Source organism: Podarcis tiliguerta (genome assembly GCF_965153285.1).
Source record: "Podarcis tiliguerta genome assembly, chromosome: 5".
NCBI lineage: Eukaryota > Metazoa > Chordata > Lepidosauria > Squamata > Lacertidae > Podarcis > Podarcis tiliguerta.
The window spans coordinates 16,938,017-17,010,105 of record NC_139538.1 but is presented as its reverse complement, the minus strand read 5'-3'; positions in this window follow the sequence as shown (position 1 = coordinate 17,010,105).

Sequence of the window (72,089 nt, the reverse complement as noted above, 5' to 3'; positions counted from 1 at the left end):
GTCACAGTGGCCAGGTTAACTCACAGTTGGATGCCGTAATGGTTATTGCCTGAAAATAGCACCGTTACCACCTGCCACTATTATTTGCACAGTGGGTCTGCACAATGTTCCCCATTCCCAGTGATTGGCACACTCAGTCCAACGCCATTTTTTGGAATTAACATCTATCCACCTATGAACGCTTGCTTTGACTTTCATTAATGTTGCTGGCCAAATTCGCATTGGCTTTAATAACAGGGCACTGTGGCACATATTAAAAAGGATTCGGCGCTGGAACAGAGGAAAGAAATGAAAAGAATTTGTGTGGGTGAGAGAAAATCTAATGATGTTTGTGCCTAGGACTTTGTAGGCACAGTACAAAGATTAAGAACCCACAAGCTTACACTCTATGATCATTGTTCTTTCAATTATGGTTATTAAGTTGGAGCCAGATTTACAAAGCAATCAAAAACCCCAATCTACTGAGCTCGAGAGGGTTTGGATATGGCAGAAATATCCCTCCAGCTGGGTCTTATCAGTTCTGCAGGTGGCAGGATGGGGTTGGTGTTTCTACTGCCTCAGAGGCCTTGGGAAATAGTCTCAAATAAAAATTGTAGGAGAGAAAAACAACAGTGACTTTACTGTGGGTGTCTGCTATAGAACGCCAAGCCAAACTAAAGGCTTGGATGATGCCTTCCTGCTGCTCCAGAGAAGCGGACATGGAGCAATGGATCCAAACTACAAGAAAGAAGATTCCACCTAAACATTAGGAAGAACTTCCTGACAGTAAGAGCTGTTCGACAGTGGAATTTGCTGCCAAGGAGTGTGGTGGAGTCTCCTTCTTTGGAGGTCTTTAAGCAGAGGCTTGACAACCATATGTCAGGAGTGCTCTGATGGTGTTTCCTGCTTGGCAGGGGGTTGGACTCGATGGCCCTTGTGGTCTCTTCCAACTCTATGATTCTATGATTCTAAAGCAGACCAACAAACATTCAAAAAGGAGAGCTACAGTAGTCATGGGAGACTTCATTTTCCCTGATATCTTTTGGAACTCTAACTCTGCCAGGAATGTAAGGTTCAAAAAATTCCTCCATTGACTCACTGACAATTTCATTTCCTGGAAGGTGGAAGAAGCTACAACGGGGTCATCTATCTTGGACCTGGTCCTCACCCACAGGGAGGAAATGATCAACAAAGTGGAAGTACTGGGAAACTTGGGAGGAAGTGATCATGTCCTTTTGGCTTTCATGATACAGAGGCAAGGGAAAGCTGTGTGTAGTCGGACATGCACTCTGGACTTTAAGAAGGCCAATTTCAGAAAGCTTAAGATGCTACTGGGTAAGATCCCATGTTCAGAAATACTCCAAGAGAAGGGAGTCCAAGATGGATGGGACTTTCTGAAAGGTGAAACATTGAAGATTCAAATGCAGACAATTCCAACAGGAAAGAAAAGTGGGAGGCATCTAAAGAACCACTGTGGCTGCATAAGGAGCTTGCAGATTTGAGATTTGAGAACTGCATGTATAAGAAATAGAAGAAAGGGGAAATTACTGCTCCGTGAGTGAGGTGAAGCAATGGACCACAACTGCAAGAGAACATTAAAGAGGCAGCACATCGCCTGCTTCTGTGGGAGCTGGTAGCCTAATAAGAGCTCTACAAGCCAGAGTAGGTGATGCTCAAAAGCCCCATTTTGGGGGCAGGGAGCTGGGAAGGAGGGCTATACAAAGATCACTCTGGGACAGAGTGATCAAACTGGATTTAATCAAAAGAACAGCATCAAAAGCCTGCTTTCTGAATAGATCCTGTTCTCTCATAGGAAGTTTACGCTCATGATTTTCTGTTTTAACCAAAGACGTTATCTTGTTCCCATTCTTCTCTCTCTCTCCACCCACCCCCCACATCCTTTTAGCCCCTCTAAACAGAGCATAAGGAATACAGATTAATTAAACATCAGACTGAATCTAGATTGTTGTATATGTCTCTCTCTCTCTCCCAGGACAGCAGCGTTAGGACAGAGAGAGAGAGAGGGAGAGGGAGAGGGAGGGAGGAAAATGCATTTATGCAGTTTATCATAATTTTATTCGGGGAAGGGAAATTATGCTTTTCTGGGAAAGCTGAAGTTGTAGCTTCTTTCCCTGAGCACAAAAGAACAAAAGCAAGTAGGTGCATTATAACTGTTATCTGCACACAGAGTTAGAGTTCCCTTTCCATTTGCTGGTGACTCTGCATATAAGTTACCTGTTAAATGCAAGGGGGAAATGGGCAACACAGCCTCCATAGAACTGATAGAATGAACCAATGTGTATTGCAAAAGCGTGTTTACAGGTGAGTGAATCTGGCTGCCTACATCACCCCCAGATTTGAAGCACTTCAGTGTGGCTGCCTTCATCCTAAATGAATCTCTGGAAGCCCTGGGCAAAGAGATGAGGTTAAACCAGTGGTGTAGTGTGAGGAGGGCACAGGGGCAGTTGCCCCGGGTTCAAAATTGTTAGAGGGTGCAAGATTCAAACACCCAGCGCTGCCTCAATACAGCTGTGGCTCTGTTGAAAATGGCTGCTCCATGTAAACCAGAAAGTGACCTCTCCAGACAATGGAACAACTCTTCTTTTCTTATCTCTGTGGCTGCAATCTCCTGGGTGGCACGGATACTGTTAGGCATCCCTACCACCCAACCCTCTGCAGAGCCCTAGATGCTGTGCCACCAAGTTGAAACTGAAAGGAGACAAGATGGAGATGATACAGGGTTTCCAAGCTGCCACAGGCCAGCTGTGCTCATATTCCAAGTTTGATTCCAAGCCCAGGGAGAAGACGGAAGAGGAATCGATTGCTACTCTATCCCTTCATATTGCTGTGTCTTTTAACAATTTGGAAGCAGCCGAATTCTTTGCTAGCAGCTCCAGCTGGAATAACCTGTCATTTGCTCTAACCCTGAATGTTGTTATAACTCCACGCATGCATGTTAAGCCTCTTGCAAGGTTATTGTGAGTTCCTGCATGGCTTTATTCAATAAGGAAAAGCTTTTATATGGGCAGTTGCCCCAAGTTTTAATATCCTTGTGGTGTCTGCTAATCTGTTAGCCTGCTAATGTGGGCTGGATGTTCTTGATGTATTAATTTTTCTATTGGTTTTGATGTATGTTGGTTTTTTGGGGTTTGTTGTAAGTGGCATTGCGTTTTCCTGGGAAGAAAAAGTGAAGAAGAAGAAGAAGAAGAAGAAGAAGAAGAAGAAGAAGAAGAAGAAGAAGAAGAAGAAGAAGTGGTGCTGTATGGAGGAGATGGGTTTAAATAACCCCTTTATCCATCATGGAGTACTTGGAGTCCATATGCTTTTTTATTTCGTAGATGTGGATTTTTCCCCTGTTGGGTCCTCTCTTTCTCTCCATAAGAGGGAATAACGACTCCATCTGCTCATGTGGAACCTGATGAATCCAAACAGTCATCATTCAAAACAAAAGACATTTCAGTGCTTCATGAATACGAAAGCTCAGCTCTCTACAACATTGGTGAACCCATCTGCTGGAATCCCAAATCATTATTTTCTCGGGCGTTCATTCCCATCTCCCTCGATAGGCCATTTCTTTCACTGTTTTCAAAGCCAGACAGCTCAACATCTCAATTATGTTCTGAATGTGCTATCAAGTCAGTATTCAGGGCACTAGTTTCTGTTAGTGTGGTTTTCCAGCTTGGCAGGTGTTCAAGTTTTCTTTACTACTGCATTTAGCGTTGAGCATTGCCATGTTACAATATGCACCATTTATCAAAGTAGCCTGTTGTCTTCCGATGCCAATCTCTTATCAGATGTAACATGCCCAATTTTTAAAATAAAAAAACCCACCTCTTTTCTTCGGAATTTGGTAATAGCAATAGGCCTTATTTTGATTCTTACACATCATTCAGCCTAGTAACTGCTTTCACTCTTAATTTAATAGAAGATAAGGGCAAATGAAGCCTATAAAACTCTAAGAGCTTTAAATGAGGTTTGTGCACCTGGTCTTTGGTAAGCATTTTCTCACCATTAAAGCAACATGCTAATATTATAGGGACGTTTCAGGTTATTCAAAGGCACTTTCCTTGCAGAAAAGGATAGCATAGGCAATTCCTATTGTGCTAATTGTTTCCAGAAAAGCAAGACAAATATTCTTCATCCCTCCCACCCCTTTTTTAACACTAAAATGAAGAGTCCCCCTTGCTGTTAAAGGGAGGATTAGTAATAGCTTTCCATGTTCTAAAGTACCTGCAGCAAATCGTTAGCTCTATGTAGATCATCCCGCAGCGAATAGATAGTGAATGTAATCACCTAGGGAGCACAGAAAAATGAAGCAAAGAAACGAGTTCACAGAATGTCATCGGACAGAACAGAAGCACAAGGGAAAGCTCAAAGGCCGAGTATCCAGTACCAGCTCCAGCATGCTGCCATTCTTGGTGTTTGAAGCTATATACACGTGACATTAGCTACAATCCCTCTGTATCCTGCAGCTTCTTGAGAAACACTCCTGTTTGATCTGCTTTTCCTCAAAACAACTTCCATCCAATTAGAAAAAAGAAGCTGCGATTAGCTGAGGTGTGCACAGCAGTGGCAGAGATTGCACACGTGCAGACGAGAAAACGTAGTATAAACACCGGCAACGGGGAAACACTGGTCGGTACGTTTCCGAGCACAATTCAAAGTGTTGGTGCTGACCTTTAAAGCCCTAAACGGCCTCGGTCCAGTATATCTGAAGGAGCGTCTCCACCCCCATCGTTCTGCCTGGACACTGAGGTCCAGCTCCGAGGGCCTTCTGGCGGTTCCTTCACTGCGAGAGGCCAAGTTACAGGGAACCAGGGAGAGGGCCTTCTCAGTAGTGGCGCCCGCCCTGTGGAACGCCCTCCCATCAGATGTCAAAGCGATAAACAACTACCTGACATTCAGAAGACATCTGAAGGCAGCCCTGTTCAGGGAAGTTTTTAATATGTGACATTTTAGTGTATTTTTCATCTTTGTTGGAAGCCGCCCAGAGTGGCTGGGGAAACCCAGCCAGATGGGCGGGGTACAAATAATAAATTATTATTATTATTATTACTACTACTACTACTTGTGAGTGCACCAATTGGAGAATAGCTTCTACCAAAGGCGACATGAACTTTGAAGGTGCTCAAACTCAGGACGAAAGGGAGAAACGAGCTAAGAGGAAGGCACATTTGGCAAATTCTCACTGTGATCAACTCCTGCCTGGAAACCTATGTTTCCACTGTGGAAGGATGTGCAGATCCAGAATTGGCCTCCAGAGTCACTTACGGACACACTGTTAAGACCATATCCATGGAAGACAATCTTACTCAGCTATGAGTGATTGCCAGAGAAGAAGAGGAAGCTACGCAAACGACAACTCAGGAAATTGGAGTTCAGTGCAGGGAAGCAACCCTGATAATGCACATCACTTGAAAACATTCCCGCCCCCTCTCTGGTGTGTGTAGCAAGGTAAGAAAGTCACTTGAAATACAGCGGGGGTGTGTGTACTTGCTGAATTTCAAACCTCTGATGTGTACACAGCCAAAGTTTCATGGTGCACACGATCCCCATAGGGAGGGTAGGAGAGGAGAGAATCTATGTTTTCCCCATGAAAGCATGATGAAAAACATGATGAAAACCCACCAGCTCTTTACTACATATTATTCCTAAAATATGCATTTGTTTTGCTATACAATCCTGATTAGCATTCACATTTTTTGCGAGCCACTTCCCCATATGCAATGCATTTTTGTTTGTTACTTTACTAATATGTATTTTTAATGCATTCTTTCCCCATATATGTGCATTTCAGGAACTGTGCTTTAAAATGTAAATCAAAAGTCATCCCTAAGCATAAATAAAACTAGACAAGACTAAAGGAGCCGAGGACAGACTCTTGCTGTCTAGGTCCAGGGCAGCATGTGTGGTCATACAGTTGACTATAAGGAGAGCTCCCTAAGAGTCACATGAACTCTCTCATCATCTCAGGGTAACACAGGTCAGTAGTCGAGTTTCTGGAATATTTTCAGGTAGCAACCAATTTCTGGGTAACCCAACCTGGCAAAGTCCTTCCACCAAGGACAATATCTCTCATATCCTTGCAAAGCGTGTTCTCCAATAAATGAGAGCACATGTTGCGGTGTGGGCCACCGGGCCAGGCCTCTTGTTGCCAGGCTGGTTAATAGTTATTGCCTGGCATTTGTGATTGGATAACCGGGTTGCTGGGGCAAATTATATGTTGCAAATTGGGTGGGTGGGACCATAGTCTTTAAATATTGGGGCACTCTGGTTTCTCTTTCTCTTTGCAGAGTGCATCGGATCACCCGCCCACCCGCCCTCTTTTCCGGTTGACCTTGCTTTGCCTGTCATGGGGTCGTCTGCCTTGGCGCAGGGGCCTAGTAGGAATTTTGCCATTTGGTGATTGGCTGTGCCATTTGGTTTTTGCCTACTACTCAGCAATTCGTCACAACTTGTAAGGTTGCGGTTAGGCATTGGTTATAATATGCTGGTGGTGGAGGGGTCTGAACAGGCGGTGCCTGCCCCTCCTATTGCGCTGAAGGGAATTCCGTTAAAGGAATCCTGGGGCTTGCCATGATTTCATCCAATCCCCGCCCAATCCCTGTCATGGGAATCTTTGTCATAGGACCGGGCAGGTAAGCTTTCGGGGAGCTGCTGGGGAGAGCGGCGTGGGTCCGACGCTTAGCTCAGGTGACCCCCCCAGTTTGACTTTCTCTTCTACTGGCTACCGATCGGACCTCGGGATGTCAGTTCTGTCCCAGGCGGGGGGACAGATAGTCATAACCAATGTCTAAACAACCACTCACTGATTTTGTATTTTAATAAAGTTGTGGCCAAAATAGTGCCCAAAAACCGAAACTAAATTACATGTTATGTATGAAGTTATTTGAGGGGTGGCCTGGGGACCTACACGCGCAACTGGGCTATAGACAAACTGCTTGAGGAAGAGACTTTTTTTCAAAAGTTATGGAAACTAAAGGGGATGGAAGACGCAGAGGGCACTTGTGACAGGGGGTCCACAACCAAGGTCCCATTGTGCACTGATATATAAAAATTGATGCAAGAGCAACTAGTCCAGGCTTCTTCAACCTCGGCCCTCCAGATGTTTTGAGACTACAATTCCCATCATCCCTGACCACTGGTCCTGCTAGCTAGGGATCATGGGAGTTGTAGGCCAAAAACATCTGGAGGGCTGAGGTTGAAGAAGCCTGAACTAGTCTATGGCTACACATAGGGTCCAGCACAACCACGGAACCAAACGGCAGAGCAGGGCAAGCCCTACCACGCAACAAGATGGAGTAGGCCGCTTCAGGCAGTGGATATTTTTTCTTGGCAGCGGAGTAGAGATGGATAAAGGCAGAACTTGATATTTGAATGGTAAAATTAGATTTTAAAAGTGCTGTCCTATAATGGGAGGGGGTGGCATTAGGTGGTCCGGTTCAGTTAGTAAAATGTTTTTGGGGAGTTGAACTAGAGCATCCTTCCCCAACCTGTCCCTTTCCAGATGTTTTAGGCCATATTTCTTATCATCCCTGATCATTGGCCATTCTGGCTGCAGCTGATGCAAGCTGGGTTCTAACAACATCTGGAAGATGCGACAGGTTAGAGTAGGCTGAGTTTCATTCTTGGATAAGGTCTTAGACTACGGAGTGCAGAATTACAACTAGGTGTCACATCCTAGAACATTAAGGACTGGCAAAGGTAAGGTCTCATAGATAAAGTTTGGCAGAATTCTGGATAGGGCTCTGGGCAGCAGCCACAAGGCTGAGTCAGCTACACTGATGTATAGCCAAAAGACAAAAGCATACAGGTTTATCTTCAGATAATCAATCTAGACAGTCAGGTTAAGGTAATTAAGGGCTCTTCTCACTTTACAATCTCCATACCATTTTGAGAGAGTTCTTTTTCTTCTTCCTCTTTAAGGAACAGCCAGACAATTATGTGATGAACAGCAGGTGTATTTTGCATTAAGAGCTCTGTACCCCAGTTCAAACTTTAACTCAGAATTGGCTACATTAGTTCAAAAATGAAATCTAGGGAGCAGGGCTGAATTGAGAGCCAAAGAAGCCATTTTCCAGGGCAAAGAGAATTTGTAAGGAGAATTAAGAAAAATAAATATTCTACAAAAAATAATGTAAAATACCTTCAATTAGACTCACAGAACTGAGCTTCAACCACTGGAACTGCCAGGTTCAAAGGCGATATATCACTAACTATTAGTTTCTGGGGAGCAAGAAGAGGAATGGTATATTGCAGGGTGAAGAATGTGCCCCTCGAGAATTCATTAGGCTTCAACACCCATCATCCCTGATTAGTGGACATGTTGGATGGCACTGTAGGAAGTTGGAGTTTGTCAACACTTGGAGGCCACAGGTTCTCCACTGTTAGTGTGTTGCCTTCATGCCCATACCCAGGGCCATCTTGTGGGTCCCTGTGGTAAACAGGATGCTGGTTTAGATCAGAAATAGTCAATGTGATGTTCTCTAGATGTTGAACTACAACTCCCAGTATCCCTGAACATTGCCCATGCTGGCTGGGCTGATGGGAGTTGTAACCCAACAACATCTGGAGAGCATCACATTAGCTACGCCTAGTCTAGATGGCAAAGGTATTCTACCTATTTCCATCATAGCTGTGGATCATCTGCAACTTGTAAAACTTGTAAAATCAGGCCCTTTCAGTTAGTCTCAGCCATGACGGTAAGCAAATGCCCAGTGACTTTTCATAAAAGTAGGAGAAGACACCAGGAAAATTCTATGGCCCATTTATATTCATCATTCTTTTCCCACCTGCTACTGCAGTAGCTGCAGCCAGTGGCTGCCTGCATCATTACCAGCATGCAAGGCTCTCTCTGATGGATCACAAAGGGGGGAGGATTTAAAGGTGCCCCTCTCTCGATTTCCCCTCCACCCTCTGTCAGAGCTTCAGGATGCGAGAACCTGTCTTCGTGCTGCTGTCTAATTGCCTAGAGAGTCTGCCAACTCATTTTCCAGCGCTATATATGATGGTGCTAGAGTTTTCTCAACTTCAGTTCAATGCACTGATAAGACTGAAACAACAATGATCGGAGCCAAAAGCTATCACTACGGCATTATTCCTAGCAAGGGACAGGCTCATTTAACACAGGGAATCCAGTGAGAGAAGCCAGCGTTGTTTTTGCTCCCATCTCCTCTCTCACTCTAATTTCAATGCGGAGCCAGTTCAGGAAGAACTTCTTAATTTTTCAGGAGTAAGCAAAAGAAGAGGCGTTGAATCACAGGCTGCATGGATGACCTCTATTTCACACAACACTGACCAACGGCAGAGACTAGTCTATTAGGGCTAATGGGGCACTGCCCTACCAGGCTCCTCCTGCCTCCAAGCAACCCTCACCAGCTTACCTCCTTACTTAACAACAGTCCTAGGGGGTGGCACTCTTCCTCCTTGGACTTGATGTTGACTTTGTAGAACCCAACCTGGAGAAGGGTGTGAACCAAAGGCAAATTAGTTGGCTCTGCCTGTCGTTGACTCCAACCCTGCCAGCCATTTTCTCTATTGGCATCCCTGCCAGTTCTACCAGCTCCCACTGCTGCCCAACCCTTTTTAGGTTTACTTACAAAAGTAACTCCATTATGTTCATTGAACCTACTCTTGTGTAAGTGTCTAATTGACTGCAGATTTAGGAACATCATCATCATCAATTTTATTTATATCCCGCCCTCCCCAGCCGAAGCCGGGCTCAGGGCGGCTAACAACAATAAAATAATGCAACATTCTAAAAACATTTCATTATAAAAATTAATTAAAATCAAATTGATGGCAACCATTAAGCAAAAATTCTGTGCAGATTGCCAAAGGAGGGAGTCAGGCTGTGCCCTGACCAAAGGCCTGGTGGCACAGCTCTGTTCTACAGGCCCTGCGGAAAGATGTCAAGTCCCGCAGGGCCCTAGTCTCTTGTGACAGAGGGTTCCACCAGATTGGAGCCGCAGCCGAGAAAGCCCTGGCTCTAGTTGAGGCCAGCCTAACCTCTCTGTGGCCTGGGACCTTCAGGATGTTTTTATTTGAGGACCATAAGTTCCTCTGTGGAACATACCAGGAGAGGCGGTCCTGTAGGTACGAGGGTCCTAAGCCGTATAGGGCTTTAAAGGTTAAAACCAGCACCTTAAACCTGATCCTGTACATGAAATCTTGTGGGTCTACTCCGTCTCCAAAAGAGATATTTCTCAGCTATCCAATCCTCAACGTATCAAGACAATGACAATTAATAATAGTGACCATTAAAAAAGAATTCTCCCCAGTCCAGCCAAAGACTGTATGCATGTGAAAAGAGACAAAGGTGGAATCTACACGCATATAAAGAATCACTGTGAAAAATGCTTTAAAAAAAAATGTTTTGAAAAATGTATTGAATTTGTCATAGCTCAGCATTGCCATCTAGTGTCACATTTGTATACTGCACTTTACGTCACACTTAAAACGTTTTATTTGCAGCTGTATAGTTGAATCCCATATGGTGTCCATACTGGGAAGGGAATTGAACATGTAAATGGGTGCTGCATGCATATTTCTCCAGCTTGGGTCAGCAACCAGAATTGCATACATTTTTTAGCCCTTTTAAAAATGATGGAGTCATGCTCATAAGCTCATAAGGAAGGGAAGCAGAATGAAGTCTTTCCTCCCTGATCACAATCCTTTCAACCATTAATCAGCGAGATTCCAACTGTGCAAAAAGGGCTTTGTGCACAGATCCCCAGCTGTTTCATACATACTCTGTTGAACTAGATCCCATAATTATATGTTGAAAATATTGCCATATTTCCAACACATACTTACTGATTCTGGCCAGAGTGTGCATAGAAGCAGCTCACAAATTTCAGAAAAGCTAGATCATCTGGTCCCTGGATGCAATGCCTTTGCACATGCTGAGCTATGGACTACATCCTATTCATTCGGTTCCATTATGTGCTAGTAAATAATTTTTGATCTTAGAGAATAGTATCTTCTTAATCTGACAGCATGTCCATCTAATGATTTGTGAACTGAAACAAGCAAAGCGTGTTCTCCTTCATGGAGAGCACGTGTTGCGGTGGGGTCTGCTGAGCCACCCCTCTGTTACCAGGCAGGGTCTCTAAAGATGGCCTGATTGGTTCACTGGGTTGCAGGGGTAAAAGTTATGTTGCAATTTTGGTGGGGGGGTAAAATGTTTAAATACTCTGCACACAGCCTAGAGCTTTCTCTTTTGCTGTGTGCAACAGATCACCCGCCCACGCGCCCTTGAGTAAGGGGTTGTTGCATTGACCTTGCTATGCCTGTCATGGGGTCGTCTGCCATTGGGGCAGGGGCCTGGTAGGAATTTTGTCCATCTGGCTGATTGGCTGGGCCATTTGGTTTTTGCCTACTGCGTAGCAAATCGTCACAACTTATAAGGTTGCGGTTAGGCATTGGTTATAAATTGGTGGAGGAGGGGTTAGGATAGGCTGTGCCTGCCCCTCCATGGTTGCTGCGGAAAGGGAATTCCGTTAAAGGAATCCTGGGGCTTGCCATCTTTTCGTCCAATCTCTGGAATGGGACTAGGGCCGGCAAGCCTTCGGGGAGCATGCGGGTGAGAATTGAGGGTCTGTGACTCAGCTCCATTTCTCCCCGACTTGCTTTCCCCCGCACTGTCTTTCGGTGGTGCCCGGAAGTCAGTTCTGTCCCCAGGTGGGGGGACAGATAGTCTTAACCAATGCCTAAACAACCACTCACGGTTTTGTATTTAAATAAAGTTGTGGCCAAAATTATGCCAAAAACCTTAAACAAAAATTAAGTGTGCATTGTGAGTTATTTGGGGGGTGGCTTGGGGACCTCGACACGCAATAGATAAATAGGTAACCGATTTATTGATTGTTTAATCACATAGCTAAATGGTGTATATAGTAAAAGTATCATTAAAATGGTTATAATCTATAAAACTGTTTAAACACAAGTATGCATAAGATAATTATCAATGAAACACAGATTAAATTAGTGAAATGTTTAAAACAAACATAGATGACTAAATTATATGTCTGTGTACACTGGTTGGGGGAATAAACTATTATTAGTATTTATTAACTTATATACCACTTATGTGCCAAAATGGCTTCCGTATAGCAAGCTTGTCTGCCTAATGTCAATATGGAGGTTGCAATAGTGGATGAGGCAGATCCAAATATTGAAACCTGACAAGAGAAAGCTAGTTATATGGCCTGGAACAGAAATGGATGATGTGAATACAATACGTTTTTGCTGTTGTTGTTGCTTCCAGTTTGCAAACAAGACATAACTGATTATGTCCCCTCACCCCCTACATTTTTGCATTGTGTTTCCTTTGCATCAAAACGAATGGAATGGAATAATGTGATATCAATGAAACTTATGTAATTTAAAATCATTTACATGATTAATTACATAAATTAGCTGTGCTGTGTAATTTCACCACGTCGGAAGCGACGACAGAAGATGAACTGCAGCGAAACAGAGACAGCACTGTCTGCAACAAATATAGGGCAGAACGATTCCTTCTTACGTACCTAGAATCATAGAGTTGGAAGGGACCCAAGGGCCATCTAGTCCAACCCCCTGCAATGCCATTTATATATCTAATTATATATCTCATTATGATATATAAATGTAATAAATGGTAAACGAATAAATAAATTTCGACAGTCTTGTTTTTGACCCCTTTCCTACTGATCCCTAGTGTGGAACTCACCAAGCCAGCTGCCTCAGCCCCAATATCAGCCACTGCTAGTTAAGACATTTTTAATGCCTACGTGAAGTAAGTATCTTGAATTTGGCACTCTCCAATCAGAGGCTGGCTGGGAGGGTTCTCAGGCCTCTCCAGGCAAATGCCTCCAAGTGCCTGTCGTTTCACGGCCAATCTATTCGCTGTGCCAATCCATTCCTTAGCACCGTTCCCTCATAATGGCGCCTCAATTATAGCATTCCATCGGAGAGCAATGAGGCTGAATTAAGCCTGGGACGTCTGCCAGTGAAGTTACACCCCTTTGCACCAGGGCTGAATTTGAGCCTCCCCTGTGTCCCATTAGGTTTAAGTTCCAATTGTTATGTATCTTCTTTACGCTTCGTTTAAAAGGAGCGCTTCGAATGAAGGTCACCTGGATCTGAACCAGGTGGATGGGCCTGATAAGTAGAATACTGCCCCCCCTTTTTTTTTTTTATTCCTTAATAATGCAGCAGTGCCTGAAAATAAATCAGTACTTCTTCAAAGTTTTGGAATACATTACGTTATATAACACGGGTCATCTATGAGCAGATTAACACTAAACCTCTGAAGTACTTTTGCGGGGATGTAAGCACATCTGCACTGAGGCTCTTGCTCTTTCATCTCATCTGTGTCAGACAAATTCTCACACGTCCTGGTTCAGCGCGGTAGAAGAAAGCCAGTTGAGAGAGGAATCCCAAGTATCAGAAGTCACAGGAAATTATGCCAACTTATGCCAGCATCAAGCATGCCAGAACAAATCCCCATTCAATACTGCTGACTGAGACAGCCTAAGCCTGGCAGAGAGGGTAAAAAAAACCCACAAGTCTATAATGCAGAGTTTGCCTTACACCACCCTTTTGGTAGGTGTAAGTTCTGCTGAGTCACCAGGGACTCATCTACGCAGCTGCAAATAAAATGTTTTAAATGCGTTGTAAAGTGCAACATACAAATGTGACGCTAGATGGCGAAAGTGAGCTATGCAAAATTCAACGTATTTTTCAAAACATTTTTTTTAAAAAGCATTTTCACAGCATTTTTCTTACACGTGTGTAGATTCCACCCAGGTCACACAACCAAGCCAGAGAGAGTTAGATTGCAGCATAATTCCCCACTGCCTGGTCCTGCCACTCCACAGAAAAGCTCATTTTCCAGGGCTTATGCCTGCAGAAGTTCCCCTCAGCTTGGCTCAGCTGTCTGGCCCCCCAAGTCAGAATGGGGATGTATCTTTAGAGGAGCTGTGTTTAGGAATTTATGTTGGCGTAACCTGGCTGAACCAGGAACCAGCCAGCTGAGCCAGAGATCCATCACATCCTAATTCACTCATCCCTTTACAGGGAAGTTTTTAATTGTTGATGTTTTGGTGTGTTTTTAATATTTTGTTGGGAGCTGCCCAGAGTGATTGGGGCAACCTAGTTAGATGGGAGGCATTTGAATTATTATTATTATTATTATTATTATTATTATTATTATTATTATTATTATTATTATTATTATAGATCTAGGGTTAGGATTGTGCCCTAAGGAGCTACTCCACGGGTGCAACAAGCCTGCTAAGAAATTGCCCAGCCTCCTTCCAACAAATAATCATTTAGGATGCAATCCATACTTGCCACCGGGTGCCCAGCCAAACTGAACAGGATTGAACCCTCCAGTCACCAGCTCAAATATCCCAAGGATGAGACATGGAAATGGAAGTTACTTTCACAAGGCTGGGATGGGTGGGGCAGTTTAGAGAAGATGGCGGACAGGGTTTTTTGCAGCACTAGTCAAAAGTGTTTAACTTTTGAGATGGCTATTTAGGGATGCTGGAAGGCTGCATTACAGTGGTACCTCGGGTTAGGAACTAAATTCGTTCCGGAGGTCCGTTCTTAACCTGAAACTGATCTTAACCTGAGGTACCACTTTAGCTAATGGGGCCTCCCACTGCCGCCACGCCACCAGAACCCAATTTCTGTTCTCATCCTGAAGCAAAGTTCTTAACCTGAGGTATTATTTCTGGGTTAGCGGAGTCTGTAACCTGAAGAGTCTGTAACCTGAAGCATCTGTAATCCAAGGTATCACTGTATAAAGATCAGTTATTCCATATCTAGAGCTTGGAATGCTTGTGCTTTTAGAAGAAACCTGGGGTGTTAGAACTGATTATGCAAATAAAGGACTATCTGCTGACAAGCCCTCTTGCTACAGAAAATACGTCTAGTTGCTCTTGGCACCAGAAAGCAACCATCAGATTTGAAAGCAGATTCCTTGGGACTTTGCACGAAACCCACTCTTCAAAGGACAAGGCAAGATAATAGAGCAACATATTGATTTGATTCTTCCTTCAGCCTTCAGTCTCACATATGGAAAGCTCTCAGAGACCGTGGTTCTTTGCTTCATTTCATACCTGCAGATTGCAATGCTCGAAAACCCGTTTCCTTGCACAAAATGCGAACCATAGGCAAGGAAGGGCAGGCTGTAAATCCACCCACCCTTTATACTTCTTCTGAGCAGCAAGCCAACATCCATTGTGTTTCCTGTCCCCTCCCTCCCTGATTTTCATTCAGCTGAAATGGTTCTCAAGCAAGCTTTTGTTTTGCCCAAAGCATCTCAGAACTCTTACTTCTTCTCCCCGACGGAAGTAGTTCCAATAAAAGAAAGTACCATCACTATGCTTTATGCATTACTCTCTGCAACAGAAGGCAGAGAAACGTATCTCCCCATATTCTTCAGAAGGCAAGATGCTTGTTAGTGAGGGAAGAGAATATAAGCCATTTTCGTAGATTTGCACTTCGCTGGCAGTGCTTAAGGTGCGATGAAGGTCATATGTGACAGGGTTTTAGTCATTCCTCTCTGCAGTTTGAGTTCTCATTATGAGACTTTCTCCCGTCACTTGCAAAACTGTGGCACTCTTCATAAATGCCAAAGGGAGTTCTCCCCCTTTAGAGCGATGAAAGGACACCGTGTTCTTCACCACTGCCCAATTCAGCATCGCATGAGCCATTGAAATGGGACATTTCCACTTGCTGAGCTCAAATCTCTTCTTTGTAATACAGTCATGGAGCATTACTCTGCTAACCTTTCCATTCTCCTCTGTAATGGATCATACAAAAAGCACCTTACAATTGGCCACCATTTGGCCAGTCCCTTTTGTAATTTGTTAAGAAAAATGAGGCAATGGGATAAATGTTTAGTTGTAAGAATGTTTCCCATGAAGAGAACTGGAACTGGAATCATAAAATTGTAGAATTGTAGTGCTGGAAGGAACTCCAAAGGTCATCTTGTCCAATCCCCTGCAAACCATGTTCTCTTTCATGGAGAGCATGTGTTGCGGTGGGGCTAACAAGACACCCCATTGTTGCTGGGCGGGTAAAGTTAGTTGGCCATCATTGTGATTGGGCTCCCCTTGTCATTGGGGGGATTTTTGATGTTGCCATTTTGTGACTGACAGCCAGAGGTGTTAAATTCTCTGCGCGCAGTGCTGAGCTTCCTCTTTTCACTGCCCGCATCGGATCACCCACTCACCCTCCCTATATTTAGGGTTGTTCGCATTGACCTTGCTATGCCTGTCATGGGGTCGTCTGCTTTTGGGGCAGGGGCCCGGTAGGAATTTTGTCCATTTGGCTGATTGTCTGGAGCCATTTGGTTTTTGCCTAATGCGTAGCAAATCGTCACAACTTGTAAGGTTGCGGTTAGGCATTGGTTTTTTGAATTGGTTGGTGGAGGGGCATGGATTGGCTGTGCCTGCCCCTCCAATGCTGCTGCTGCTGCAAGGGTATTCCGTTAAAGGAATCCAGGGGCTAGCCCTGCTTTTGTCCGAACCCCTGTCAAGGGGCTAGGGCCACGCAAGAGCCCCAGGGAGCATTTGGGGAGAGGTGAAGGCGTGGTACCCAGCTCCATCGCTCTCCCCAAAATGTTTTCCCTTTTCTGACTTTCGCTGGCGTGTGAATGTCAGTCTGTCCCCATGCGGGGTCAGATAGTCGCAACCAATGCCTAAGCAACCACTCACAATTTTTGTATTTTAATAAAGTTGTGGCCAAAATTATGCCAAAAAACCTTAAACAAAAATTCCATGTGAATTGTGTTTTTATTGGGGTGGCTTGGGGACCTCGACACACAATGCAGGAATCTCAGCTAAATCATCCATGACAGATGCATCCAACCTCTGCTTAAAAACCTTCTAAGGAAGGAGAGTCCACCAAGAGAGTCCGAAGGGAGTTTGTTCCACTGTCAAGCAGCTCTTATTGTTCTTCCTAAAGTTTTTGTCAGATTCCCCATTCTTGTAATTTGAAGGCTTCCTCTGTCCTACAACGCAAGCTGATTCATACAGCAAAGCTAGAATCAATGTTGTATTTGCAAAGATGGGCCATTTTGCTGAACACCATATACGTACAGCTGCAGACTGTAATTTTTAGTGTTTCATGTCCAATAGAGCTCAATTTCCCGATGGTGGTAATAATAGGATTTCTCACCTAGCTTTCATTGTAAGATTCCATGGTGGGTTAAAATAAGATTAAAATACAGTATTAAAATCCATTAATCAGAAGAATGGAGTGGGTTCCTAAAATGCATGTATTTGGGTGTCAAAGGACAGGGTAAATAATAATAATAATAATAATAATAATAATAATAATAATAATAATAATAATTTATTTGTACACCACCCATCTGTTTGGGTTTCCACAGCCATCCTGGGCGGCTCCCAACAGAATATTAAAAACACGATAAAACATCAAACATTTAAAACTTCCCTAAACAGGACTGCCTTCAGATATCTTCTAAAAGTCAGATAGTTATTTATTTCCTTGACATCTGATGGGAGGGCGTTCCACGGGGCGGGCACAACTACCCAGAAGGCCCTCTGCCTGGTTCCCTGTAACCTCACTTCTCACAGTGAGGGAACCGCCAGAAGGCCCTCGGTCCTGGACCTCAGTGTCTGGGCTGAACTGGTGGATGGGACAAGACTGGTCTCCCCTTTTCCGTAATGTGGCCATCCAACTTCTACTTAAAACCTCCAAGGAAGGAGAGTCCACCACCTCCCAAGGGAGTTCGCTCCACCGTCAAGCAACTCTTATGGTTCTTCCTGATGCTTAGTGAGAAACTCCTTTCTTGGAACTTGAAGGCTTCCTCTGTCCTATGACACGAGCTGATTCATACAGTAAAGCTAGAATCAATGTTGTATTTGCAAAGATGGGCCATTTTGCTGAACACCATATAGGTACAGCTGCAGACTGTAATTTTTAGCGTTTCATGTCCATTAGAGCTCAGTTTCCCAATGATGATAATAATAGGATTTCTCACCTAGCTTTCATCATAAAATTCCATGGTGGGTTAAAGTAAGATTAAAATACAAGATTATAAAATTGTTTATAATCAGAAGAATGGGGTGGGTTCCTAAAATGCATGTATTTGGGTGTCAAAGGGCAGGGTAAAGAAGCGTGTCTTCAGAATATGATGAGGTGGCGGGAGAGGAGACTGGAAAACCAGATGGGAGGGAGAACGGAATGGTTTGATTAAGGAAGGCCTGGCTGGCAAATTGGAAGAGTAAACAGGAGCACTCCATGCAACGTCCTTCTTGGAACAGGTCCCACTTGGAATAAATTTGTTATACTTTTGCCCTAACCATGCCTACTCGGGTGTACCGTATTTTTCGCTCTATAAAAAGTAAGGGGAAATGTGTGTGCGTCTTATGGAGCGAATGCAGAAGCCAGAACAGCAAGAGGGATCATTGCGCAGCGCTCCCTCTTGCTGTTCTTGCTGTTCTAGCTTCTGGCTTTGCCCCTCAGTCCCTTCCCCCACCTCCCGGAAAAGCCCCCAAGAGCCGTGCTCCCTTTAAAGAGCCACGCGGAGGCTTTTCAGTGATGGGCTGCCCTTCTCCCACCTCGGGGAAAAGCCTGCAAGCGCCGCACACACGCTCCACGCAGCTCGTGAAAGGGAGCACTGAGCAGAGCCTGGGATGCATACAGGTTCTGCTCAGCGCTCCCTTTAAATATTTTTTTTCCTTGCATTCCCCCTCTAAAAACTAGGTGTGTCTTATGGTCAGGTGTGTTTTATGGAGCGAAAAATACGGTAAGCGTTGTTGAATTCAGTGAAGTTTATTCCCAGGCAAATGGATTTAGGATTGCAGTTTTAGTCTTTACGGTGCCAAAGGCCTCTTTGTTACTATAGCCGATCCAGAATTATTTCTGCTTTAGCAGATTACAATGGGGAGGGGGAGTCCGCAGATGGGAATCAACTCAAGAGCCGCCGTAAACAGCAGCCTGTAAAGGATAATAGTTCACTTTAAATTATATTCAAATCCTCAGTTTGTCCACAAGATGGCATTTTGTTTGCTTACAGTCCTGCCGCTCTCGACATATTGTTTGCTCAGGCGACATGACTATTTTACTAGAACAACGGATGCAATCCCAAGGAACAGTATTGCTTCAGATATTTTCACAACAGCTCTCATTTCCATCTGCCAACGCCGGTGCTACAAAGTTCTGTCACCCTTATTTTGTGGAAATGTAACACTCTGGCAAATAATCAGACCTGCGGATGAGCTCTGCCAAATTGGTTTCCTAGGTTCCTGGTACCTCAAATTCAAAACACAGGAATTATTCCCAAATGGCTTGAAAAGAAGCCCTGGGGAAATGGAGATTCCCACTCCATCTCTGAAATCATTGCTATGACTTTATTATGCCCCCCCCCCGCGCGCCTTGTAATAGGCTGAGAAATGTTCACCAATCGCTGGGTGCTTAAAAACGTACAAAAAGCTCTGCTGGTGAGCAGGCCTTGTTTCTTCTAAGAAAGAGTTTAATTCATATACTCCATGTGATTTATTGCTGGCTGGCTCCCTGACATCAAGGCAGCTTACAACATGAAAAAATACATGACTGTTGTTGTTGTTTAGTCGTTTAGTCGTGTCCGACTGTTCGTGACGCCATGGACCAGAGCACGCCAGGCACTCCTGTCTTCCACTGCCTCCCGCAGTTTGGTCAAACTCATGCTGGTGGCTTCGAGAACACTGACCAACCATCTCATCCTCTGCCATCCCCTTCTCCTTGTGCCCTCCATTTTTCCCAGCATCAGGGTCTTTTCCAGGGAGTCTTCTCTTCTCATGAGGTGGCCAAAGTACTGGAGCCTCAGCTTCAGGATCTGTCCTTCCAGTGAGCACTCAGGGCTGATTTTCTTCAGAATGGATAGGTTTGATCTTCTTGCAGTCCATGGGACTCTCAAGAGTCTCCTCCAGCACCATAGTTCAAAAGCATCAATTCTTCGGTGATCAGCCTTCTTTATGGTCCAGCTCTCACTTCCATACATCACTACTGGGAAAACCATAGCTTTAACTATACGGACCTTTGTTGGCAAGGTGATGTCTCTGCTTTTTAAGATGCTGTCTAGGTTTGTCATTGCTTTTCTCCCTAGAAGCAGACAATATTTTAATTTTGTGACTGCTGTGACCATCTGCAGTCCTAAACAATAAATAAAATGTTAACAACAACAAAAACAACTGGACAATTTCCACATAAATCACAACAAGAACTGAAATAAAGATACAAAAAGACAACAGCAACAACCCTCCCATACCAACAAAACACCCCAAACAACATCCCAGACCAAGACTCTGTTCAGCAACCTCAGTTTATGTAGCTGGAGTCAGTCAGGGCCTTGCTCTTCCACGCCATGGAAAAAGACCTACAAGGCATGGAGCAGGTCTTCCAGGATTCACAGCCAAGATATAGAATAAGAAAGGTTAGACTGTATAAATGCTATTCTCAGCAATGGTTTAGTAGTGCTATATACTACTGCCTGGTTGGCTCTGACCCTCCACAGGGCCTTTTTAGTGGTGGTTCCCAGGTGTGCCTGTCTCCATCATGATTAAATTTCAGGAGGAATTTGAAAACCTTCCTGTTTACTCAGGCGTTTAGTGGCTGGTGAATACTGTTCCTGGCATCCTTGAGATAATTTGATGAATGCATGTTTCAAATATATATAATATATTTATATTATTCAATAAACAAACGCATACATCTTGGTAGTGGGAGTAATAAAGGTGGAATCCTGTACAGTCCTAAAGCAAATACTGTGTGAGCCTCTGAACAGGCTACATGCTTATTTCTGAAACACTGAGCAATGTTATTTCGATGCTTGTGATAAAGAATTGAGTTTGGCTTTCCACAAATAGCCTGTTTGCAGAGGCCGAGTCTGCCTAGCATTAACCAACCGAGTCTGTGTGATACAGCTGTTTTCCCTCTCATAGTCTGGGCTAGATTAATCTACTCGGACATATCACTATATTGGAACATATGAGTAGCAGTGGATCAGCTTGGTGGAGTCACCTGTTTCCTGTTGTACAACGATGACATTTATGTTTCCTGCCATCTTTGCTCCTTCCCGATAAGCTGAAAACTGCTGCCGCTTATCAGGAAGGGAAAGTGTTATAAAACATACTCCAGCCTTCAATATCTACCCAGACAGTGTATCAGGATGCTTGGCTTCTCATATCTGGGAGGTCATATCCATTAACTCCCACAGTATGGTTTTCAAACACATCACCTGGGAGTCTACAAGGAGGAATTGCACACACAAAAAGTTGCAGAGTTGTGACGGAAGATTTTGGACACTGGTGGGTCTGCATGTAATGAATTAACCAATCATTTTCTTTTGTTTTTATTTCATCGATGGATCGTTTCCCATGGAACAGCCCGGAATGATTTACAATAAAACCACGAACGATAAAAACACATATAAAAACAAATTCAGATCTAATACGTGTACAGACCAGGATAAAAATACAGTGGTACCTCTGGTTACGTACTTAATTCGTTCCGGAGGTCCGTTCTTAACCTGAAACTGTTCTTAACCTGAAGCACCACTTTAGCTAATGGGGCCTCCTGCTGCTGCTGCGCCGCCACCGCAGGATTTCTGTTCTCATTCTGAAGCAAAGTTCTTAACCCGAGGTACTATTTCTGGGTTAGCGAAGTCTGTAACCTGAAGCGTATGTAACCTGAAGCATATGTAACCCGAGGTACCACTGTCATTATGAGCTTTTTTCAGGAGTAGGCTGAATGCATGAGAGCCCCTTTTAACTGTAGGCTAGCATCCTGGTGAGCCGATAGCCTGGGTGATGGGCCATTAAGGGGAACAAAGGAAGGGGCTCTGTGCAAGATGGCAAGGTAGTTAGAAAGACAAATGAAGAATTGAGAGGAGTTGAATACAGCCGTACCTTGTTTGGCGGCCGGGATCCATTCCGGAGCCCCGACCACTGGCTGAAAAGGACGCAGGGCAAAGTACCACGTCTGCACATACACACAGGGAGCGGTTTGCACTTCTGCACATACGCAAGCTGCAGACCCGGAAGTAACCCATTCCTGTACTTCCGGGTTTACCGCAGATGTTCGTCGGAATGGACGCTAGATGAGGCGGACGTTCGTGGAGGTATTACTGTAATGAGAGCCAGAAGCTAGAAGAAAAACTGCAGACTGAGAAGCCAGAGAGGGCCAACAATAGTTGATTTATGTTTGAATCCAAGGCTGCAGCTATGAGGGAAATAAGGTCCTCTTGAGGCGTTAATTCTGAGAGCCCCTCCATCGTTGGCTCAGGTTGCATATATGTGTAAATAAATCATATATCATAAGGACATGACTGTCTGCTCTGTGCCTCATTCCTGAAGGACTCTGGTTAAACACCGGGAACCCCTGGAGATTTTGGTGGTGTGCCACAACATCTACAAAAAGGCTTGTTGAAGATAGGAAGGTCTTTTAGAGGTGCTGATAGGAAGTTCTTTGAGATGGCTCTTATCTGATATTCAACGGCAGAGAGTTCCAATGGATAGGTGTGGCCTCACTTAAAGGCCCGATTCCTACAATGTGCATATCTAAATTGATTCTTTATTAGTTTAACTATTTCATAGATTTGTACAGTTGGAAAGGATACCAAGGGTCATCTAGCCCACCCAACACTCTGCAATGCAGGAAACACTGCTAAAGATTCCTTCCCTGATGGATGGCCATCCAACCTCCATTTAGAAACCTCCAGTGAAGGAGAGTCCAACACTTTCCGAGATGGAGTCATGTACATGTCTACTTGGACATTAGTCCCATTGAGTTCAATGGCACATGTTCCCAGGTTGGTATATACAGACTCTCCAACTGTCCCAGGATTTACAGAAGTCATCCTGGTTTCTGATTTGATCACAGAATGTCCCGCTTTTCCTTATGACGTCCCTATTTCCTTCAGAGAAATGTTGGGAGGGTTTGTTTTTCATTTGGAAAAACTTTGGAGGGTATGGTCTATCGGGAAGTGCAGCCTAAATATTGTGGGAGGAGATGAGATGGGGATATTGGTTGTTTTTGTTCTCATTTTTATTATGCATTTTATGTTTTTTATCTTATATTTTTATGTTGTGAACCGCTCTGAGATCCAAGGGTGACAGGTACTATACCAATTTAACTAATAAATAAATGCTATTTTTAGGCTGTAGTCAGATATCCACTTACCAGGGAGTAAGATTAATTAGATTCAATGGAACGTTTTTTCTAAGCAGACATGTACAGGATTTCACAGTTAATATTTAATACATTAACATTACTTTCTACAGTGTAATGATATGTTCTGCATGGATTTTTTTGTTGATGATTTCTTTCTAGAATACTGCTGTATTCTATCATTTTAATTATTTTTTTTTATTATTATGGTCCGTGGGCAGTAAGAATAAACTCTGACCATGCGCCACTCAAAGCTAAGCATTTTTATATCCCACAGATCTCAATGGGACAGCTGAACCAAGTACCTTGATCTCTTCAAGTGGAATTTATGGCATAGAAAAAGTGCTTTGTTGCTGTGCCATAGCGTGGGTTGCCTGTGCCCGAGGCCACTCAGATATGGGTGGTAGGAAGTGAGGAAAACAGACTGAGTACGCATGCACATTCAACTGCCTAACAGTGTCTATGTCACTCAGGAGATCACTCACAACACAAATCTCTGCTTGTTAGGGACTGGATAACTTCAAGGGAAGTGTGTGTGTTTTTAAAGGGGGAGGGTAGAAGAGGGATGGCCAACATGTGACCCTCTTAATGTTGCTGGACTCCATCTGTCATCAACCCTGACCATCAGTCATGCTGTCCTGGGCAGATCGGATTTGGAGTCCAACAGCATCTGAAAGACATTGAATCAGAGAGGGACTGGAAACCAAGTCACCTAAAATGAGTTCCGATCCAAGCATCATCTGCATTCCTGCACATGAGAGATGCCCCACTGACATGCCATCCCAAGCTTGTTCCTGCAGAAATTGTGGAGAAACCATGGCAACAGGAAGCCCCATGGAGACCTTTGATGAGTGGTTCACGGTGAATGGCTTGATATGAGAATCAAGAACAAAACAAAAGTCCATGCTCCACACACACACACACACACACACACACACACACGGAGCTAGTTTGTCACTGGTATCTTTAGACTTGACTAAAGAAAGAGGCAATTAAATCCAGGACAAAGCAAGGCATGAAATGCAGAATCTGGAGGACAAAGAGAAGGCTCCACTCATTTATCATTTGTGACAACATGCTGAGAGAAACTGTGGATGCCGCACCGACAATCTGCGCACACAAAAAATCCCCTGGGGAAAACAGGAGAGCAGAACTTAGGACATATCAACACATGATGGCCAAATGCTAGATAGCAGACAGGTTTGTACCTTTGGTTTGTTGCCAATGAGATGGTTAGTCTGCATGGCCTAGAACTCCTTATCACTGTGGAGGGATATCTCATAGAATCATAGAGTTGGAAGAGACCTTGTGGATCATCTAATCAGCTGTCCTTTATGGGGATTGAACCTGCAACCTTGGCATTGTCAGCCCCACACTCTAGCAAACTGACCTATCCAAGGATGCATCTCTTCAGACTGCAGTGAAGGCTCACCTGGTTGAATCCAATATACAAATTCTTGACATGTGCGCTCTCTCTCGCTTTCTCTCCAAAAGTGGTGGTGCAAGTTTACAACCCCAATAAGAGGTAAAGGTAAAGGACCCCCGGATGGTTAAGTCCAGTCAAAGGCGACTATGGGGTTGCAGCGCTCAGCTCACTTTTAGGCTGAGGGAGCCGGTGTTTTTCCACAGACAGCTTTCTGGGTCATGTGGCCAGCATGACTAAACCTCTTCTGGCACAATGGAGCATTGTGATGGAAACCAGAGCGCATGGAAACGGTGTTTACCTTCCCGCCGCAGCGGTACCTATTTATCTACTTGCACTGGTGTGCTTTCAAACTGCTAGGTGGGCAGGAGCTGAGACAGAGCAACAGGAGTTCTCCCCGTCACGGGGATTCGAACCACCGACCTTCCAATCTGCAAGCCCAAGAGGCTCAGTGTTTAGACCACAGCACCACCCGCATCCCTGCTCCCAATAAGAACAAGGTATTAGCGGGAACAATTGACTGTTAGAGATGCAGGATATGTCAGTGTTACTTTAGCGACTTTACCCAACAAAAGCGATGGTTCCATATCAGCTAAGTTTTTGTGGCACTTGATCTGCTAAGCCTATTGTGTAGTACATAGGTGTTTTACAGAAGTCTCCAAATATTTTGCTGGCCTTGATAGCTAAGCTTATTTATTTATTTATTGATGGACGGACGGACGGATGGATGGATGGATTGATGGATTGATTGATTGATTGATTGATTGATTGCAGCTTTTTTTCCACAAAGGTGAACTCGAAGCAACTCACAAAAGCAAGCATTAAAAGCAAATTTAAAATAAAATAATAACAACATAAAATGCTTACCAATTATAGAATCATAGAATCATAGAATCATAGAGTTGGAAGAGACCACAAGGGCCATCGAGTCCAACCCCCTGCCAAGCAGGAAACACCATCAGAGCACTCCTGACATATGGTTGTCAAGCCTCTGCTTAAAGACCTCCAAAGAAGGAGACTCCACCACACTCCTTGGCAGCAAATTCCAATATATTCCAATCATATATATATAAGAGCATATCCAATATTGCGGTTACCCAAGCTCTCCCTTCTCTCAAGGAAGCGATCCTGCACCAGCTTCTTATGCATAGGTTCGCTCTTTGGGGAAAACTGTGCATAACAATGCACATTGGTGAAAATAATATCAAAAAATGCATTATATTAGGGGAAATTGCTTACTAAAAAGTTCATGTATTAGGGAAAGCTACCTAAATGACTATATTAGGAGAGATTCACATTAAAACAAATTACAATTTTCAGAAAGACCAACTGGTGTGGGAAAATGAAGAAATGAGTGTAAAGTTGGAAAAACGAGAAACTGAGATCTACCAAAATTGACAAATTCACACGGGCTTAAGTACATTCAGTTTAATGCACATTGTCCTCCTTGTGATTGAGAACCCTACACCCTTCAACCAATACAAGTCCCGAATGCCTGAAGATGACTCGGGTGACCTTGAATTCAAGCACTGATAGATAATAGGTGCATTTCCCACCCCCCTCAATCACAAAGAAAAAGTAGCAGGCACAGGTAGTCATCTGTTGTCCATTGATGCCTTAGGAACTGAATTAGTTCCAAAGATTTTGTGCCTATTTACCACTGTGTATTGTCTGCAAAAATGAGGCATAAACCATCAAAGCCTTTCTTTTACATTAATTTGCATTCCAAGTGACAGTTTGTATGCCAAGTTTCAACATGATGTAGATTAAGAGGTCTGAGTTATGAACTCGTGCCCAAGAAGGTTTACAATGGAAGCGGCAATGAATCCTTAATTATAGCATCATAAAGACGATAATGTAAACACAAGATGTTGCAATGGGAAGTAACAGATATATTTGGCATGGCCTTTAACTTATGGTTTGCTGCAATTTTACCATCTCTATCGGAGAGTGGTCTTTTCCATTTATTTACTGTATCTTTTTTTTAATCTTTGACAGTTATTTTACAACTGCAAATGCAGTTAGAGAGAGTACACATTATTCCACCAATCAAAGAAGGCCTAAAAGATGAACAATTTCAAATCATCTGGATCCCAGGTCATCATCATCATCATCATTATCATCATTTATTATTTATACCTCGTCCATCTGGCTGGGTTTCCCCAGTCAGTCAGTGTGAGAGGGTGAATCACAAACTGAAATACATAGTGTACATTTATTTGGTCGTTCAGGGCAAGCACTATCACTGGGCAGAGTGAGGCAGCCGCCTCAATAGCAGATGTGTGGGAAATGGTGGTGAAATTTTGGAGTTATACATGCAAGCCTGCTCTGGACCCCATAAGTAGCCCTCAGGTATAGTGGAAGATTTCCACTGCTAGCTATTTAGGAGAAAGACTGCCATCAGTTTGAAGTGACTACTGGGGTTTTTTCCCACCCTAGCCCTAACCTAACTCATAGGAGCCAACGTCTAGGGGCCATAGGGACTTCAGTCCCCCCAATAAAATATTTGAGGGGGCCTGGCCCTCCAAAGTTGATGGGCATTGTCATTCAAATGATGCGCCTCATGTGATCGATTATGCGGGGTGGGACTTACTTGCCCCCCTCCCAATATTTTATTCAAGTTGGCATCCCTGCCCTAACCTAATAGCCTTCAACTTCCAAACTTCCTTTCTTTTTAATATTCATTCCCAGTAGAGTTGTTTTGTTTTGTGCATTGTAAGTGGAAAACCAAAGGTATTGGTTGCACCTATGTGAGTGGTTAAATGACAGAAAGTGTGCTGGACTATAAAGGAAATGGTCTCTGACCCATTTAGGACCTGATCAAAACCAGCTTTTGCTTTGTTCTAGGGCCTGTGGTCTCCAGATGTTGATGGACTCCAACTTCCAAGACCCTGAACCAACATTACCAACAACAGGGAATGATGGGAGTTGCAGTACAGTGATGTGCACAGGCTAAACATCTGTTCCAATCTGTGGCTCTGGTGGCTTTCCACACAGCATGCTTTTACAGTACATATAGCACTGGGTTCCCAGCATCAGGCCAGGCAACTCACGAAAGGAGCTTAGCTGCAGGTGGGCAAGTCAGCCAGTAAGAAATTGCTGCAGCCCTTCTGTGGACTTGTTTAGAAGTCTAGGTTAAGGCTATGGCAGGAGAAGCCATCCCAGGAGGTAGATCTGTATTCTGCTAAGAGTGAAAATTCTATGAAATTGTCTCACTGTCATCTCAGCCTATTAATAAGGAAGTGAGTTCATGCTGCTCAATTCTCATCTGCAAGTCATTTCCATGTATTTTTTACATTTAACCTAATCACATCCCTGAGAAGCTGATCGCCTAGTACTATTGCAGAGCATCATTGAAAGCCAAATTATTATCCACTGCTGTACCGTCCATCATTTCCCAGAGACCATAAACACATAAGACATAATCTCTACGAAGAGTTAAAAGGGCACTGGGAAAACTTGGCAAACGGAGCTCAGTTTTAACAGTCCCCATAAAATAACATCTGCCGCTTGTTTTCATTCTGAATGGGCTTTTTTAGATCACTGCAGGGGACACCACTGTTCGTATCTGGTGTAATTCATCTAAATATTTAATAATATTTTTTGTGCACATATATATGCTATATACAAAGGGGTGTGCAACTACCATAAGATTTCATTTGGATCCTGATTCAGTACTTTGGAAAGCATACTGCTGCCCAATTTTATGCAGGGTCAAACTGTATCTGCTCCATTACCACTCCCACCCCCAGTTCACTATAGTGAGATTAAAAATAGCTGCAGCTGATTTTTTTGCCTTTGACAGAAGTGGATGAAATTTGCAGGCAAACTAACCTCTTCCAAGTTGATAAAGTCTGCCAAACTACAGACAGCTAGGTCTAGGCGCTTTTGTTCCAGGTACCTTTAAAGTTTGTTTTTAAAAGAAAAAGAAAGAAATGCCTATAGCTTTGGGAGTAGGGTGGCATTTGATTAAATTGTTAAGCATGAATCCTACCAAATCACAGGGAGGAACAGTTTACCTGCAAGATCTGCTGATATAGTTTTGGGGTAGGTAAAACAGAAATCATGCTGATCTAGCATTTGTGAGCAATTGGCCTTTCAGGTGTGAGATAGGTGTTCCTGGGTAAGAAACCTAGAAAACCACAGACAGATAGGTCCAGGGCTTTAAGGCTAAGCATTTTTACAGTTGAATTGGGGTCTGGAAGACCTGGCAGTGATTTGCAATCTTGGAAAAATAGGCTGCATCACCAGATATATGGTGTCTTGAGCAAGGGAAGTAATAGTCCCACTCTAATCTGCCTTGGTCCGTGTCCTGGAGAACTGTAAGATGATCAAGGGTCTGAAAACCAAGGCTTAGGAGGAACAGCTGAGGGAGTTGGGTATGTTTAGCCTGGGAAAGAGGAGACTGAGAGGGAAAAGGATAGCTACCTTCAGATATCTAAAGGGTTGTCTCATGGAAGAGGGAACAAGCAACAAGCACAATATACATCAGGAGGCTTAGTTTGGTCGGAATTGAGCATACACTTCCAGAGTTAAAACTAAATACATTCCTTCTGGTAAATGAGCCACCATAGATGCTTGAGGGCCATGAAAAGTGGTGTCCCAGGCTTTTTAGACCTGTCTACCCCATGTACTATCTGAAACCAAAGGGGCACATTGGTTGCCAGATGTGGTGGTGTTTTTTCAGCTGTCCAACCCCACTATAAGCTCTTTTCCAATAATATGACAAGGTTGCCATCCCACAAGCAGATGCCTAGATGGAGAATGAAGAGGCAGCTGAAGTAATGCACTTTAGCATTATGTTGTCACACACACAAACACTTGTGCTTCTGACCACATCCACTTTCTACTCTGTCCCCACCCGCCATTGCCATCAAGGAAAGTGACCCATAGGCTTTAAAATCCTTCCATCCACGCAGAGAAAGCCATTGTGGAACCTCAGTCTGAATTAACTGTGTTAATGGCTTCAGGCATAATACCCACAAAGAGCCACACAAAAAAAAATAGGTATGGAAAAGGAGCTTGCAGGTATCAAGATACATTATGAGCCATTGGTGTTTTTGGTTTGTTTTTTCCCCATTTCCTTTTTGAAGACAATGTTATTAGCACTGTTGCTTGCCAAACTAACCAATCAAGCAGTTCACCCAGAGAAAAGGTTTCCAGTGTTGCCAAATATAAAAAGCGCATCAACTGAATCTGTAATTGAGCTTGAAAGCTAATGAAAAGCCTGTGCTTAACCTTTCTTCGCTTCCGTCTATGTTTCGAATGCTGTTGGAGATGCTCGCTTTGCATATCCCAACAGACAAAAACTTCAGGTCAGTGCTTGCATTAATCTTTGAGCTGGACAAATTGTATGTTTGTAAGGTATAAAGGGCAGCGCGGTTGTGTTTTCCATTATACACCGGGGAGCCGCTGCGAGAGCAGGTGGAACTCGTGTTATACTATGAACTATTGTTTAAACTTCTGGAAGGATGTTGGGGATACTGCTTGCACAGAGAAACACATTCACATGATGGAAGTAGCAGGACTGTGTCAAGTGGTCATGCACCATCCATGCTGAAACATATCATGGCCACATGAATTTAGTGTCAGCATCAGATGTGTGCGCATGTATCATGCATGTGAATGAGAACCCTTAGCAGTCGGGGTTTCTGCTTGCACGGAGGACCTCCTATGGACATCCATCAATCAGTGTGCAGGCCCCCTTCATGCTAACTGTGAATGTGTGGCACCTAAGTGGGAATCTGATGGGTTGCATCATGGAGCTGCTGGACGACTTCTCACTCTCTTTGTCACACATTCAGTGAGCAGATTAATACCCCCAGTATTAAGTTCACATAGGAGACTGTCTTATACTGAGTCAGATCATGGGTCCATCTAGCTCAGTGTTGTCCACCCTGACTGACAGTGACTCTCCAAGGTTTCAGGCAGGAAGTATTTTGAGCCATCCCTGGGATAGGGTCTTCTGTGTATGCAAAGGTGTCAGGAGCTCGTCCTGCACTCGAGTAGGATCCTGGTAGAGACACATACCCAACTGGCATGTTCTCTCTCTCCTGGTCTTTCGTTTGGGAGCTACAAAAGCTTTCTTCTGACTGAACATCACAGTGACTGATGCCAACAGACATTGGCACACTTAGGGATCCACAGAGTCTGCACAGTTCACGTGACAGAACTCAGCAACATGGCTCCCTCTCTCTCTAGAATCAGACAGCAAAAAGAAAGAACAAAGGACAATAGTCCCACTTCACAGAACACAGTAACACAAACATCCTGTCTCTGTCACTTCCCACTCTGTGGAGTCAAAACATATACCATCATGTGAAAGACAGCAATCCCATGACTGCAATCACGGAGCAGGAATTCTAGCACTAATCTACAACACCTTCTCCAACAGTTTCTCATCCGATGTCTCTCAGATTTCATAGAGATGGAGGTAGAAAAATATCAGCAGAAGGAGATGGGTGACATGTGACTGCCCCACCCCATCTCCCGCAAGCAGCCCCATAAGACACCAAGAAAAGCCTCTCACTAGAGTCAGGGACCCTTCTGAATGGGGTGGCCTGTCATGCAGAGACAATCAGGTGGGGGAATTCCTGTACACAGAAGGTGTTTCAGCCCGATTTCAGGCAGTCTCTCACCCTTCTTCCTCAATCTCTCATAACACAGCCAACCCCATTCATCAGGGTCCCCCAAACTTTGGGAAAGGCAAGTCTGCTGAAGGAGAAGGCATAGGTGGGGAAATCATCTTCCACTCACCTCTTTCTGTCGGTCTTTGTTCTGCACATTGTGCAACGTGAGATTTCAGTTGAGATAACCTTTTGATATTTTAAACAATAGCTCCATCAAAAAGGAAAGGCCAGCTCCGGCCACTCTCGGTCTTTTCTTCAGAACCGGAATGATGCATGTTCCTACAGTGCAATCTAGCACGTCTGTTCAAAAGTGAGCCCCATGGGATTCACTCTCAGGTAAGTGTGTGTAAGATTTCAGCCTTAATCAACCAAAGAGCACTTGGAGATCGATAACGTTTTGTAAATCTGTTTTTCTTACATTCGGCTTGTGAGCACAATAGCAGTCTGATTATAAGCAAAAGGAGACGTACCGAGTTTTCTTTGGTTTGGGCAAGGAAAAGGTGAGCAAGATGCAGAACGATGAGCTGCTGCTACTGATTAGGATCCCTTCACCGCTCAAGGCTCTCCATCATCTCAAAGCCACTCACAAATTATTAGGTAATTACTTTCCGTTGTTTAGCAGGCAGCTTGTTCTGATTTCAGCTTTCTTTTGTTGTCAGCAAAAGAGCTAATTATATCTCTATTGTGCGACCTGTAGCAACAAGTTCAAAATCCAGAAGATCTCCAGGCTAATCAGGGGGAAATCGTGTGTGAATTGTGTATACTAGGCAAAATCCATACAAAAATGTGTATGTTAAGACAGAGGTGCACGGAAATTCTGACCAATTTTCATAACCACTTTCGAACAAAACAAAAAATCACAAACTGTTACAGAAATGTGGTGAACTGAATTTTGGAGATATGAGAGATTCAGAGGAAGCAAAATGGACTGGTTCATTCCAGTGGTGGAGCTTCATGCTGCAGCACTGGGGGGGGTGGAGAGCAGGCAGGGGTGGGGTTGGCGTGTGTCCTGGGGGCGTGGCGCACTGCCTGTGGGGGGCGTGGCACCCAGCGCGGGTGCGGGAACAACCACGATGGCACCCCACCGGCATCGCACTGCCGGGGGGCGTTGCACTCCCCCCTTACTCCTCTTCCTCCACCAGTAGTTCATTCATCCCTACCAGCAGCTGATCCACAGGCTGGGGACAGGGGTGGAACATAATCCTTGCCATTAACCCTACAATACTAACTCCAGGCACTTTGCCCTGCATGAAGATAAGCACATCTCTCCCCCATCGCATGAAATCTGGAAGCACAAGAGGGGGAGACACCACTTGATCATGTTCCTTCTCTTACCATTTCTCAGGAAAGTGGAAGCAGGCTTTGTGTCATGTGCCTTTATCATTCACTCTCTGGGCATGAAGACATAGCACTTCAATTCCACAGGGAACCACAATAGGGTTTGTAAGGCACAAATTGTTCCATGTAACCTTGGTGATGTACCTGCAGCATCTTTGAAAGAGAATGATGAAGTGATAGGTCAGTCTTTTTTAGGTTCCATTGTATGCTCTCTCTCGTTTCCCTCCCTTGCGCTGTTATCGGGTAACCTGCTCCCTTCTGCAAATCCTTCCACAGTTCCCAGCTGGATACCAGTTTCTGGCAATATAAGAAAGCCTGGAGGCTGTACATCTGTTCTGGAACTGTCAGGTAGTGCAGTGAGTGAAGAAGCCCATAAATCTGTAGTGCTCGACTTCGCCCAGGAAAAGAAAACCGGTCTGTTCTTTTGCAGCACCAAAGAATACCATGCATCTTGAGTTCGCTTGGAGCATTTTGCTGACAGACAGCCTGAACATCACATGCTTTTGTTGAATCAAACAGCATAATGGATAAGCAAAGTATGGTTTTGCATGGCGATCCTGAATCTGAGTTCCTTATTGATTACACAAGGATTTAGTCCACATTGTTCTAGATATTATTATGATTAAGGTAAGGTAAAGGTAAAGGACCCCTGGACGGTTAAGTCCAGCCAAAGGCGACTATGGGGTTGTGGCGCTCATCTTGCTTTCAGGCCGAGGGAGCTGGCATTTGTCCACAGACAGCTTTCTGGGTCATGTGGCCAGCATGACTAAACCACTTCTGACACAACAGAACACCGTAACGGAAGCCAGAGCGCACGGAAACATCGCTGCAGCGGTACCTATTTATCTACTTGCACTGGCATGCTTTCTAACTGCTAGGTTGGCAGGAGCTGAGACGGAGCTCACCCCATCGCAGGGATTCGAACCGCAGACCTTCTGATCAGCAAGCCCAAGAGGCTCAGTGGTTTCGACCACAGTGCCATCACAACATAAAAATACAAACCGAAAACACAAAATCCATAATAAAAACATGAACAAAAACAAACCAATCACCCCTCTTCCACAACCACATTTAAAAAGCCATATAATCATCAGCCAAAAGGCCTGGTTAAAGAGAAACATTTTTGTCTGGCGCCTAAAGATATGCAATGAAGGCAGCAGGTGAGCCTCCCTGGGGAAAGCATTTCACAAACAAGGAGCCACCACAGGATAGGTCTGTTCTCATGTTGCCACCCACCAGACCTCTCGTGGAGGAGGCACATGAAGAAGGGCCTCAGAGAACGAACTCAGGGTCTGGGTTGGTTCATATGGAGAGAGGTGGTCCTTGAGGTATTGGGTACTTAATAAACTATGCCAGCATATATTCAGCTAAACCAGGGTTGGGGACTTAATCCCAGCTGAGCCAGGCATCAGCCAGTTGAGCCAAAGAACCACTGCATCCTACGCTGCTCATCCCAGTGGAACTAGCCATGTGATCATCCCCTAGCCTAGGATGATTTCCAGGCAAAACACAATCATCCAAAATAAATGGAATGCTGCTATTTTTGGTTTTGTTTTTTAAACTGAGGCACCACCTCCAATTACAGAGGCAGGATGAAGAAATTAACAAATTCAAAACACTCTTTATGATCAACTCGCGTTGAATTATTTTCTATGCAAACACAGTAAACTGCATGTTTAAGAACTGACATAGTATCATGCCTTTTTATGCCGAAGCTGTGCATTGTTGCTACGGAAATGATGTATTGTGTCTGTAATTACAGCTTTCCTTCATGAACAACACAGGTAAGTGACAAAGACAATTTTCAAAGGACCTACTAAATAGAATTTGTTTGTTCAGGTACACGTAAGAAATATACTAAGCGGATGCTTGGATTTCTTAAATTTCATGGACTGATCTATCTGCTCACTGATTCTCTCATAGGTCATTAGATTCCTGCATTGCAGGGGGTTGGGCTAGATGACCCTTGCGGTCCCTTCCAACTCTATGGTTTTATGACCATAGATAAAGTTGAAGTGAGGGGAAATGAGACCAAGGATGCTGTAGGCAACGCAGCAGAATAACAAACAAACAAACCAAAAAAGGCACAGCGAAGCACCATGGAGACTGAAGCAACTTGAATAGCAAAGGGGTAGGAGGGGTGTTGAATTTTACTATTTGGTCATGAGTTGGGTATGTTTTTTGTTTCTCTCTCCCAGCATCAAATACGCTACTTTCAAAGAAAATATTACAATTAGAGAAAGTTTGGCTCTTTCATCATTAGACTTTCCCTTTGGTGTCAGAACTGGAGACTGATTGCCCGAAAGACTGTCTGCTTCCATTTAGATTTGCCCAGACCTCAAGATCATCACAGGCCCTCCTCCAAGTTTCCGCTGCCTACAGAGGTGAGATGGGTGGTTTACTAAAGTGAGGACTTTTAGTGGAATACCCTCCCCAGGGGGAGTAGCATGGCACCTACATTAAGATCCTTTGGTGCCTTTAAATAAAATAGATTTCTGATTCTCCAAATTGTCCATATAATTATTAACAAAATAATGGTTGTTATTATTTTCACACATTCAGAATTGATCATTCACAGAATATTTAAAACAAAATGCATGCAGATGAAACAGAATCACTTAGTTACCCGTTTGCTTTAAGATTAGAGAGACATGGAGAAGCCTTTCTTTTGTCCTTGGAACAGATTATTTGTCCTGGGTTTAAAATGTTGGTATGTTGCTTACACCGGTCTTAATGCAGGGAATTGGAGTCGTTGCTTTTCTGCGTTTTAAGTAATGTTTTAATAATGTTTTATTGCATGTTGCTTTTTAATTCTTATGTAAATTGCTAAGAGGACTTTTATTTATTGTGTGGTCAACTCCCATGACAGATGGTCCTCCAACCTTTCCTTTAAAGATGTTGGAGAGTCCACCATCTTGCAAGGAAGTCCATTCCACTGCTGAACAGCTCTTACCATCAGAAGATTCTTCTTGATGTTTCATCAGAATCTCCTTTCCTGTAACTTGAATCCATTGGTTCAGATCCCACCCTCTGGAGCAGGAGAACGCAACTTTGTACCTCTAAGAACTAAGAGTAGGAAGCTTAGTGTCTCAGTTGCCCTCCCTCTGAGACAATGGGCACATTTCTCCTAACACACATCTAATGCATTTTTGTGCACATTATTTGGAGAAAGGAGAATTTCAAAGAAGTGGATGTATTTCAGTTCAAAGGATTAACTGCACGTTGGTGATATTTCAGGAACTGCAAATTAGGTAGGTTTGTCGTAAAATGTCAACCAAACTGATTTTCTCTCCTCTCCCTTCCAGTCAAATGGGAAGAGCAGATGAAAAAAAGGGGCAGATGGATGTACACTTTTCTTTTCTCTGATGCCAAGGCAAATTCTACCCTGAACCATCTCTTATAATGTTTTCGCCAAGAAAACCAATTACAATAGCCATAAAAATATAATTGCATAAAATCATATTTTATTCATATTAATTATCTGTTTCAACACCACATAATAGAATTGTATTTCCGTGTTTCACACAATTTGTTGTTGCTGTTGGAGGAACGTTGCCTGGTCATAAAGTATGAGAAATATACAAGAGAGAAAAGAAACTCTCGAGTCAAAATGTTAATTAAATGGGTCCTATTTCATGAAGCATTATGCCTAAAAAGTATAATAAAAAAAGAAAAGGACCAAATGCAGTAAAAATTCTCAGTGCTGCAATCTTTTGTCACTATAACACAACGCAATGAAACAGAGAATGATCAAACTTCTAGCTGAGATTTCTGAAATTCCCAAGACCAGAAGTCACACAGGTAGCAATCTAACCTATACTTCCTGGAGGCCAAGTGGCTTCCAGTGAGATTAACAAAGGCCTGTGTTGTTATCCTAGAACAGGCATCGGCAACATGGTACCTGTAAGAACACTTGTGCCCAGAGAGGCCTTCCTTGATGCCCACAGGATCTCCTCCCCACACAGAAAGTAGGCCTGAAAGAAACAGTCCATTGCAACCAATAGAAAACATTATGGAGTGGACTTGGTTGTTGGGTGTATGTGTCGTGCTTGCGACAGTTTCTCCAGTTTGCAAATGTGTCCATTGTCCCAAAAAGGTTGGCAACGCCTGAAGTTTCCCCCTCAAAAATGGCATAGTGGTAAATTTTGAAGTGGAGGATCTGAACATGACTACTCCCCTAGCCGCCCTTCCTAGGACAGTCCTTAGACATGCCTCTCTCTAAGGTGAGTCTTAAAAGACAAGCTTTGATCCAGGTGTTGGTCCATTATATAGCTGCGTGCACACATGCACCAGTGTGCAGTGCGTAGAATGATGCCCAGTTTAGAAGGATGTCAGGACATGTGTCGGGACCAGGTCAGTCTCATTAGAACCTGAAATAAGCAGCTTGAAATAAGTAAGACTGCAATTCATCTAATTATTTGCCATTGCGCAATCAGGGTCTTCCCTGGTTATGAGTGAGAAAATGTTTTCCAGGCATGAAACTCATTCTGATGAGCTCATGGTCATCTACAACAATATGTGGAAGGGTCTTAGCTCAGTGGAGGAACATGCAGAAGGTAGAAGAGTCTGTCCCTGGCACCTCCAGGCAAGCCTAGGAGAGAATTCTGCCTGAAACTTGGAGAGCCTCTGCCAGTCAGTGCAGATAATTCTAAACTAGACTACCAGTTGCCTGACATGGTACCAGGCAGTTCCCTATGTCCCTGTGGCCCGAGAGAGTAAAGGGATGGGAATTCCGTTTGTGCATATATGTATTACTTGTTGGGATACTGCCAGGGAGACAATGTCCATCATGACTCCACGTCGTCTCCAGACGTCCATCGATCTCCCGTAGACACGCAGTATCAGCAATTAGCGACACGAGCTCCAGAAATAACTTCCCACATTCCAGAGCCATGCACGCTCTATCAGCAGATAACGCACAGCGAAAGATTCAATCAGGAGAGCATTATTTATAAGTTTATTCAGTGTTGATCAGAACAAAGAAAAACATGACTGCCTGCTTCAGATGTCTCCGGCAGAGAGAGAGAGAAACGAAAGCAAAGACACAACATAAACATCCTGTGAAACAGGAAATACGCAAGCTGTGACACAAAGCCTGCTCCCTTTTAAGATGGAACGGAAATATCCTATATATGTATTACTATGCAGATATGAATTTAGGTGGGCATTGTCCAGCACCTAGTATATGTACACAGCTCACAATCCAGGACGGAAGCTGCATTCGGAAATGCTTCTTCTATGTGGGCAAATCTCCTTATGATATGATCCAAATAAGCTCATATCCTCCAACATTTCACTGGTCGAAATTGGGACGCTTGTGTTTTTGGTCCCCAGCTCTCACGGGAAACAGCTGATTCACAAGAGAGCATGAGATTAAAAAAACTAGCATCTTTTGGTCCCACACACTGGTGTGAGTCGGCTGATTTGTGCCATAGCACCAGACCAAAAAAAAGGGACATTCTGGGTATCCAGTCAGAAACTAGGATGGCTTCCGGGATGTTCCGCTCAAATCAGAACTATTGAGGTGTATGCGGGCCACAATAAAATACGCAGTATTTGAGCACACTTAAGCCCAATAGCTGAAATTGACCATTCACAGAACCGTCTTGCAAAAACCATGGTTTTATAACATACCTCCGTATAAAGCCCATCTATTATGATGCAACTGCCAGGATGAAAGGCACAAAAGAAGTTCAGTAATGCCTCTTAGAAGATCAATGTCTAATAATGAGAGCTTACTGGCTTTGCAAGATACAGGATAAAAAGCCTATACTCTCTTAGTAAATGTGGTTGGCTGAACCAGTTATTTTCTACTCTCCCTTTGTCTCCTTCACTCTTTCAAATATGACAGCAAAACACTCTAAGCGCTAAACAGACAAGTAAGCTTTGTTCAGGTTTCTTTAGAAAGCTGCTCCTGGATTGTGCATTGGGATTTTTTAACCTCTTTATCCACATATGACGTTTGTTGAGACCAGCTAGCTGTCCACACTCAAAGGGAACTCCATAAATTGCTTGTTTAGGGAAACTCAGGGCCTCAGAAGGTATATTTCCAAGCGCCCTTCTTGATTCGTCATAACCTGTCCTATTACTCATTTATTTATTTCTTATATTTTTATATGTGAACTAAACTTTCAGCTAAAATGAACATTACCTCACAATGAGTTTTTGCCAGCCTTCCATCCAGGCTGTACTGTAGGAAAATCTTATTACATTTTTGCCCTGGCCTGCGTCACTTTCCGCTTGTTTACATTGAATTGCATTTCCCATTTTATGGTCCACTCACTCAGTTTGCGGAGATCTCTTTGGAGCGTTTCACAATCCCTTTTTGTTTTAACCACCCTGAATGATTTTAGTATCATCAGCAAACTTGACCACCTCGCTGCTCAGCCCTAACTCTAGATTGTGAAGTTAAAAAGCACAGGCCCCAACACAGATTGGGGGACTTTCTACATCCTGCCACTAAGAGAACTGTCTGTTTATTCCTACTCTCTCCTTCCTGTTATGTAACTAGCTCCTGGTTGAAAAGAGAACCTCTCCTCTTATTCCATGACGGCTAAGCTTGCTCAGCAGTCAAATGTCAAAAACATTTGAAAATCAAAGTACGCTATGCTAACTCAAGTCCATTGATTTCCACTGGTCTACTCTGACTAATGTTGTAAATCATCCATAATACAATATTTATATAGCCACGACATTATAGGCTTTTACAATTCTGGTGTGTTACCAGTGGCGTAGCGTGGGTTGTCAGCACCCGGGGCAAGGCAAGTAATTTGCGCCCCCTAACCCGTGAATTTGCGCCCCCTAACCCTAACCCCCAGATGTTGCGCCCAGTGCGGCCGGCCCCCCCCTGCACCCCCCACACTACACCACTGTGTGTTACTTTAGAAATAGGTAGCATCAGGGAAAGGTAGCGTCACCACGAGACCAGATGCTGACTCTTCAAAATCTTGGTTCATGCTGGGCAGCAGGGGAGGGAAACCTAAAGGCAATTCATATGATGCTGGACATGAATTTCCATCAGTCCCAGCTATCATGACCAATGATTAGGGATAATTGGCGTTGTAACATACAGTTGTACCTTGGATCTCAAACGCCTTGGCTCCCGAACAAATCTGCTCCCAAATGATTGAAACCTGAAAGTGGGTGCTCCAGTTTTCGAACGATTTTCAGAGGCCAAACATCCAGTGCAGTTTCCACAGCTTTCAATTGGATGCAGGATGCTCCGGCAGCCAATTGGAAGCCGTGCCTTGGTTTTCGAATGGTTCTGGGTGTCGAACGGACTCCTGGAACGCATTCTATTCGAGAACCAAGGTACGACTGTACAGTGGTACCTCAGGTTAAATACTTAATTCATTCTGGAGGTCCATTCTTAACCTGAAACTGTTCTTAACCTGAAGCACCACTTTAGCTAATGGGGCCTCCTGCTGCTGCCGCGCCGCCAGAGCATGATTTCTGTTCTCATCCTGAAGCAAAGTTTTTAACCCGAAGTACTATTTCTGGGTTAGTGGAGTCTGTGACCTGAAGCGTATGTAACCTGAAGCGTATGTAACCTGAGGTACCACTGTACTTAAGCAGGGCTACAAAAGGATCTTAGCGTGTATATCTGCCTATTATATTACTTCTTCAGCTTCTACAGGAGTATCTACCTCAGCATTGGAGTTCAGGATTTGACACAAATGCTTTCTGGGCTAAATCAGAACACAAAGTGGGGAAGCTGTGGGATAGGTCCACTAGCTTTTTCCTTTCTTTCACTGCCTCTGCTGCTTGTCATGTGTTGGAGGGCGAGCTTCTGCTCAGGGGAGCCTGCGCTATTCATGTGGAATCTGTTAAGGTTTATTGTACATAAAATGCTGCGTTTGGATGCCTTGTATTTAAGATACTGTAAAGGGAAGTTTACCTTAAGCAAGAAGTTTTAGTCTGGCAAAAGCATCAGAGAAGGCTCGTAATTTTCCATTACCATGACATCACAGTGGTCATTAGAATGGCATATCCAGTAGCGAGGTCCCAACTAAAGAAAAATGGCAACAAACTGATGGAATATGCGCAGCTTGCAGACCTAACATATAGAATAAGAAGAGCATACATTTAAAGAAGATTGGAAAATGTTTATTGAATATATGGGGGGGGGGACTGTGTACACTTGAAAACACTGGCAGCATTAATATAAATTCAACAGTGTAAACAAGATTTGATGGATGTAATAATGGAATACTGAATGGTTTAGTTAAGTAAAATATGCAGGGATTTATGATATGCAAAATGAACCATGGAAAGAGAAGAAGGGAAGTCGTTGACGTTTTGAGGTTGTTTAAATGAATATTCTAAATGGTAAAACAGAAAATTTAATAAAAATTATACACAAAAAAAAGAATGGCATCCCCATGAAACACGGAGCAATGGAGCTCTCAAGGCAGGAAGTTGAAACTTGAGAAGCCTGTGTGTGCTTGTCCAAGATGGCTGAAAGCAGCAGCAGTTGCAGAGAAGCTCTCCAATGATAGTCAAGCTTAGGATCTACCTCTGGGACCTGAGAGAGGAAGTTTATGGAACTGCATAGAGGTCTGCAACCCATTGCTTGTTTGCAGTGTGCTACTTTGTTCTTTTGTCTTATTGAAGCTGGTATTTAAGACTGCTCTGCAGCAAAGCTTCGAAGGTTGTACTTGCAGTGGAGGGAATTCATTTCTACACAAGGTCAAGACCGGGAATCTCACTGAAGAACTCTTAACAGGATCCTAGAAAATGGGGGCTGCATCTCCCCAAATCCAGGCAGCACCCTGCTGCTAATAGGCACCCTCCAAATTATGAGATTGGGGGGGGGCAGCAAGAAGGAGGGCAAATGCTTGAAGAGGGCCATAGCCATGCTCAAACTTCAAGGCTGAGCAAGCTTGCCAGATCACTGATGCTGGGCCAGACACTCCAAAAATTGTGTTATAATACTATATCTTGCCTACCTTTCTGGCTTGGAAGTGCTCTATTGCCACCTACTGACACATCTGTTACATTTCACAGTAGAGTCGTGATTCTTTGTGAATGAAGCAACAATTGGGGGAGGGGGCTCAGTATCTCTGTAACATAGCAGGGTTAAGTGTTTCAGCCGCACCGGGGAGGTGGGTGTATTAATTTCACATACAAAGCAAGCAAAATGCATAGATTTTGCATTGTGTTTTATTGAAATGAGGGACTGTCCATTTCTAAAGACGCAAGAGAGATGATGAGATGGAGGTTCAGAATAGTCAGTACTTATGAACCCTTGCACTGTTATCGTCCTCAAGCCTTTTCTGAGTATTCCAACATCTCTGAAATAGCCTGTTGGGTTCTGAATCTCAGTGAACAGGACAGGGAGTTTCACCCATACAGTAGTACCTCGGGTTACATATGCTTCAGGTTACATACGCTTCAGGTTACATACACTCCGCTAACCCAGAAATAGTGCTTCAGGTTAAGAACTTTGCTTCAGGATAAAAACAGAAATCAGGCGGCAGCAGGAGGCCCCATTAGCTAAAGTGGTGCTTCAGGTTAAGAACAGTTTTAGGTTAAGAACGGACCTCCGGAACGAATTAAGTACTTAACCTGAGGTACCACTGTATAGGGAAAGCGGATAGAGAAACGTTTTTTCTCTCCCTATCTCATCACACTACAACTTGCAGGCATCCAATGGCGCTGGGTGTTGGAAGATTCAAGACAGAGAAAACAAAGTAGTTCTTCCCAAAGGTACCACTGTACTGTCCAGTTAGCCACCAGGAGTGCCATCAATCAGTGGAAGGTTTTAGGTTGAATTCTTGGAATCTACAGCTAAAGGGATTTCGAGGAATTGGAGCTGGGAAGGAACCACTGGCTAAATCAGGTGTGAGGAATGTTTCTTGTATGATCTGTGTACCAGTGGGTGGCCATAGCCACAGGGAAAGGGTAGGTAGGGCAACAGATGTGATTCTTACCTTTTTGCGGCAGGCTACGATCAGGGGTTTCTGCACACAAATACCTCCATTGCAGCAAGAGTCATTATCAAAGTTCAAGGAGGCCCAGACAAAAGGAGGTGGAGCAAGGCATGTGAGGGGTGTGGCATGGGAAGGGGCGTGACTTGAGGATAGGCCTGAGGGCTGACTGTCGTATGGACGCCTTATTTCAGAGACCTGTGGTTCCACAACCTTCAGGACTTTATTTTACCTCTATGATATGCCTCTAAATATCTGTTACTGGGAATCACAGAAGAGGAAAGTGCTGTTAGGCTTCCCATGGGCATCTAGTCGACCTCTGTGAGAACAGTGTTAAACTAGATGGGCTTTTGGCTTGATCCAGCAGATTCTTCTTGTGTTCTTATCCCTGGCAAAACTCAGCACAATTTCAGCAGCAGGAGCAGCTCCTCAAAGTGTGAACCACTTCCACCACTGATCTTTGCTGCATACTTACTGGAGGTTGTCAAGAGGTGGCAGGGAAGGCAGGGAAACTGCTGACCTGGGGCTGTGCAGGTTCCCAGCTGCTGAATTGCTAGCTTCACTCAATGCACCCTGCATGGGTCAGTCTAGGCTAGGATCAATGGTGGGGTGAAAGCTTGTTGAAGTCCTTGTGGAATTTCCCTTAACTGCTTACAATGGGCAGAACTGATTGCTATAAAAATTATAAGCCAGCTGGAAAGAAAGAAAAGGACTAGCTTGTAGATCTGGCTGCTGAGTCATTCAGGGAAGGGGAGTGCAAGAGTATTCCTTGGCTCTCAGTCTCTATGCTCTAGCCATTAAGTGACAACACTTTTGCTGCTGTTATGGCACTGCCAAAGAAGATTACCATCTAAATCCCATCATTTTTACTTGTGACCAGATGGTCACAGATCGTGGGTTCCAAAAATTAAAGCTTATTCCACCACTCGCAGAATTGCAGAAGAGTAACTTTCCATTCTGTTCCTGGTGCCACACTGTCTGCTTTAGTGCAATGGTACTCCCTTTACTGAATCAGTTTTAAAACTAAATGAGGTGTAATGGTTCTGCCCCCATGGAGTGAACAGTTCAGAATTTCCTGTTCTTCCTCGGGACTCTCAGAGCAGGTTATATTAGGACTTCCATTCATCTTCCATCCAAGGGCTGCTCCCATTCAAACTTGGTTAACTTCAGGTTTTCATGCTGCAGGTTTTCATGCTCTCAGATTATCCATTTGAATCTGTTGTCAATACACAGTCAATCTGTTCCTGTGCAAACTACAACTGCAAACACTTAGCTCAGAAAATAGTTTTGAATTTAAAAAGCTGCCTTATACCAAGACAAGCTCCTTGTTGTATACACTGAGTGGCAGTGACTCTCCATGCTGGCTTTTTGCAGTATAGTAACGCTGCAGAGAGCTTGCTGGGGAGACCATGCATTAAAAAGGGACTCAAAAATAACTTAAACAAGGTTTTAATAAGAAAAACAAAAACTCCATTTACACTAAATACATCAACAACCAAACCAGACCCAACCACCAACCCATCCCCCAGGGTAATGGCAGAGCTAGGTGCTGCTCCTTATATACTACACCCAATTGCTGACACAGCTTAATCAATGTAACTCAGCAGCACCTGCTATGTTTCACAGCTGTAAAGCTGGATCTCGTTATTTTGCTCTGGCCCTTGCTCTGGCCCCTTAAAGATATACACATTGGGTGAAACAATGATGAACCTTTACATTTAAAGAAACAATTCAACACTCCAGTGTGTCAGACAGACTACATCACTAGCCCTTCTTGGAGTTGCCAGGAACTGAACCTGGGCCTTCTGCTCTACAGCTGAGCTCTGGCCCAACTTGAGGGCCAAAGCCAAACAGGCCAAACAGGCCAAACAGGCCAAACCATAATTTTGATGGAATAACTGTGTGAGTGTGTTTACAACCCCCAAATTGATCTTAGGTAATGATTATGCTTATAAATTATATTGGTAAATATCTATGTACTTAATAAACAAATATAACATTTTTTTTCTTTTTATTGTTTATAGGAATATGTAATTATGTTTATAAATATCTCAGTAAATTAAGATAAACTAGTGAAACAGTAGGGACGCAGGTGGCGCTGTGGGTTAAACCACAGAGCCTAGGACTTGCCGATCAGAAGGTCGGCAGTTCGAATCCCTGCAACGGGGTGAGCTCCCATTGCTCAGTCCCTGCTCCTGCCAACCTAGCAGTTCGAAAGCTCGTCAAAGTGCAAGTAGATAAATAGGTACCGCTCTGGCGGGAAGGTAAACGGCGTTTCCGTGTGCTGCTCTGGTTCGCCAGAAGTGGCTTAGTCATGCTGGCCACATGACCCGGAAGCTGTACGCCGGCTCCCTCGGCCAATAAAGTGAGATGAGCGCCGCAACCCCAGAGTCGGTCACGACTGGACCTAATGGTCAGGGTTCCCTTTACCTTTAGTGAAACAGTAGCAAGAGATTGGTTTTCAGTGGCAATCTAGAGTTTGTTGTTTGTGCAGGCAAAATTAATTAAAAGGGATGAAAGCTCTGTAAGTATCAGATTCCCCACCCCTTACTTGTGTAAGCACACCCTGAGTCTCTGTTCTTTGACATGGGAAGTTGGAGGGGGGAGGGGTGTGTTACCATGGTTTAACGGAACATAAACACTGAATGTACAGACTCCAACAAGCATTACGAAAAGAAAACAATTCAAAGGATTCCGTTCTTGAAAACGAATCTCTTTTCAAATCCTGGCGGGTGGTAGGAGAGTGTGAGTTATTCAAGTGTGTTTCTTTTATGAGGGCTTTCTCATCTGTAGCTCAGATATCAGAGAAATGTTGAGTGTTGTTGTGTGCCGGCTCTTGAGTTGTCAGTGCCGTTGGAAATCAGGCTCGTGCTGGAATGAAACTCACTGATGTGTGTCTTTGTTGTCAGCTCTTTGCTTTGTTGGCGTAAAACCTGCAACTTCCAGCACCCTCCCCTGCAGCTTTTACTAGGATTGGCCACCCATTAGCCACATCAGGAAAATGTTAACAAGGGGAAGCTCAACCTCTAGGGCAGTGTTTCCCAAGCTTGGGTCGCCAGCTGTTTGGGGACTACAACTCCCATCATCCCTAGCTGGCAAGATCAGTGGACAGGGATGATGGGAACTGTAGCCCAAAAGCAGCTAGAGAACCAAATTTGGGAAACACTGCTCTAGGGGAAGAAGAAGAAGAAGAAGAAGAAGAAGAAGAAGAAGAAGAAGAAGAAGAAGAAGAAGAAGAAGTCCTGCTGAGCCCTCCCACTCATAGATGGATGCACTTGAGATTTGTTTGTAAAATGGCTCATTCTGTACCAACTTTTGATGATATCATAAGTGTCACCTTTGCAGTTCCATCTGCGAAATCTGGAACGTGTGACACAGTACCCCAAAGCAGTTTCCTGCTTGCTCGCAATTTTGTTCATCATAATACATTACCAAATCAAGAGCACTTAGATGTCTGGCTGAGTTCTCCAGGTGTAGCCATTAAGGCTCTGTGAGCGACTGAATTCACTCCATTTGAGCTTCAGATTTGCTTTTCAGTATGAGCCTGGCATCCCTAGTTAGGCATGAAGTGAAGGAAGAGAAGCCGATTGGACTGCTGATATACACTGCTCAATTCTCATAATTTAGCCTATTTCATGCATAAGGAGCCCAAGAGAAAGTGAGATTGAGCTCAGCTCCATCTAGACTTGGTAACAAAAGTTTCTCTCTCCCTTCCTTTCATGCCACAACTTCAAGTGAGCCAGTAGTCTGGCTGAGAAAACTGGAAAGACCTTTGGAGACGTTGTCTTTTATGGTGTTATGGGAGACCTCTGCTACTAATAATGTTAAGAACTCATCAAGAACCGTACATCAACTTCTAAATCAGGGCTGGAGAACATGTAGCCCTCCAGGAGCTGATGAAGGACAACTCCCAATCATCTCTAACTATTGGCCATTTTGGCTGGGACAGATGGAGTCCAACAACATCAGGAAGACTACATGTTACTCACTCTTGTTCTAACTACTCAACCCTATGTTTAAGCACAAAAATCCAAGGAGCCACCTAACTTCCTTACAAAGTACACAATTCGTCTGGGGCTTACATGGAAGGAATCTATTGCAAAGGCGGATCTAGGAGATCCTAGAGAGAACTGGTGTGGTCACACCAGTGCTTCTGTGGCACTGCATCAGGCAATGCAACTATGACATCCAACAGAAGGCGGGGGGCGATGACACCGGATTTGGGCATTGCACAAGGGGCCACTGAAATTTGAAATGCCAATGTCCACCACTGATCTACAGAAGTCCTTGATTAGCTATGTTTATTTCATTGACTTTGTCTCAGTCTTCTATCTTAGCAAAGCAAGATCAATTCACAGCGAAGTGTGATTGATTGTGATGGATGCGATGGCAGAGGATTTAGGTCTGTGAATTAGAGCTGTCTGGTAGATCAGCTCTATTTGGGGGAACTTCAGAAATGAAAAGAGGTTGTACAAGTCTGAGAATGTGCTATCTCTCTACTTACTTCAGAGAGATTTCAAATGGGCTGTCTTCTGAACCATCAGATCTCCAATAAAAGGCATTCAATCCCAGCCATGTGCTGGCTGAGTGACTGCCGAGGGAGCTGCAGGTATAATAGAACCCATTTAAGGGTAATCCCCTATAGATATGAGAAACTGTGAGCTGGCCACAAGGTTAATGGTAAGTGATGGTCTGTGTGCCTTAAGGTTCCTTGTAGGCACTGCATATGTGGCATCCTTCAGATCCTGGTCACAGATAAGTATCTTGTGAATGTGGCTTTCGAGATGGATTTGGAACACAGGAAACTGCTTTATATTGAGTCATGCTATTAAGGACATACGAACAGACTTCCTGGATCAGGCCAAAGGCCCATCTAGTCCAGCATCCTGTTCTCGCAGTGGTCAACCAGTGACAGTCTGTGGTGCTCAATGAAGGTTCCCTTGGAGTAAACCCATTTAAATTAATGGACTTAACTTAGTCAGGTTCATTAATGCCAGTGAGATACCGCTTAGTGCATCTAAGATAATAATGGCATACATGCAATAAGAAGAACCCTCCTGGATCACGTCAAAGACCCAACTAGTCCAGCATCCTGCTCTCGCAATCAGATGCCCATGGGAAGTGCACAAGCAGGACCTGAGTGTAACAGCACTCTCCCCACCGGTAATTTCCAGCAACGGGTATACAGAGACGTGCTTCCTCTGAGAGCAGAGGTAGAACACAGGCATTAAGGAAGGGGAACTGCAAGTGCACATGAAAGTGCAAGAATTAAGCACCTGTCCATGCATCTCTGCCCAGCACTCAGGACTCTACCTAAGCCACACCCCTTCTCATGCCACACTCTTCGCTTCACTCTAACTTTCATACTTTTTGTCTAGTCTTCTAGTCTAGTCTTTTGTCTAGTCTTCTTTTAAAGCCATCCAAGTTTATAAGAACATCATACACTTGGTGCATTTGATGATGATGATGATGATACCTTTATTGTGATTGTACAACCTGTGTATAATTAGCCTCCCCCCCCCAACGCTCAATCTCTTATCAAACAACACACCACCTTGCAAGTCAATTTCACTATATTATTTTTCATTCAACAGCCTAACAGCCCACAGATAGAAGCTATTTTTTAGCCTGTTGGTACGGCTGATTATACTTCTATATCTCCTGCCCGAGGGTAGAAGATTAAAGAGGTAATGGCCGGAGTGTGATTCATCACTGAGAATTTTTCTTGCTCTCCTAAGGCAACGATCCCTTGCGATGTCATATAGTGGACTCAAGGGACAGCCCATAATATCATGTGCTGTATTCACCACCCTCTGTAGAGACTTTCTGTCCGTGGCTGTCAGGCCAGCATACCACAATGTGATACAATATGAAAGGACACTAATCAGTTGTTGTTTAACATTATTCTTTCGCAAGACCCTGAGGAAATGGACTCTCTGTTGGACCTTTCTGACCACCTGAGTTACGTTGATTTTCCAAGTGACGTCCTCACTAAGGTAAACTCCCAGGAATTTAAAGGAGGAGACTCCCTCCACACAGCCCCCTCCCCCGATATACAATGGGGCAGGTTCTCCTCTCTTCCTCCAGAAGTCCAACACCATCTCCTTTTTCTTACTAATATTTGTTGTTGTTGTTTAGTCGTTTAGTCGTGTCCGACTCTTCGTGACCCCATGGACCAGAGCACACCAGACACTTCTGTCTTCCACTGCCTCCCGCAGTTTGGTCAGACTCATGTTTGTAGCTTCGAGAACACTGTCCAACCATCTCGTCCTCTGCCGTCCCCTTCTCCTTGTGCCCTCCATCTTTCCCAACATCAGGGTCTTTTCCAGGGAGTCTTCTCTTCTCATGAGGTGGCCAAAGTATTGGAGCCTCAGCTTCACGATCTGTCCTTCCAGTGAGCACTCAAGGTGTTTGATCTTCTTGCAGTCCATGGGACTCTCAAGAGTCTCCTCCAGCACCATAATTCAAAAGCATCAATTCTTCGGCGATCAGCCTTCTTTATGGTCCAGCTCTCACTTCCATACATCACTACTGGGAAAACCATAGTTTTAACTATATGGACCTTTGTTGGCAAGGTGATGTCTCTGCTTTTTAAGATTCTGTCTAGGTTTGTCATTGCTTTTCTCCCAAGAAGCAGGCGTCTTTTGATTTCATGACTGCTGTCACCATCTGCAGTGATCATGGAGCCCAAGAAAGTAAAATCTCTCACTGCCTCCATTTCTTCCCCCTTCTTACTAATATTTAGGTGCAAGTTATTCTCTAAGCACCATGTAGATACTTTTTGAACCTTCCCCCCCATACGCTGCTTCATCTCTGCCTGCAACTAGGCCCATTATGGTAGTATCATCTGCAAACTTAATAATTACTGTGGATGGATCAGTAATTTGGCCTAGTACTGTCAACACTGTTTGGCAGCGTCTCTCTCAGGCCTACCTGGAGATACCAGGGATTGAACCTGAGACCTGCATGCAGAGCATGCATCCACTACCACTGAGCTATGGCCCTTTACATGTGCCTGGATGGAAACCCGATACACTAGCTGTTTAGCTAGGATTCAACAGACACTACACCAGTTAACTCATCTGCCATCTAAAATTCGTGGTCCTGAGACAATGACGATCCATGGACCTACAACCTGGAGGCTCCTTCAAGCTGCTCTGTTACCTATTGCAAAGCAAAATGTTGTTGTTGACAGCCTTGATGCATGGGTGCAATGATGTGTAGGTGATCATCTCTCTGTAGTCAAAGGAGCACGCTCAGTTAATGGTTTAATTTGGTGGCTCAAATTTACCCATGGCATTTCCATAGGTTTATTACAAAAAGCTACATGATTGAGGTACATCATATTTTACCACTGCCTGTTCCCAGGCATTGGAGGGAAGCATTATCCCACTGAATAATCTGCCCACTCACACAGTTGTTGCCTGCTAGTTCATAAATCAAAGTTAATTAAGCTGAAGCATCATTTCTGATGGGACTGAAATTTGCATGTACATATTTAATAATGAATAACTGCAGATACTGCTTTATCAGGAAAGACCTCTGCCATTGTATTTCTATTAATCTCTAGGGAGTGTGCTAAATGGAGGTTACACAAGTCGATTAAAGCTAATTTTTTAGAGCAGGATCCTAAGATGAAATAATGATATCCTTGGCGAAATGTAATGGGCACCAAAACTGTTAGACTTTGGATCAAATTCCCACTCCGTACTTTGTCCACCTCAAGCTAAAAACTAAATTGCTTTTTCTGCCTTCTAGGTTAACAGCACCATCCAGGGTGATTTTTTTTTGTTTGTTTGCTTTATTTGGCTTTTAGACCTATCTTCATCAAAAATAAATAAAAATCCGAGAGCCGTATAGGTACTTTAATTTATTTGCCTCTGTGTTTCTATTGCTAATGTATGTGTGCAAATATTAAGTAAATGCAATCTTATCATGTCTGCTCAGATGGAAGTCCCATTCAGTTCAATGAGGCTTACTCCCAGAGAAGTCCAACCTAAATATTGATCTGGTGTATATTGTCAAGTATTCATCTTTGTGCCCATTCAGCATTTTGTCAGCCACCAGGAAGATGTTTATGTGTATATATGTGTGTGTTCTACAGTAACAGTTGTTGTTGTTGTTTAGTTGTTTAGTCGTGTCCGACTCTTCGTGACCCCATGGACCAGAGCACACCAGGCACTCCTGTCTTCCACTGTCTCCCACAGTTTGGTCAAGCTCATGCTGGTAGCTTCCATAACACTGTCCAACCATCTTGTCCTCTGTCATCCCCTTCTCCTTGTGCCCTCCATCTTTCCCAACATCAGGGTCTTTTCCAGGGAGTCTTCTCTTCTCATGAGGTGGCCAAAGTATTGGAGCCTCAGCTTCAGGATCCGTCCTTCCAGTGAGCACTCAGGGCTGATTTCCTTAAGAATGGAGAGGTTTGATCTCCTTGCAGTCCATGGGACTCTCAAGTGTCTCCTCCAGCACCATAATTCAAAAGCATCAATTCTTCGGCGATTAGCTTTCTTTGTGGTCCAGCTCTCACTTCTATACATCACTACTGGGAAAACCATAGCTTTAACAATACAGTTAACTATACAGTAACAGTACAATCCTATATATTTTGAAATATTTCTAGACCACTTTTCCATCCAAAGTGGCTTATAAAATCATGCCACATTATAAAAAGGGGAAGCGACATGACTTAGCAGTAGAGCATCAGCAAAAGGTCAGTGCATGCAAAAAATCCCATGTTCAATTCTCAGCATCTCCAGGTACGACTGAGAGAGAACCCTTTCTAAACTCGGGAGGCCCACTGCTGGCCAGTGTGCACAATATTAAACTAGAGGATCCAATGTTATTGACTTGGGGAGCAAGTCTATGCACAAGGAACTGGTGTGAAACAAGCCAGTGTAAATTAACCTCGCACCATACCCAAATCAGGTTCAGCAGTGGGCGCCTGCTGCTGTGCCTATGTTGTGGGGGGGGGACCTTTAAAATAGTGTTCTGTGCTGAGTTGCCAGGTAATATGACTGGGCTGAATGGGGTTAGGATCCAGCTTAACCCACTGCCCCAGTCCTGCCCCTGCCACACACCCAGAAACCCTTTTGGGGGGATTAAACAGGCCATGGATTAGCCAGGTTCAGCTCAGTTGGGATGAGCAAATTTGTATCTTGGTACAGTGGTACCCCGCAAGACGAATGCCTCGGAAGACGAAAAACTCGCAAGATGAAAGAGTTTTTCATTTTCTGAGGTGCTTCGCAAGACGGATTTTCCTAAGGGCTTGCTTCGCTAGACGAAATGGCCCTGCCTCTCGTGTCATGGTGACGCGCACTGCACGCACGCACGCTCGCTTCCCCGCTCCTCCGCCTCCCTCCCACCTTCCCGCTGACGGTTGGTGCCTCGCGCCGCTGCCCACCCCCCTCGCACGCTCCCCTCAGACAGCTGTTGCCACCAGCGCCTCTCTCTCCCTGGTGGCGGTTCCGCCGAGTCACGCTCCTGAGCCCCGCCGCCCTCCAGCAGCCGCGTCGCACGGTGGCCACAACGCGCGGGTGAGTTTGAGGTACCGGCTGCGGCAGCTGTCCTGCTTCTCCCCGCCCCTCCCCGCCGTTGTCAGTGTTTAAATGCAGTGGTGCTTCGCAAGACGAAAAAACTCACGGAACGAATTAATTTTGTCTTGCGAGGCACCACTGTATCTTTGAACAAGCCAAGGTTGAGAATTTAAGGCTGTCTGAATGTGGCTGAGCGAGGAATCAGCTGTCTGAGCCAGAAATCCATTGCATTCTTGCTCAACTTGTCACAGGATTTCCCCCTTAGTATAAGACAGCTTCCAATGTTCCCAAGGATCATTACAAAAGAACAAAACATATCTGCCCAGAAGTAATAATAATAATAATTTATTATTTATACCCCACCCATCTGGCTGAGTTTCCCCAGCCACTCTGGGCGGCTCCCAATCAAGTGTTAAAAACAGTACAGCATTAAATATTAAAAACTTCACTGAACAGGGCTGCCGTCAGAAGTCTTTTAAAGAGAAGATAGCTGCTTATTTCCTTCACATCTGAAGGGAGGGTGTTCCACAGGGTGGGCACCACTAGCAAGAAGGCCCTCTGTCTGGTTCCCTGTAACCTCACTTCTCGCAATGAGGGAACCGCCAGAAGGCCCTCGGTGCTGGATCTCAGTGTCCGGGCTGAACGATGGGGGTGGAGATGCTCCTTCAGGTATACAAGTAAATTTCCCATTGTTTTCAGTTGGGCTTACTCCTACATAGTGCATAAAGAACTGTGTGTTTGTGGAGCCATTTCTAAAATGTATGTTGATTGATTATATTCCACCCCATCACAAGCTTTGAAAAAATGTACAGCAAAGCCCACAATAAATTATATCTCTACATAATGACAAAGAGCCAGTCCGCAACGAGCAGTGAAAAGAGAGGGAGGGGAACGTTTAGAGGAACATGATGAAAGTTTCCTGCAGAAAGCAAGTGAGTTGTCTCTATAAGCTCCTTAGATCGGAGATCACCTCGGAATGACATGCAAACCCCTGTTAGCTCCCTGTAGGAAAGAATACACAAACATATAAAATGATGTGAAGTATTACACCCTGGAGTGTGAGGCCGCATAGTCAAAACACAGAGCAGCCTCTTATCATGTCAGCCGCCGTATGCCAAGCGACTTCCGCTGCGCATTTTAAGTGGATCAGTTCCGCGCAATGGCTTTGTCATTGTTCAAGATGCTCTTTCGAACAGGGACCAAAAGCTTGCACCCATCTTGGAGCTCTGCAAATTGTGCGTGGCACTCTATGGATTATCACGTGGTTACACCGATCTTATGTCGTACAGCCCCTCTGAGGTTCCGCAAGTAATTAATTACGTATGGATCTACCCTTTTGCATTTAGTAGCCTATTATTCCTGTTTATAGGCATGAAGCATTTGTGACATGTGTTTACTGTTATGCTAGATGAAACAGCATTTGTGTATATCTGAGTGACAACCAAACCACACACTACACCAACGATGGGGAACCACATCCCCATGGCAAATTTGTCTCCTCAGGTTATGCCCCTCACCGACTCTGCTTCACACTCTCCTTTTTTATATAATATTGTTTATTAATTTTAACATATAAATTATAAAATATACCACAAAACCTATCACTTATACAATCTTTTTGGACTTCCATTAGCACCTCTGATGATCCACCATTTTAACCACTACTTATGCATTTCTTAACTTTATATTGCCTTTACATCTCTTAACAAATCATCCTCCCCCTTATCCATTTTTGCAATACTTCTAATAATACTCCTCACAAAACTTCTTGTAACCCTACAAACGTCGTCTGTTCTTCACAATTACTTTTCAAATAGTCCGTAAATTTACTCCAGTCTTCTGTGAATTTCTGGTCTCGCCAGTTTCGAATCCTTCCTGTTAGTTTATCTAATTCTACATAGTCCATTAACTTCATCCTCCATTCTTCAATCGATGGTAACTCTTCTTGCTTCCATTTTTGGGCCAATAATATTCTTGCTGCTGTTATTGCATATAAAAAGAGCTTACATTCCTTTCTATTTATATCACTCCCCACAATGCCCAAGATAAATGCTTCTGGTTTCTTTATAAATGTATATTTCAACATTTTTTTTCAACTCATTATATATCATCTCCCAGAAGAGTGCATCACACTCTCCTTGAGTGTTTTTCCTACCCAAAGTAACACAGCATATGTGGAACTGGCTACCATAAATCATGAATGGCCACCAATTTGAACAATTTTATGAGAAGATTAGATGAATTCATCGACAGTAAGGCTACCCCTGGCTTTTAGCCATGATGTCTGTTGTTAAGTATAATTGCTTGCCGAAACAGAGGAATGCCTGGCTGTGTATTGTTCACTTTGGGGGTTTTTATCCATGGTGGTATATTGACAGCTCTTAGAAAGTTGAGGTAATTTCAAACTGTTTTAGTAGTTTCACTTTTTGTATGTTCTAAAGTATGGTTGTGATTCCCCTCCCCAACCGTGTGGTATATAAATTTAAGAAATAAATAAATGTTGGTGCCAAGACTAGTCTCCAACCCTGGTGCCCTACTCTAAGAACATAAGGAGAGTCTGGTACTTGACACCTACGAAATTGGCAAAAATGTATAGGATGAGTAGTAAATTATGTTACAAATGTAAAGAGAAGGATGGCGATTTTTATCACATGTTGTGGTCATGTGAGAAAACAAAATCATTTTGGGAACTGATTGACAATGAATTGAAAAAGATGCTTAAATATAAAGTAAAGGTAAAGGTACCCCTGCCCGTACGGGCCAGTCTTGACAGACTCTAGGGTTGTGCGCCCATCTCACTCAAGAGGCCAGGGGCCAGCGCTGTCCGGAGACACTTCCGGGTCACGTGGCCAGCGTGACATCGCTGCTCTGGCGAGCCAGAGCCGCACACGGAAACGCCGTTTACCTTCCCGCTAGTAAGCGGTCCCTATTTATCTACTTGCATCCGAGAGTGCTTTCAAACTGCTAGGTTGACAGGCGCTGGGACCGAACAGCGGGAGCGCACCCCGCCGCGGGGATTCGAACCGCCGACCTTTCGATCGGCAAGCCCTAGGCGCTGAGGCTTTAACCCACAGCGCCACCTGCGTCCCATGCTTAAATATACCTTCCCCAAAAAGCCAGAAGCTTTTTTGCTGGGCTTGATGGGAGAGGAAATTGAAAAAGTAGATCAAAGGTTATTTATGTATGCAACGACTGCTGCTCCACCAACGGTGGAGGAGTGGCAGACGAGAATGATGGATTACGTGGAACTAGCAAAACAAACCTGCAGGATCCAAAACCAGGAGGAAGCAAAATTCCAAAGAGATTGGAGCAAATTCATGGGTTATATAAATAATAACTGTAGAAATGTGAAGACACTAGCAGGACTGAAATAAATCTTACAACGCGGGCTTGACAAAATAAGAAGAAACTGCGGGAAGTAGACTGAAATAAGAACCTGTTGGAGGGAGGGAAGTCACGGCTTGGCAGAGTGATGGATAAGGAAGTGTGTGAATGACTGGTAAAATGTATCGTATTTTGTTTGTATTTTGTTTGTTTAAAATGGAAAATCAATTAAAAAAAAAAACATTTTTGGGGGGAGAACATAAGGAGAGCCTTCCGGATCAGACCAACATCCCATCAAGTCCAGTATCCTGTTCTCATAGTAGCCAACCAGACGCCTGGTAAGAAACCCGCAAGCAGGACATGAGCACAACAGCAGTACAGTGGTACCTCGGGTTAAGAACTTAATTCATTCTGGAGGTCCATTCTTAACCTGAAACTGTTCTTAACCACAGAATCACAGAATCATAGAGTTGGAAGAGACCACAACGGCCATCGAGTCCAACCCCCTGCCAAGCAGGAAACACCATCAGAGCACTCCTGACATATGGTTGTCAAGCCTCTGCTTAAAGACCTCCAAAGAAGGAGACTCCACCACACTCCATGGCAGCAAATTCCACTGTCGAACAGCTCTTACTGTCAGGAAGTTCTGAAGCACCACTTGAGCTAATGGGGCCTCCCACTGCCACTGCACCACTGCTGCGCGATTTCTGTTCTCATCCTGAAGCAAAGTTCTTAATCCGAGGTACTATTTCTGGGTTAGCGGAGTCTGTAACCTGAAGCGTCTGTAACCTGAAGCATCTGTAACCCGAGGTACCACTGTATGTCATTTTACATGTCTCCACATCACCTACCTCCATTGTGAACCAGTGGTTGCGAAAGGATGGGGAAGCGAGGTTTTTCAACAGAATGGCGCACAAAGTTTCTTCTAAATTTGCCTTTGTATTACTTGCAAAGTGTTTCTGCGATTGGACCTACGCTAATTATCTTCAGGAAAAAAGGGTGGCGGGGGAGAGAGAAAGCAGATACAGAAAGCTAAAAAAAAGACGTACAAAACACCATCTTGAATTGTATGCACAAAGGAAGGGTTGTTGTTGTTGTTTTATCATACCCAGCTCAGTTAGGTGTTTACCTGTTTCTGTGGCTCCAGCCTGGCAGGACGCCTAGTAATTCTTCTGGGGATTCTTGCTTCCTAAAACACCTTTGCATCTGTGTACAAAGACTAACCTCAGCCGTGGGGCAGGACTGCCTTGCTGCAGCTGGTTTGAAAGCCTGCTACGACACCTGTTGTATTGCCCAGGCACACGGGATGAACAGACGAAGCAAGAAACCTTTGGCGATGCAGGAACATCACATGCTCTGAGTGCCTCATTGGTCTGTGTTTCTGTCTTCCCCTCTGACCAATATTGTCAGCGATCCAAGATCTGACTGCAGGACTTGGGGAATTATGCACAGCTCAAGCAGGGGGGCTAGAAAGGAGAATCCATCTTTCAACCAGAGCTCTGCTTAAAAAATATAGGCAGCCAGTTTGGTTACCTCTGGGATAGAGAACTTTGCTGCTTTCTCTTTGGCTGCATTGAAGAAGTACTTTATTCTGCTTTTCAAGTGTTTCTTCGCTTGATAATTTCTCATTTTGTTAGATCTGCCACCCGACGTTAAAGCCACTTCTGAAAATCTAGTGGAGTCCAGTATGGTGTAATGGCTGAAGTGTTGGACTAGGACCTGGGAGACCAGGGTTCGAATCCCCACTCAGCCGTAAAGCTCACTGGGTGATCTTCGGCCAGTCACTGTCACTCTCAGCCTAACCTGCATCATATGGTTTTGTGGCGATGAAACGCATAGGAGGAGAGCTCTGTACACTACCTTTATCTCATTGGAGAAAGGTTGGAATATAAATGGAATTTAAAAAAAAATTAAAGAGTTCAGAGCCAGGGGTGTCTTAGCCATAGAGGCTAGTGGCGCGGGGCACTGGGGCGCCAAGTTCTGGAGGGCGCAAGGGAAGAGGCGGAGGGAATTGTAGTCTGAAAAACAGCTGGAGACCCAAGTTTGGGATACCCCGATCAAAACGCTTTGAAGGCAATGGCTAGCAGTGCCCTAAAATACATACCTGGACCTGTTTTGATTAATGTCTTCAGGAGACTTTGTGGCTATTTAAGTTCTAATTAGAAAAATCTTAATAATTATTCATAAAGGAAACAGTTTATAAGAAGTAAATAAGGAGGCCAGATACAGGATAAAGGAAGTCTTTTATTTGGTTGTTTGTATTGTTGTATGTTATGCTCACTGTATGTTATGTTCACGTCTAATGAGGGTGGATTTGTGTATTGGGGGGGTGAAGGGTTTATGTTATGTTGTAAATAAAATTCCAATAAAAATAGACCTAACATGAAGGCAATGGGTAGCATGCCTCATTCTTCTCCAACATTGTGCCTTCCAGATATTTTGGACTACAATTCTCATCTTCCCTGACCATTGGCTATCCATGCTGTTTGGAGCTGATGGGAGTTGGAGTTCAAAACACCTGGAGTGTATTAGGCTGGAGAAGGCTAGATGTGAACATTGTTGATGTTGTGTTCTATAGAATAACACATATAGGGGGTGGAAGTGCTGGGCTACACATTTTCTACAGCGGATTGATGAGCGACTTGCAGGAAGTTCCACATAAGCTTGCTGCAGCAGAGAAAGATGTCATCTTGTGCCAGCATATAACAATAGCACACATCAAGAGTAGGAAGGAACGGTTTACTTTTATATCTTCATCAGTAAGTGTTGTGACTTTCATTCACTCAGCCTTTTATTACATAATTGGATTTTATGTAGCCACATTATTGCAATTAAATGGGACATTTCTCATCCTTTGCGACTTCCATTTCACTGAATGCTCTGCTCGCTGCCTAACCTAAAGAGACATTCATCCTACCTGCAACAAATTGCAGAGATTACTACAATCTTGATGCACAAATGTAACAAGCACAGGGCCATATCCAATGCTACTCCAACTCAGAGTAGGTGCATTGAAATAGACATGGCTAACATTGGTCAACTCTTTTCAATAGGTCTACTCTGGGTAGAATTATTTCTAATAATTTTATTATTTGTACCCCACCCGTCTGACTAGGTTGCCCTTAATTCCTTAAGTGATTTTTTCTATGCTTTGTTTCCTTAAGAACGGTGTCTATATCCTGCATACTTAATCTCTCGTCCGTATATTACATCTAAAAGGACAGACCTAAGTATGTGGCCTAGCTCACTACCTCGAATTATCTACTCTGCATGTGTTTTGAGATTTCTGCATTGGACTCACTGATGGCAACTGCGTTAGGCTCAGACCAGAGGCGTAGCTAGCCTCTCAGGTGCCCGGTGCGGCGCACGCACCCTGCAGCTGAGAGCAGGGCGAGCCGCCCATGGGGGCGGGCATGTTGCGTGGAGCCTCTCCGCAGCCTCCCCCTCAGCTGTAGGGTGGCTGAGGGAGAGGCTGTGGGCAGGCGCAAGCTCCACGCTGCCTTGAAAAGGCAGCACCGAGCCTGCAGGTCCTCAAGCCACCACATCACTCCCAGGAGAGATGTGTGGCTCGGGCACACTGCAGGCCCATGGTGAGTGCTGGCCCCCATGGTGTGGGGCCCATAGCTGTCAACCTTTCCCTTTTTAACAGGGAAATTCCCTTATTCCAAATAGGATTCCTCGCAAGAAAAGGGAAAAGTTGGCAGCAGGGTGGGGCCCATTGCCAGCCACTTTTTGTTGCATTTGTTGACTGAACTAAAAAGTTTCGTGAACCCCCCTTTTTAAAAAAAAACTCATATTTTTGTCATTTTATCACCCACACACACCCATAATGACACGTGGGGTGGCCGCACCCACTGGCACTGGCTTAGACTCAGTGTTCCCCATCTGTAAATAGCAAAATGTTTTCTAGATGCTTAATCCCTTGTCTAAATAATGATATGGTTGACATGATTTGTAGCCGTTGGTTTCCCTTTCTTCCTTGAGCCATCTGCACTGCATGTAGGATATTTTAATGCTTTTTGATCATAGCAAAATTATAGTTTATGGAAGGCTTGCCTTATGCCGACTCTGACATCAATCCAGCACCAGGCAAAAACATTTTTGTATCGCCAGGCATTCAAAAGCTGGTGTGATTGTTCTCGGGAATGGACCCAGGATCAAGATTGCTTTGTGGTGGTTTTGCCATGGTTGGGAGACAAGATGTTTTTAGCTGCGCTATGCTTCTTTTATTGACATGTTTACCTAATTGAATTGTTTTATGGTGTTTAAACATTAGGAAGAACTTCCTGACAGTAAGAGCTGTTCGACAGTGGAATTTGCTGCCAAGGAGTGTGGTGGAGTCTCCTTCTTTGGAGGTCTTTAAGCAGAGGCTTGACCATCATATGTCAGGAGTGCTCTGATGGTGTTTCCTGCTTGGCAGGGGGTTGGACTCGATGGCCCTTGTGGTCTCTTCCAACTCTATGATTCTATGATTCTATGAAACGCTGGGTTTTAGGCAAGTTTCATCACACTGCACTGAGATGTCTTTGTAAAAAGCAATTCTTAAACACTTCATCATCCTCTAGATCAGTGCTGGAGAGGCTGTGGTCCTTCAGATGTCTTGGACTCCCAACTCCCCAACGTGGTCAGAGATGTTGAGATAGCCAGCAACATCCTGATCTGGCCACAAGATCCTCATCCCTGTTCTAGATTGTGAGCAGCTGCAGACATGTATGGCTGATAAAACTAGTGGCAGGTGACCTGTGAACACGTAACAACATTCAGGTATGTGTGCTCTACTCCTGCCCAGCAGGATCCACACTTTCTTAACTCAAGGGATAGAAGAAGAAGAAGAAGAAGAAGAAGAAGAAGAAGAGGAGGAGGAGGAGGAGTTTGGATTTGATATTCCGCCTTTTACTCCCTTTAAGGAGTCTCAAAGCGGCTAACATTCTCCTTTCCCTTCCTCCCCCCACAACAAACACTCTGTGAGGTGAGTGGGGCTGAGAGACTTCAGAGAAGTGTGACTAGCCCAAGGTCACCCAGCAGCTGCATGTGGAGGAGCAGAGACGCGAACCTGGTTCCCCAGATTATGAGACTACCGCTCTTAACCACTACACCACACTGGCTCATCCATTTCTCCTTGAAGAAAGGCTAGTTATGGAACATTAACGGAACCAGGGTGAGCAGCTGTCTGTTCAAAACATACTTTACTATAGGACTTTCGCCCATGTCACTCATACAGTCTTAGTTATCTGGCCTGTTGTAGTAGATAACTCGGTTGGGAGGCACTGATTTGCATTCAGGTCCAATCCTGGGCGTCTCCAGGAAACTCAATGCCCAATCAGTGTGGGCCTTACTAAGTTAGTTAGACCATTGACCCAACTTGGTGCAATGCTGTTTAAGTTCCACACTAGCTTGTTTGACCTTTACAAGACTTGGCAATTGAAGCAGAATTTACTGAGCATCGCTTTTGCACACTTCATTCTCTCCCTGCATGTTCCTTTCAAGAAAAGGTACCAAATATATTTGTTTGGAAAGTGAAACATCCAATGTCATGCCACGATAAGTGTGTGTGTGTGTGTGTGTGTGTGTGTGTGTGTGTGGTATTTCACTATATTATTTCCACACACACCCTCCACCGCATTGAGATAAATGGAGCTTAAAGGCAAACCAAGATGCATCTTAAAAGATTAGCCTGATAATTCCAATATGTCCTTTAATATGGAGGCCAGCTGTGAAACAGAAAGCATGACAAGTGGAACCAACTCCTTATATTAGGTTGGCATGGCACCCGTCGCTGGCATGGCCTGAGCGGCGGCTATGGCGTCTGGAAAGCCGTTGATAAGAAAATCCTGTTACAATGTGGCACTTTACTGTATGATTAGTATTTATTAATTTGCACCTCATGTGACTTTGCTTTGACTCGATCTGTTTGTAAGCATGTGCGTCAGGCTGTAGCATTCTCTGGCATCAAGAAAAGGTACAGAAAAGCTTTTCAACCAATTTTGGGTACAGGGGAATACAAGGGTGGTATCCGGCGATGCCTGCATGTGAGCAAAACAGACTTTAGCTCATGTAGTAGGACTTCACTTTCCTCTCATACCCCCTTCCCAAATCTGCTCTGTGTTGTTGGGGGGACAGCATCAAGAACAGAGATCAGGGGGCTGAAGGAGGGAGGGAGGGAGGGGAAATGAAATCCCAGCACCCGTCTATCAAAGTGACCCACACAGGGTTGGCCACTTCTGGATCTGGCCTTCCAACTCGATCCAGTCCCACACACCTGCCCTATCCCATGCCATTCAAGATCTCCCAGTCCTCCAACCAGCTTGCAGACCACTGCAATGATCAAAAACTTTCTTTCCCTGGAATTCCAGATGTTTCCCTCCTTCCCTTGTTTTGTTCACTCTATTCCACAACCAGGACTAGGTTAAAAGAGAGTGGGGAAAGAGAGTCCCCCCTCCCTCCACACACATACCCCCCCCACACACACACATCTGCTAGCACCCTTTACTAAACTGTAATTACAGTTGTGGAGGTGAAAGACTGTCAAGCCCATTGTCTGCCTCTTAACTTGAATGCATGGGATGGTTGGATTTTGATGAGATGAGCAGTTCTGGGGAAGATGATTTTAATTCCCTCTGTAGTTTTCTAAGTCGGCTTCTAGGAAGTTACTCTTTTGGGGGTGGTTGATCCAAGTTCAGACCGCAAGTTTGAAACTATATTGTGTACTTTGCAACCAATAGTAATCTACCTGTGGTCTCCTTGCTGCTGCATGGAACAATGCATGAATCAGACCTTTGGAATTAGTAAGCAAAGCTTTTAAACTTACTTAAGAGTGTGTGCCTTTTCATTGCTAGAGGGGTAGATAGAGGGGGCAGGTGTTTTAAGGCAGACTAAAAGGGATCTGCAAAAAGGTTTAACAACCTATATTCCACTTTATGCTGCTGGTTAGCTCTGAGGCTGTTTTTAACTCTGCTGGGGGTTCTCTCCCACTGGAGGCTGTGTAAAGCCCTGCATTCTGAATCTAGGCACACAGCCAATTCTTTTGTTCTATTTTCCTCCCACAAATATAACTTGTCAAGAGAGTTCATTAGCCTTTAGGATTGGCAGGCATGCAAAAAAAAAAAATCTATGGTATGAGAACTTTTATTTAAATGCCACTTCATTATTAAAATTATTCTTAAGCCTTCTTGGTATAATATTAATGCCTGTATTAAAAGTGAACTGTGACATTTCTTTGCAAGCTGTTTATCCTGAACATGATCATTAGTGGGAATGCATTTGGGTTAACAAAAGAATGCAATAAGAGCCCTGATGGATCAGACCAAAGGCCCATCTAGTCCTGTTTTCATAGTGGCCAAGCAGATGCCTATGGGAAGCACGCAAGCCATTCCTGAGTGCAACAGCACTCTCCCCACTCTGATTCTTGACAAATTGTATTAGAAAGCATAGAGATAGAACACTGCCTAGATAAATCACAAGCCTGGACTTTCCTTGTTTTTAGTCGCATGGGCCTGCATTGTTGCAGAGATAAACTGGAAGAAGATAGACCAGAAAGCATTTGGAGAAGGCGGGTTCTTCATAGGTGTGTCCATCTTGAGGACTTGTATGTATGAGATGGCTTCTGTAGGCTGCCAATAAAGAACAACAATAATCTGTAGTTTTGTGTGTGTGTACATTGTTGGCAAGCAACCAAGGAAACGGGGGCAATTGGCAGGCCCCCAGCTGGCTCCATCTCACCAGCCGGTGTGCCGGGCGAACTCCAGTCCTTGGTGCAGCATGAATCTGTGAGCTTCAGAAGCTAGGGCACGCTACTCAGCAGAGTAAAAGCTGTGCAAATGGAAGTGTCAGGAGAGGCTGTGTGAGCTTATTTACAAGCTGTTTTTTCAGCGTACATCAGGACAAAAGGAAACATGTCTGATCTCGTTCGTGTCCAAAGCAAAGCGGCAAAAGCCATACACAAACGGAAGTTCCCAGCAAGCTGTGCTGGAGTGTAAACAGGCATGTGACACACCACAATCATGCCTGTTCCTTAAGGAACGGAATATCCCAACATACATCTGTGTGTTGGAACTCAGGCTCACTCAGCCCCATCCCAAGCATGTTTACCTAGAAGTAAATCCTTTTATTAAGTTCAGTAGGTCTTACTCCAAAGCAAAGTTGTATTAAGGACTGCAGCTTTGCAGCCCAATCCTATGACTATGCTTCCTCAAAGTCATTGCTACTGAATGACTGGATCCCCCAGGGCTCCTTTCCAAGGAAGTGTGCACCAGACTGCAATCTTTGAAAAGATGTGTTTATTTCAGTTTGCATTTTATTAATTGCTCTGCTTTGGGCTCATTCTCACTGTTCATTTTAAAAGGCACGTGTGTTTTAAAAACTGGCTATTTTATATGTTGTTAGTCTCGTACGACATCGTCTGGGGGAACTTATGTCCTAAAAGGTGGTTTAGAAATCTTTTATTAACAGCAAGGTGAGGGTAAGCAGGAAATGGATGCAAAAGATCGATCAGCTGGAAGAGGAGAAAATATGCTTTTAACATCTGATCACAGATGAGTCAGTCTCCAAGGCATCGCATCAGAAGAAAGTTTCTGTAGGTCAGACTGAAAGCCATTTAGAATCTGAGTTTGGAAGGACAGGCTGAAAGTCATTCAGGATCTTAACTAGCTCACTTGACACATGGTGTGGTAGCTTAACAAGTAAAAATGTTCTCACAGCTGCTTAGTCCCCATAAGAAAAGGCTTTTGCTAATAGTTCCAAAGGACTTGGACTAGACTCATCAGTTCTTGAATAGGACCTGCAGTCCTTATCAAAAGCTTTCTGAGACAAGGCTCAAGTCCCATGCAGAACTTTCACAGATCTTTGTATAATCATACAATCTCTAGAGCGGGTGGATGCATTTCATCACTGGACTACCAATGGCATCAATAGAAAGCTGCCATTTCACTGGAGAGTCCATTCCAGTCCAGACTCTATTATTGCAAGTGAAAACATACATCCACAAGGGTAGCTGTTTACATAACTTTACAGCTACAAAACCCATGACGCAGTGTGGTGGTGAGTACAATTTCTGAAGTCTCTAGCTGAGCAACAAAGTCCTGATGTCATGAAGGAACTGCTGGGGAAACCTGTCAAAGTGGCTGTTGGGTTCCCAGTGGAATTCTGCTATGTGCTACTGAGAAATGGAAGTGGCAAGAAATGGAATTCCACAAGAGGCTTCACACATGATTTAAACACACAATTACCTGGGTCTACTCCTGATTTCGTCTCGGTTCCTGTAACTCTCCAACAGTTTGACTTCACCCCTGAAAGTATACTCTTCCATTGTCTCCTGGGACAGATGGATGCCAGCTACAATTGCTTGGACTAGTGATAAATAGATACAAGTTGCTTTCTGGCTGGTGGGTGTCAAAGGGACTGAAGAAGTAGAATTTAGACAAGGATGGTGTGGGAAAAATAAGTTGGTCTGGAAGGGACTTAAGGGTGGATTTAAGTGTATTCACAATGTCAGAGGTCTGAAGAGCAGATTACCACCACCATCACAAATACAAATGTGCACCTTAAGTCAGCTTCCCCGTGCCATTTTATTTGGAACATGAGCTAGGATCTCCTTGACTAAAACAAAGGTTGTCTTAGCCCAGGTGCTTCTGAAGGCAACACTGGTCCATCCAGATCAGCATCTGACTCTCCAGATTTCAGGTAGAATTCCCTTACATCCCTACCTGGAGATGCTGGAAAATAGACCTGGAACCTTCTGCATTCAAAGCAGATGCTCCGTTACTGAGCTATTTAGGTGGTTACAAGAAATTGCCATTCATAGACCACACTACCATTTCCCCAACCCCACAACTCCTCCTTCAAGGCCAGTTTACTTCTGAGTTGATCTGGATAGGATCGCACTGTTAGCCTAGTGAACAACGTCACAACTTGTGGCCCTTAACTTCCTTCCATGTTAAATGAAGAAGCACTTTCTTTTGCTTGTCCTAAATATACTGCCAATCATTTTTTATTGGTTCTAGCATTATGCAGACTATTCCTACCTTCTCCATCTCCTAAATTCACACCATTCATGCCTCCGTCACCTGTATCCCCTGTCATCATTCTTCTTAACTAAAAAGTTGAAATCCAGAGGACAAGGACAACAGGCTGAAAATTAGCACAACACTTCAAAATAATCCTGCATTTGTTGACAAAACTCTCTTTCTAAATTAGTCCCTGAAATTGACTATTTTCTTTTTTTATATAATAGATTTTTAAAGAAATTGACTATTGATTTTCAAGTCGTTCATTTGCTACATTTGTAAGCAGGTAAGATGAAGGCAAAACTGTATGATTCTCTCTCTCTTTCTCTCTCTCTCTCTCTCTCTCTCTCTCTCTCTCTCTCTCACACACACACACACACACACACACAGCCACCATTGATCAGATCAGAATTAACAATTACCTCCCACTTCTTTAACTTTAATGTCCTTTCTGGAATCTCCACGGGACGTTCATTTCACAACATTTGCATAACACAGAACAAACATGATTTTCATAATGGCTGAGGAATCTTGCATGATATCTCAGGAGACCTGAGAATGAATCAAGAAAGTGTGAATCATTGTTTACCTTAGAAATAGTAGCCTGAAGCCCAGATAAAATATGCTAATGGATTTGTTCAATTCTAAAAGAAACATAAGGGGCAACTCAAACCACTTCATCAGTTATACAGTACCTTGTATGCAGATGAACACCAAAAAAATATACCTGTGGGATTTTACTCTGTATATCACTTCTTCCTTCTTATATTCACGAATGTAATACCCAAATGCCTATCATTCCGATGAGTGTGACCCTTTGTGAGGTCAAAATCCCCCCCACATTTTTCATTCTGCTCAATTCACTATGTCAGGCATAGGCAAACTCGGCCCTCCAGATGTTTTGGGACTACAACTCCCATCATCCCTGACCACTGGTCCTGTTAGCTAGGGATGATGGGAGTTGTAGTCCCAAAACATCCGGAGGGCCGAGTTTGCCTATGCTTGCACTATGTCATCATTATGACATCCTGCAGCGCCCCCTAGGCTTAGCACCCAGTGCCACAGAACCAGTAGTGTTGCCCTAAATCCGCATCTGTGCACACTGTGTGAGAGGCAGCTGTTCATTTAAATTGGGATGGGTAAACATTTCAGTCCCCAAATGTGGCTGTGGATGGGTATTCAGGGGCTAGTGGACATTACTGGTTGTGGACATGCCTGGTATTCGTAAGTTTAAAATACTTTAAATTTATTGTTGAGGTCACATCGGTCCAATTTTTGCAGTTGATAGCTATTACAATATAAATCACACCAAAACAGCCACCCAACACCCCAACAAAACAACCAAGAATATTGGCAGAAGTGTGTATTATTCAGTAATTAACACTGCTAAGTTTTCCAAATCCATGGATGATTATTAACATCCCAGAACACTTTGTTCTTTTCACTCAGTTGCCTTTTGGCATGCTGATCCATCACTACCACTCTGTTTTTCCACTTATTTTTTAATCTTTAGTTTTCAGCATTTGCTTATTATACAAGATTACCATTTTCACCCTGCATTGCTCTATATCAGGCTTCCTCAACCTCAGCCTTCCAGATGTTTTTGGCCTACAACTCCCATGATCCCTAGCTAGCAGGAGCAGTGGTCAGGGATGCTGGGAATTGTAGTCTCAAAACATCTGGAAGGCCGAGGTTGAGGAAGCCTGCTCTATATTTCCAAAATACCCCTCCTGTTTATAGGACAGTCTTCTACCACCAGCTAGATTGGGGATGACCAACATGGTGCCCTCCAGATGTTTTGGACTCCCATTCTCATCAGCCCCCAACCAACATGGCTTGTGGTCAGGGATGATGGAAGATGTGGCCCACAACATCTGGAAGGGGGCCCTGTTGGTTCCTCCTGAGCTTGATGATGTTTCTATGCTCCATTTTCTATTTCTGTGTCCCATTCTCCAAGCTACCCATTCCCTACTCTTTCTCTCTTTCTCTCTCTTAGCAGCAAATATCCTTATGATATTTACAAGAGAAGTAATATTTGAATAGTTCCTCTGTTTGGTATTTCCCCTGAAAATACCAGAAGCAGTCAGGTTTCCATGATATTTCTATTGACATTAATATCAGCAGAGAGAAGGTTTCAGGGAGAGAAAGAAAAATATCCGAGTTCCTGCCGACCTCCAACCGGTTGATTTAAACTAGAGGGTCTGGGAAGAAAAGTGGGAGGAAAATAAAATTCAGATAAGTTTACATGTCCAATGTTAGCTGAGTTTTGATTCACATATTGTTTTGGGGAGTGCAAACTAGGTAAGTTTTCATTGAACTGGGGACCACACCAAATTTCCCTCCTACCCCTAGCATAGGCGCTGACTCCTAAGGGCCGAAGCTGTTTTGGCCCCCCAATTATATTTTTTGAGAGGACTGGGCCTCCTCAATATTCAGAGGAGGATGTGCATGTGATGTCGAGTTGCCCTCCCACCTGATCATCTGGGGAAGCTGGCATTTCTGATCCCTAGATAGGTACCATTTCTCCCTGAGACTCCTCTGTGCTTGCCTCAGCCTACACCAGTGTAACCAGGATGTTAAGGAGAGTATGCAACACCTCAAAGCCTGTGGCAACCAAGATGTATGGTTTCATTATTAAAACCTCTTCATACCAAAAGCCGCATATCTTGTCACTTTACGCTTGTGTTTGAAACTTTTAATTGTATAATAACATTCTCCGTCAGATAATAAAGCATTTGTGATAACGTCTCCTGAAATTCCAAGCTGGGGCTTTAGTTTATGGTGAGATTCTAAAGCCTCTTCTTCTTCTTTGCCAAAGTCTTAAGGCTAAGAACAATCCATAAATGAGAAACATATGCACTGCAGAGGAGCATTAATTTAAGACTTTTGCTATGATTACTAGCATGGAATGCTTCTGAGAGTTATTCTGCCCCCAATCCCCACTCCATACAATTAAAACGCTAATGCTGCACAATCCTGCATGATAAACAATTTGCATAAGCCACTTTTCTATTCTGCAGGCATTTATTAATTCTCTGCTAAAGGTTATTAGTATCTTTGTTTCCATGTTGTTTCTGTGTGGATCTTTCTCTAAAGAAATGTTCATTATCATGCCATATTCCTCTAAGAGACTTAAGCATCAGTTTCACCATCCTTTTCACATATAAGAGACAGGCAGGAATAATTATTAAGTTCAATAGAGGCTCATTCTGTTGCTCCCCTTTAATGTAAGGGCATCTGCAATTATTTTTATTTTTATAGAGCCCGACACCTGCGGATTGTATTATGTGTCTGTTTCAGAAGACGCCCACATGTCTTTGGGAAATGTGTATAGAATTCACTGATCTAACACCCTGTTCATTTGCTCAAATCACTGTATGGCCTTTTGGAAATTGGCACAAACACCCCTGTTCAGTATTCATTCATTTCTAAGCTTATTTCACGGACATTTAGCAGAGGAAGTTTAGAAAAAGTAAGTCAAGTCACTTTTTCCCCAGTCATGTATACATGAACACTTCTGAAACTTTGAATTGTGGACTTATTTCATACCCTCCCAGTGTCCCTATTTTCTAGGGACAGTCCCGGAATTGTGAAAGCCATGCCAGCTTCTGATTTGATCCCAGAATGTCCCTATTTTGGGGACATAAGCCAGCGCTTGTCCCTTGGGCAGCACACCCAAGCTAATGCCTATGGGAAGCCCACAAACAGAACAACCCTCTCTTCCCCCAACAACCTTAGCCCAACAACCCTCTCTCCTTTGTGGTTCCCCAAAGTGTAACATATGGATCAGCTCAGTGTTGAGTCATGATGACATATCACACCCTGCTTTCATGCACAGGAAGGGAAACACACAAAAGATGCAGCATTTTTACATTCTGCATAATCTGAGTCAACAGCACAATCCTGCTCTATTAAGGCCCACAACTGCCATCAAACAGCCATACTGTCTAACTGAAATATGAAACTATGCACCAAGACTGGCTTTTGATGAGATGGATGGTTCTGAGCCGAGCCATAAACTTCCCTTCACTGGGTAGCTCACATCTCTCACATATTTATGTCTGGCTTCAAACATTTCATATATAAAAAAGGCTTTGGCTCTGTGTGCTGTCCCAATATTTTTTAAAGTTCAACTTCCTCCAAAGTTTGCAAAGGAGTTGGGTAAAGAGACCAACAATATAGTCGTGGTGGCTGGGGACTGAAACTGAGCTTTCGAATGCTATGGAATTTATTTATTTATTTATTTTAAACAGCTTTATTTGGATCAAGGGTGCTAGGGCCTACACTAGCTCCTACAAGCAGGTCAAGAAAGATGACCCTCCTTGAATTAACCTAGAAGTCCAAAAACTCCATTGCTTCAAGATTTTCATTTATCTTTTCTGTGGCTATGCAAGCCTTCTCTTTCGGAGGCATAATTTAACTCAGTGGAATGTTGTCTTCCATTTCAAGCCATGGGGATGCTATGGGTCTTAAAATGAAATATGTTTCTCCAATATTTAGGTGAAAGCTCATACTACTGAGCAAAAATAATACCTTAGTAATTCCTTTATTCCTTTGCCTAATTGAGTTGTGTCCTGATATATTGAGCTGCAAAAGATTTATAAGTTAATTAACTGTAGGTACGGCTAGCCATAACAATTTGTGAGGTTCATCAGCATTTTTGGACCCAAAACAATGAAGCACTAAAAGCAGTCTCCTCCACCCTGGTTCTCTCCGGATTTTGCTGGATCCATTGGCCCCTTGGCTAGTAGCCAGGGATTATGTGAATCGTAGTCCAAAACATTTGAAGGCCACTGGGTTAGGGAAGGTCAACATCTAGAGGTCCACAGCCACAGTACCACCACTGTGAATATTTGCCACAATATTCATGATCATGCAGCCACATGAGTAGCTGCAGTGCTCCAACACTGTTTAGGCCTGTTAGAGAGAAGCAGAAGGGAGATCATATAATGGTAGCTTAGCAATTCTTGAGCACAGCTTCTGCTACTCCTGCCTTCCCTCCATCCTCCGCCAACTTCCACCCACCTTGCCAAAACCCCTTGACATGACCCCCTTCCCCTTCTTTTTACACCTGAACAAACTCCCTTTTCAGCTCATCTTCAACCTCCCTCCCACCTCACTGTCCCCCATGGCGAGCAGCTGTAGCTCAGGGACAGCGCATCTGCTTTACATGCAGAAGGTCCCAGGTTCAAGCCCCAGCATCTCCAGAAAGGACTGGGAATGTCCCCCACCAGAAAGCGTGCTCTCCTTTCAATGCCTGCCAGGTCCTAGGAGAAGGGAGGTCTGGAATGCCTTCTAATGCTAATGAGAGCACGGGTTGTGGTGGGGTTAACAAGGCACCTCGCTGTTGCCGGGCGGGTTAGTTTGGATGTCCACCATTGTGATTGGGCTCCTGTTGTTGGGGAGAGTTGATGTTGCCAATTATTGATTGACAGCCTTAGGTGCCATTTGGTTTTTTGCCTACTGCGTAGCAAATCGTCACAACTTATAAGGTTGCGGTTAGGCATTGGTTTTAGAAAATTGGTTGGTGGTGGGGTATGAATTGGCTGTGCCTGCCCCTCCAGTGCTGCAAGGGTATTCTGTTAAAGGAATCCGGGGGCTCACCATGCTTTTGTCCACACCCCTGTCAAGGGGGCTAGGGCCACGCAAGAGCCCCTGGGAGCATTTGTGGAGAGATGATGGTCTGGCACCCAGCTCCATTTTCTCCCCAAAAATGTTTTCCCTTACTGACTTCACAGATTTGCGGATGTCAGTTCTGTCCCTGGGTGGGGACAGATAGTCGCAACCAATGCCTAAGCAACCGCTCACATTTTGTATTTTAATAAAGTTGTGGCCAAAATTATGCTAAAAACCTTAAACAAAAATTCCTGTGTGAAGCGTGAATTCATTTGGGGGTGGCTTGGGGACCTCGACACGCAAACACAAGGCAGACAATGCTGAGCAAGGTGAACCAATGGTTTGAGTCAGTATGTGGTCTCTTTCCATGTGCCCATCCTAACTCTCAACATCAGAAATACCGTTCTCACCCGCGTGTGTATGTTTTAGGCCCCCAAACCTGTCAGGTTTTTACTCCTCTTCTTTCTTCATCTCCCACAGACATTCTCTTTCTAAGACTGATTATTTATTCCTCTGGAGGAAGCAATTATAAAACGAAGGAACACATGAGGACATACGGAGTCAGGATAATCAGTCACTCTTGATTTCGCTCTGCAACCTTTGAATTATTGATTATTACGTAGATGGCAGTTTTGCTCTGCTTCCCTTCCCCTCCCCTGGAATTTCTTCCATTAATTTAGTTCATTAGATCAGAGGTAGGGAACCTGTGACTGTGTTGATGTTGCCAGACTTCAACTTCCATCGGCCCCAGCCAACAAGCCAATGGTCAGGAATGACAGGAGTTGGAGTCCAGTAGTGTCCAGAGCAACACCAATTCTCCACCCCTGGAAAGAGTCACTTTTTTAAAGATGGGGGGGGCATGGTGTGTGTACAATACAAAATAAACCTAAGCCATTCAATTAATAAATGAAATTGTGCAACGCGGTAAGCACAGACACTTAAGAGACATGCAGACAGGCAGAATGCAAGTTTTGTTAAAGTTAGCATTGCAAAGATTGTATAACAGGGTGGGGGGCTATGTGGTACCCTCAGATGTTGCTGCATTCCAGCTCCCATCATCCCTGACCATCAGCCATGCTGACTGGACCTGATTGACGGGGACTGTGCATCAAAGGTGGAATGGTGGAGACTGTCATGGCTAA